We start from the raw sequence: 72,089 nt of genomic DNA, 5'->3' as shown, positions 1-72,089 counted from the left end.
AGATATAGGCATGTCATTCCCTTCTAAAATCCAAAAAGTGAAAAGCCGACACGGTCAGTCCTTTCCTGCCCATGCCACCTCCGTGTCGCCGAATTTGTGCCAGAGCCGTGGTAGACACTGACGGCCAGCCCCCCTCTCCCAATGCTGGTGCCTGTCCGCTGGTGGGTCGAGCGAGCCCCCCTGTGGTGGAGGAAGCTCTAAGCTTTTTAATTTAAATTGTCTCTCTAATTTGAATGAATACACTTTAAATCCTTTTACAAGGATCTATTTAAGGGCAAGTCTCATGCCAGCAGCTGGGTAATTCCAGCTCCAGTAGCGTCCACTAAAGCTGTTGCAGTTAAAAAGCCTTTATAAGGATCGAGCTCGGCTGTTCACCGCAAGGCATCCTACCGCCAGTCCCAGCCACTATGCCTTGGGGTGCCTCCTGATGCTCTTCACTGAGTATTCCGTGGTCCCGAAGCATTTCCTTTGAAAAAATTAAGTGTCCCATCTACAGGTGGTGTAGCTTGCTTAACAGCCGGGATAATCCGCTGACTAGCAGACACTGCTACTAGGCACAAAGTATTTCCTGGGCTAGATGCAGTTAAAAATTTGTAATTAGATACTCTCGTTGGATGCTGAGAAAGCATTCCATAGAGTCTCATGGCGCACCATATATTATTCTCTTAAAAATCTTGGGGTAGGGGTCGAGGGGACCCTTTTATAGCCAAAATCACGGCCCTGTATCGCAATACGTCACCTAGGCTGAAGATAAATGGAACTGTAGCACCCTGAGGGCTCAGTTGCTACAGAGGTATTGCACCTCACCCAGAGGTGTGATATCTCACTCTCAGGTAAGGATGGAGTGTGGATCAGGACCCGACACCTGCATGCATTACACCCCACTGCCGTGGGGCAGGGCGACTGATATGCCCCTGAGATGGGCACGACAGTCCCTGTCCCTTGCTGGAGTGGGGGGAGGGAACACTGAGGAAGGGGAACCCTGTAGTGCAGGAGCAGGGAGGAAGCAGTTCCTGGGTGCATTGAGAAGGGAGTATAAAAGGTGGGCACCATCTTAGTTCAGTGCAGAGAAGTCTCAGCAGAAGTGACAGGGAGCAGGGGCTCTGCATGAGCTCTGCTCCGGAAGCGGGCCTAGTAATAGAGGCCCAGACCTGGAAGAGGGAGAAGGAAGGAAGAGGAGCGGAGAAGGCTCCAGGAACGAGGAATGAAGGGATCCCAGGGGTGCGGATGGGCGAGTCGCCACTGCACGCCCGAATCCACCTGCGTGGAGGGGTCAGGCCAAAGGGGGAGACCGGTCCCCGAAACTAGTGGAGGTGGGAAACGACCCTCAGCTAGAAACCGGAGGCTGTGACATTTTATGTGGCGCAGCCCCTCGCTACACCCACTATAAAGGCACCACATAGGGTCAGGGAAACTGGCGACAAGTTTACCAAGAGGAGGCCCGAGGCAGCCAGACAGAAGGATTGGTAAGAAAGGCCAGACAAAGGACACACAAAGAGGGTCCTGGGAAGCGCTCCAAAGTTATCTGGGAGTTGTCTGAGCCCCTCACCTGGTGAGCACAGTACGACGTGGGCAGCCGTAACCTGCAGAAGTGGTCTGGATAATAAGAACTGTGAGTAAAGGCCCTGGACTGCATCACTGACTCCGTGTCATTACTGCTGCTGCCCTGCACCATCACCCCCATCCTCCGCATACACTGCCCTGAGGCTATACTCCTCCCGTGGGGAGTTATGCTACGCTCTGCTGCACCCAAAACACCAGCCTCAGCGGTCTGCCCTGCAGCGGCGGTTCACTCTGACCGCAATCCACGGGTGGCGTAGTCGGACATTTAAACTTCAAAACCACATAAATAGTTCCGCCACTGGTTTGACCGCAATGAGCCACGGAACCGGGTCGCCGCCACGGAGACTACAATCACCAGCATCCACCAAAAAGGGTCCGGCTCCGGGTGTCCCAAGGCCCAGGGGGCGTGACAGAACATTTTCATCACCTTTCATAATCACCAATGGGACAAGGCAGGGATGTCCTCTGTCCCCTCTCTTATACATCCTAGTGATGGAGCACCTGCTCCCATCAATTCGCCATAACCCCAATATTAGGTGGATTGAGGTGGGAGGCACCGAGTACAAGTGCTCTCTATTTGCTGATGATGTCCTAGTATATATCACTTAATCACATATATCCATCCCTGCTATTATGGCTGAAATAGATCATTTTGTTACATGGTCAAATTTTAAAATCAATGCAGCGAAGTCTGAGGCCCTTGATGTCTCCCTCCCCAAATCCATACAAGATTCCATCCAGTCCAACTTTCCCTTTGCCTGGCCCTCACAGGGTATCAAATACTTAGGAATTCCTATTCATAGAGACCTCTCCCGTCTATGTTATCATAGTTTTGGGCCCTTTATTGAACAACTCCATACAGACCACGGTTAGCAAGTTAGAACTGTAAGATTCACTACGTGAACCAATGGTGGTTTGTGGAAAAGCACATGTACACTGTGATCCAAATTATTATGCAAAAAGTGTTTAGGAGTTATAAGGGAAGAATTTGTTTGTTTGTCAGTTAAACTCATTGATGGTGATGTGTGTCAGGGCTCTTTATATCACTGTAAGCAATTGCAGACACCTGTGCTAATTAGTTTTTCAGGTGTGTCCAATGAAAGGCAAGACTACTTAAGAAGGCTGTCTCACATTATTAAGCAGCCTACATTTTCTGCCAAAATGGGAAAGAAAAAGGATGTGTCAGCTGCTGAGAAGCAACAAATTATGGAGTGTTTAGGTCAAGGCATGACTACAATCAACATTGTGCGATGATCAGGATGAAGTGTCTTGGAAATCAAGAAGTGTGTAGCTGATTCACAGTACACACGTGTGCGTGCTGATAAGGGCAAATTGAGGACTCTTTCCTACTGGCAATTACGTCAGGTTAAAAGAGCAGCGGCAAAAAAGCCTTGTCATAGCAGCAGACAAGTTTTTGAAGCTGCTGGTGCCTCCAACGTCCCCCGAACAACAAGATGCAGGGTCCTTCAGAGGTTTGCAACTGTGCATACGCCATCCTGTCGACCTCTTCTATCCACTGCACACAAGCAGAAACGGCTCCAGTGGTCCAAACAATACATGAAGACTGATTTCAAAACTGTTTTGTTCACGGATGAGTGCCGTGCAACGCTCGATGGTCCAGATGGATGGAGTGGAGGATGGCTGGTTGATGGACACCCCACGCAAACACGGCTACAGCGCCAATAAGGAGGAGGCGGAATAATGTTTTGGGCTGGAATCATGGGGAGAGAGATTGTCGGCCCCTTTAGGATCCCTGAAGGGGTAAAGATGAACTCCATAATGTATGTGGAGTTTCCAAAACAGCACTTCCTGCCATGGTTCTAGAAGAAGAACCGTGTATTCCACAGCAAGATCATTTTCATGCATGATAATGCACCGTCTCATGCTGCACATAACACATCTGCATCTCTGGCTGATATGGGCATAAAAGGGGACAAACTTATGGTGTGACCCCCATGATCCCCTGACCTCTACCCCATTCAGAACCTCTGGAGCATCATCAAAAGGAGTGTCTATGATGGCGGGAGGCAGTTCACATCTAAGCAACAGCTTTTTGAGGGTATTCTGTCCTCATACAAAACAATTAAAGCGGAAACCATCCAAAACCTGACAAATTCAATGGACGAGAGAGTTCAGAAGCTCCATTCGAACAAGGGGTGCTATGTGCAAATGGAACATCACCTAGAATACAGTTTTGAGTTGAAAACCTGCTAATGCTTATAATTTCAAAAATGACCATTTTTTTGGTCTTTATTAAAATGAAAAGTTTGATCGAAGAGTGTGGGAGATCTAAGAGTGTGGCAACCCAGTAGTCAGGATTACTTCGAATTCTGACAATCTGAGGGTCATGTTGCAGGTAGTGCAGCAAGAAGGCACTTATGTGTCTTGCACATCTCGAAGCCCCAAAATTATTTTCCGGGCTAGATGCAGCTAAAAATTATTATTAATCTTAAATCTGGTGGAGCTTAGTATAGATGGCCTAATAAAATCAGTGCTTCACGCTGCTACAAAGCCCAAATTATTTTCCAGCCAAGATACAGATAAACATGATTAGTAATTTGAAAGCTTAAAATGGTTGGTGAGGTGATTTTAACCAATCATCAAGCTTTTACTCTCCCCAGGAGGACACAGGGGTAGAAAAGTCGTTTCGGATACATGATTTGTTCATCTTTATGAATGTGAGTCTGTCTACATTATCAGTGGAGAGCTGCGTGCGCTTATCTGCCAGCACACCACCAGCAGCGCTGAACACACGTTCAGACAGAACGCTGGCTGCGGGGCACGACAGGATCTCCAAGGCGTAAGGGGCGAGCTCCGGCCACTTATCCAGATTGGAAGCCCAAAAAGAGCAAGGGTCCAGTGACACAGTCATGGCTTCAGTGTTTACTCGGAGATACACCTGTACCATCGTCTCTAGGCGTTGACTATGTGTCAGACTTCTTGTCTCCTGTGGCCTTGCAAAGGATGGGCTAAAAAAGTGGTGAAATGATTCCGCAAAATTGATGTTACCAGCAGATACTGTGTTTCTGTTATGGTTTGAGTGCTGAACACTCGACGGTCCCACAGTTGGCAAGTTGGTACTGTGAGATTCACTACGTTCACCACTGGTGTTTTGTGGAAAAGCACATGTAAGATTCTGCAACAGTCTCTGCTGATACTCCTGCATGCGTGCATCCCTTTCTATGGCAGGAATAATTTATGCAAATTTACTTTTGTACCGGGGATCTAACAGTGTGTCAACCCAGTAGTCAGGATTATTTATAATTCTCACAATTCGAGGGTCATGCTGCAGGTAGTGCAGCAAGAAGGCACTCATGTGTCTTGCGCATCCAGGTGCACCAAGTCCCTGTTGTGTTGGTGGCGAGGTAACAATCATGCTTCCTTCCTCTGTCCTCTCCCCCCAACCTCGCACAACAGAAATGTGATCAAGGTCTCCCTCATCTGATGAGTCTTCCATCAGTTCGTCCTCCACTTCTTCCTCCACTTCTTCCTGGGCTCCTACACCTTCCTCACTAGTTTGGCTGCTACCATGCGCCCTGGTAAAACCATCTCCCCCACCCTCACATGCCTGCCGCCTTGGTGCTGCCGACCGTCTGGACCTTGCAGATGTTAGCCCTTCCGCATACAACTCCTCCTCCTCAACTTCCTCCACCTCCTCTTGTGCACCACCTGACTCCGAATTCTGTTTAACATGTGCTCCAGCATGTAAATCACTGGAATAGTCATGCTGATAATGGCATCGTCAGCACTAAACATCTTCGTCGCCATTTCAAAACTGTGCAGAAGGGTGCATAGGTCCCTGATCTGAGACCACTCCTCCAGCGTGATTTGCCCCACCTCTGGATCTCGTTGGCCCAGGCTAAACATCAGAACATATTGCACCAGGGCTTGTCGGTGCTGCCACAGTCTCTGCAACATGTGCAGAGTTGAATTCCACTGGGTAGGCACATCGCATTTTAGCCGGTGAAGTGGCAGGCCCAACGACTTCTGTAGAGATGTAAGTCGCTGAGCTGCAGGATGCGAATGGCGGAACTGAGCACACAGCAACCGTGCCCTCTGCAGAAGGCCATCTAGTCCGGGATAGTGGGCTAAAAATTGCTGGACAACCAGGTTCAACACGTGAGCCATACAAGGCACATGTGTGACATTGCCCCGGCGAAGGGCCGCACCCAGGTTTTCAGCATTGTCGCACACGGCCTTCCCTGGTTTCAGGTCCAGTGGAGACAACCATTCATGAAATTGGTTCTCCAGAGCTGACCACAACTCCTCAGCTGTGTGGCTCACATTTCCCAGACATTTCAAAGTAAAAACCGCCTGATGACGTTGAGCCCTACTGCCAGCATAGTAAGGAGGTGTACAGGATCCCTTCTGCGCAGTTAGAAAGCTTGTGGCATGACCAGACAGGCTTTGGGTGCAGGTGGAGGACCGAGAGGAGGTTGAGGAGGCAGAAGCAGTGGAGGAACTTTGAGATAAAGAGGATTGACGCACTACTCGTGGGGACGGCAAGACTTGGACAGCAGCCCCTTGTCCTGCTGTCACCATAGTTACCCAGTGCCCAGTCAGCGACATGTAACGCCCCTGTCCATGCCTACTCGTCCAAGTGTCTGTGGTGAAATGCACCCTGTCACACACAGAGTTTCTCAAAGAAGCGGTGATGTTGTGTGCGACATGCTGGTGGAGCACAGGCACACCTTTCTTTGAGAAGTAGTGCCGACTGGGCATCTGGTACTGGGGCACTGCGACGGACATAAGGTCTCGAAAATCCTCTGTGTCCACCAGGCGGAAAGGCAGCATTTCTGTTTCCAAGAGCTTGCAGATGGTGAAATTCAACCTCTTGGCTTTCTCATGGCTAGGAGGAAACGGTCTTTTACTTGTCCACATCTGAGGGACCGAGGGCTGGCTTTTGTGCTTAGACGGGGTTGATAAGGGTGTCCCCGGCAAACTGCCGGTCTGTGAGGAAGATGCAGGCGGACATGTTAGGTTGCCTTGATCCAAAGGTGGTGCTATCGATGCCGGACAGCGCTCAACACAAGCTGGTGTTACCACCTCCAAAGAAAATGATGACCTGCCAATCACGCTGGCTGTTGCGGGTAAAGAGGTGGCAGGTCTGCATCCCAAAACAGGTATGACTGCTGTCCCCCCAGTCACAGAGGATGAAGAGGCTGCGGATGCACAAGAAGTGGCAGACGGTGGTTGGCCCGGCCGGCTAGGCCGCATTGTAGCACAGTGAGCTTCCCACTGCAACTTATGCTTCATGTCCATGTGCCGGTTCATGCATGAAGTACTCAAACTATGTATTTTTTGGCCTCTACTTAGCTTTTGCTGACAAATGTTACAGATAACACGAGTTGGGTCATCTTTATCGATCTTAAAAAATGCCCAGGCTATGCAAGGCTTAGCAGCCATGCGACCTGAAGAGCCACCACGACTTGTGGTGAGAGGCAGACTTGTGTTTGAGGATGCAGTTGTTGACGTGCTTCCAGTACTACGTCTCTGTCCAGGAAGGCACAACCTAACCTCGTCGTCACTAGCATCCTCCTCCACCTCTTCTGCTGACCTCATCTCTTGGCTGACTGTGGGTTGACAGTAAGTGGGATCTCCAACCTCATCATCATCACCCTGTGTGTTATCACACCTGTCGTCCTCAGAGCCAACCTGTTCCTGCCCTGACAAAAAACTAAAGTTGTCGCTCCAATCAGGTATTTGAGTCTCATCATCGTCTTCCTCATTGTCTTCACCAGCAGGAGTTACAGTTTGGGAACGAGGGTCTACATTATGGTCAGAACCTTCTGCGTCTGGTCCTGGATCCGACTCATAAAGATTCTGGGAATCAGTGCAGATCATTTCCTCGTCTAGATTCACAGAAGCGCTGGAGCCGACCTCTGATTCCCAGGCTATAGTATGAGTAAACAGCTCTGCAGACTCAACCATCTGTTCTACCTCATACTCAGACGGGCAGCTGGAGATTTGGGAGCTGTGAGGAAGCAAGTGCGATTGGGGTGACACCTCTGAGGACTGGAGTATTTGTGATGTTGAAGTTGATGTGGAGGAGAGCCCACTTAAATGAGCACTTGATATCCGCTGAAGCACCTGCTGTTTTTGTGCCTCATCGGGAATTTGGAGCGATTGGCTTGGCCGTAAGAAAGGGATCTTATCACATTGTCCGCTAAAAGATGTAGACATTTTAGTTTGGCTGGAAGATGGTCTTTCTTCTGCAGATGTTACTGTTGCTTTAACACCTACCCCACGGACACAACCTTTTTTCCCCTTCCCAACATGCCTATTCCCCTTTCCACCAGCAGCAGGCCTTTTTCCACTCATTTTGGTGGTTAACTAATTCACAACTCTGGAGTTGTTTGCACAAAAAAACAATGGATGGGAATCGAGCAGAGCTGAGTGGCCCAACTGTGGTATTAGGCCAAAACTATTGGCTGGGTTGGATGCGGAAGAAAATTATATTCAATTTGCAACCTGGTGGAGGTCAGTATAGATGGGCTAATAGACCAAGTCCCACACACTGCTAGAAGCCCAAATATTTTTTCAGAGCTAGATGCAGAAAAAAATTATATTCATTTTGCAACCTGGTGGAGGTCAGTATAGATGGGCTAATAGACCAAGTCCCACACACTGCTAGAAGCCCAAATATTTTTTCAGAGCTAGATGCAGAAAATTTTTTTATTCAATTTGCAACCTGATGGAGGTCAGTATAGATGGACTAATAGACCAAGTCCCACACACTGCTAGAAGCCCAAATGCTTTTTCAGAGCTAGATGCAGAAAAAAATTATTTTTAATTTGCAACCTGATGGAGGTCAGTATAGATGGACTAATAGACCAAGTCCCACACACTGCTAGAAGCCCAAATATTTTTTCAGAGCTAGATGCAGATAAAAATTATTTTTAATTTGCAACCTGATGGAGGTCAGTATAGATGGACTAATAGACCAAGCCCCACATACTGCTAGAAGTCCAAATATTTTTTCAGAGCTAGATGCAGAAAAAAATTATATTCAATTTGCAACCTGATGGAGGTCAGTATAGATGGACTAATAGAACAAGTCCCACACACTGCTAGAAGCCCAAATATTTTTTCAGAGCTAGATGACGAAAAAAATTATATTCAATTTGCAACCTGATGGAGGTCAGTATAGATGGACTAATAGAATGATGCTATACCCAAAAGGTTTTACTTCACTAGGTGCAGTAAAAAAATTGGTATTCTATACACAGGTGGTGTAGCTTGCAACACAGATAGGCTACTCCACTGACTAACACACTGCAATAGGCCAAAAAGGATTAGCTGTGCTAGTTTTAGCCAAATGCTGTGAAAAAAACTTGCACAGCACTGGCACAGACCTGCCTGGCAATAACTGATAGGAACTGATGTAACTTCGTCCTGAAAAGGACTGCAATTACAATTAGTCTTTACTCCCAACCTATCTATTTAAGAGCACAGACCTGCCTGATAAAAGTCGTAGGAAATGCTGTAAACTAGTTCTTAAAAGGACTGCAATCACATCTATTCCCTACTCCCAAGCTATCTGTAGATTTGTGAGAAAATTGGCTTGAAATTAACAAGGTATAGCACACACAGCAACAGCGGTGCCGTCTAACACGCAGCTGCAGCAGTGAGAAAATGGTGGCGACGGGTAAAATGGCTTGGTCTGATAGGGCAAGGACATGTGACATACACTGCCAATGACACATGCCCTTGCTTGTGTGAAAAAAAGCACTTCGCTCCGTGGGTACGCTGCTGATAGGCTGACAGATTGCACCTCCCCACTGTAAAAGCGGGAAAGAGAAAAAAAAATGGTGATCTTCATTATTCCTGCAGAGATCCATCCCCTGCCCCTCCCCCCGTCCCGCTGTACATTCAAACTGCATGTTAACATTAATTTTCATCATTACTGAGAAAAAATCCAGTTATGATTTTGGTGCACGAACAGTTATCGAACATAACCTAGAACAGCCGAATTTTTTTCAAATCGTTCGTGTTCGCCGAACGGCTCGAACAACGCCCAAAACAGATCGAATTTGAGATTGGCGAAAAGTTCGAGTCGAACAAAGTTCATCTCTAATTATTGTCTCATTTAGCGGATATTTTCCCAAAAAAGTGACATTTTCAAAAATTCAGAAAATTGGCTGAAAACGTCTACATATCAAGGAATCATCGAGCGAATCGTTCTGGAACTGAAATCGGAAGGCTCAGTGACAGTTCCTCTCTCTGAAAGTTTGACAAACGCCGGAAAAATGACTATGTCCCCCAAATTTTTTTTTTTTTACTTTTTTTCAATTTTACCACCGTGGGATATATATTCTATCCACACATATTTGGATTTCTCCAGGGGTACCCTCACACATATTATTCCCTCATTTAGCGGATATTTTCACAAAAAAGTGAAATTTTCAAAAATTCAGAAAATTGGCTTAAAACGACTAAATATCAAGAACTCATCAGGCATGCTTACTGACATTTCCACCTCTCTGAAAGTCTGACAAATGCCGGAAAAATGACTAAGTCCCCCAAAAAATTTTTTGAAGCCTTTTTTCAATTTTATCCCCGTGGGATATATATTCTATCCACACACATTTGGAACTCTCCTGGGGTGCCCTCACACATATTATTCCCTCATTTAGCGGATATTTTTACAAAAAAGTGAAATTTTCAAAAATTCAGAAAATTGGCTGAAAACGACAAAATATCAAGGACTCATCGGGCGAATCGTTCTGTAACTGAAATCGGAAGGCTTACTGACATTTCCCCTCTCTGAAAGACTGAGAAACGCCGGAAAAATGACTAAGTCCCCCAAAAATTTTTATAAACTGTTTTTCAATTTTACCCCCGTGGGATATATATTCTACCCACACACATTTGGATTTCCCCTGGGGTACCCTCACACATATTATTCCCTCATTTAGCGGATATTTTCAGAAAAAAGTGAAATTTTCAAAAATTCAGAAAATTGGATGAAAACGACTAAATATCATGAACTCATCGGGCGAATCGCTCTGGAACTGAAATCGGAACGCTCACTGACATTTCCCCTCTCTGAAAGTCTGATAAATGCCGGAAAAATGACAGTCCAAAAAATATTTTTTTTTAAACTTTTTTTCAATGTTACCCCCGTGGGATATATATTGTACCCACACATTTGGAACTCTCCTGGGCTTCCCTCACACATATTGTTCCCTCAGTTAGCAGATATTTTCACTAACAAAAAGTAAAATTTTCAAAAATTCGGAAAATTTGCTGAAAACAACAAAATATCAAGGACTCATCGGGCGAATCACTCTGGAACTGAAATCCGACATGCTCACTGACATTTCCCTTCTCTGGAAATCTGTCACACGCTGCAAAAATGACAGTAAAAAAAAAAATTTCCACTTATTTTCAATTTTACCTCTGTGGGATATGTATTGTACCCACACATTTGGAACTCTCCTGGGGTACCCTCACACATATTATTCCCTCATTTAGCGGATATTTTTACAAAAAAGTGAAATTTTCAAAAATTCAGAAAATTGGCTGAAAACGACAAAATATCAAGGACTCATCGGGCGAATCGTTCTGTAACTGAAATCGGAAGGCTCACTGACATTTCCCCTCTCTGAAAGACTGAGAAACGCCGGAAAAATGACTAAGTCCCCCAAAAATTTTTATAAACTTTTTTTCAATTTTACCCCCGTGGGATATATATTCTACCCACACACATTTGGATTTTCCCTGGGGTACCCTCACACATATTATTCCCTCATTTAGCGGATATTTTCAGAAAAAAGTGAAATTTTCAAAAATTCAGAAAATTGGATGAAAACGACTAAATATCATGAACTCATCGGGCGAACCGCTCTGGAACTGAAATCGGAACGCTCACTGACATTTCCCCTCTCTGAAAGTCTGATAAATGCCGGAAAAATGACAGTCCAAAAAATATTTTTTTTTAAACTTTTTTTCAATGTTACCCCCGTGGGATATATATTGTACCCACACATTTGGAACTCTCCTGGGCTTCCCTCACACATATTGTTCCCTCAGTTAGCAGATATTTTCACTAACAAAAAGTAAAATTTTCAAAAATTCGGAAAATTTGCTGAAAACAACTAAATATCAAGGACTCATCGGGCGAATCACTCTGGAATTGAAATCCGACATGCTCACTGACATTTCCCTTCTCTGGAAATCTGTCACACGCTGCAAAAAGGAGAGTAAAAAAAAAAAAAAAAATTTCCACTTATTTTCAATTTTACCTCTGTGGGATATGTATTGTACCCACACATTTGGAACTCTCCTGGGGTACCCTCACACATATTATTCCCTCATTTAGCGGATATTTTCAGAAAAAAGTGACATTTTCAAAAATTCAGAAAGTTGGCTGAACACGACTTAATATCAAGGACTCACCGGACGAATCACTCTTCAACTGAAATCGGACATGCTCACTGAAATTTCCCCCTCTCTGAAAGTCTGACAAACGCCAGAAAAATGACTAAGTACCCCAAAAAAAATTTTTCAAACTTTTTTAAAATTTTACCCCCGTGGGATATATATACTTCCCACACATTTGAAACTCTCCTGGGGTACCCTCACACATATTGTTCCCTCATTTAGCAGATATTTTCACAAAAAAGTGAAATTTTCAAAAAGTCAGAAATCTGGCTGAAAACGACTTAATATCAGGGACTCATCGGGCGAATCACTCTAAAACTGAAATCGGACACGCTCACTGACATTTCCCCTTCTCTGGAAATCTGACACATGCCGTAAAAAAGTCCAAAATAAATCTTTTTTCACCTATTTTTCATTTTTACCCCCATGGTATACATATTCTACCCAGACATTTGGAACTCTCCTGGAGTACCCGCACACATACTGTTTCGTCATTTAGCAGATATTTTCACAAAAAAAGTGAAAATTTCAAAAAGTCAGAAAGTTGGATGAAAACAACTAAATATCAAGGACTCATTGGCTAATCGCTCTGGAACTGAAATCGGACACGCTCACTGAAATTTCCCCCACTCTGAAAGTCTGATAAACGCCAGAAAATTGACTAAGTCCCAAAAAACATTTTTTACAACTTTTTTCAATTTTACCCCGTGAGATATATATTCTACCCACACATTTGTAACTCTCCTGGGGAACCCTCACACATAATATTCCCTCATTTAGCGGATATATTCACAAAAACAGTGAAATTTTCAAAAAGTCAGAAAATAGGCTGAAAACTACTAAATATCAAGGGCTCATAGGCGAATCGCTCTAGAACTGAAATTGGACATGCTCACTGACATTTCCCCACTCTGGAAATCTGACACGCTGCAAAAATGACAGTCCAAAAAAAAAATTTTTTTTCTACTTTTTTCAATTTTACCCCTGTGGGATATATATTCTATCCACACACATTTGGAATTCTCCTGGAGTACCCTCACCCATATTATTCCCTACATAGTTACATAGTACATAGTTACATACATAGTTTATAAGGCCGAAAAATGACAAGCGTTCATCCAGTTCAGCCTATTTCTTGTGCACTGCAGCTATTCCGCAGCGTTGATCCAGGGAAGGCAAAAAAAACCATGCGGTATAGGCCAATTTACATCATTGAGGAAAAATTCACTTCCCGACACCAATCTGGCAGTCAGATTAAATCCCTGGATTAATTAACTATCACTAAGCATAAGATGTAATTTTATTGTTCTCAAGAAAGACGTCCAGGCCTCTCTTGAACTCATTAAGTGAGTTGGACATCACCACTTCCTCTCCCAGAAAGTTCCAGAGTCTCACAGCTCTGACCGTAAAGAATCCCCTTCTATGCTGGTGCAGGAACCTCCTTTCCTCCAGTCGCATAGTGTGCCCCCTCGTCTTTGTCACCATCCTTGGTATAAACAGGTCATGGGAGAGATCTCTGTACTGCCCCCTGATGTATTTATACATGTTTATGAGGTCTCCCCTAAGCCTTCTCTTTTCCAACGTAAATAGGCCTAATTTTGACAACCTCTCTGTGTATTCTAGTCCCTCCATTTCCTTTATTACCTTAGTCGCCCTCCTTTGTACCCTCTCTAGCTCCAATATGTCTTTCCTGAGCACCGGAGCCCAGAACTGTGCACAATATTCTAAGTGCGGCCTTACCAGCGCTTTATACAGAGGAAGAACAATGTTCTCATCATATGCCCCTATTCCTCTTTTGATGCATGCCATGACTCTATTTGCCTTCGCAGCTGCTGCCTGACACTGGGCACTCCAATTTAATTTGCTATTAACCAAGATGCCCAGGTCCTTCTCCATGTCAGATTTCCCCAACGGTTTCCCATTTAATATGTATGGGTGACTGCTGTTTTTCTTTCCCATGTGCATGACCTTACATTTATCGGCATTGAACCCCATTTGCCATTTTTTGGCCCAACTCCCCAATTTATCTAAATCCTCCTGTAGCTGTGCCCTATCCTCATCTGTATTAACTACTTTACAAAGTTTAGTATCATCTGCAAATATTGCTATTTTACTATGCAACCCTTCCACTAGATCATTAATAAATATATTAAATAATATAGGGCCCAAGACAGACCCTTGAGGCACCCCGCTAGTAACCCTGACACACCCTGAGCTTACTCCATTGATAACCACCCTCTGCTTTCTATCACTCAGCCAGCTATTTACCCACTTGCACACATTATCCCCCAGACCAAGCATTCTCATTTTATAAACCAACCTTTTGTGTGGCACGGTATCAAATGCTTTGGAGAAGTCAAGGTATACAACATCCACTGACTCTCCCCGGTCCAGCTGTGAGCTCACCTCCTCGTAGAATGCGATCAGGTTTGTTTGGCAGGAGCAATCGCTCATGAATCCATGTTGATATGGAGTTAGACAGTTATTATCATTAAGATATTCTACAATGCATCTCTAAGAAATCCTTCAAACAATTTACCCACACCAGACGTTAAGCTTACTGGTCTATAGTTCCCAGGGTCACTTTTAGACCCCTTTTTGAATATTGGTACCACATTTGCTTGGCGCCAGTCTAGTGGGACAGTCCCTGTCCATAAAGAGTGCTTGAATATAAGATACAGCGGTCTGTCTATCACATTACTTAATTCTTTTAGTACCCGGGGGTGTATCCCTCATTTAGTGGATATTTTCAGAAAAAAGTGACATTTTGAAAAAGTCAGAAAATTGGCTGAAAATGACAAAATATCAAGGACTCATCGGGCGAATCACTCTGGAACTGAAATTGGACATGCTCAATGACATTTCCCCTCTCTGAAAATCTGAAGCACGCTGCAAAAATGACGGTTCAAAAAAAAATTTTTTTTTCAACTTATTTTCAATTTTACCCCCCGTGGGATATATATTGTACCCATACATTTGGAACTCTCCTGGGGTACCCTCACACATAATATTCCCTTATTTAGCAGATATTTTCACAAAAAAAGTGAAATTTTCAAAAAGTCAGAAAGTTGGCTGAAAACAACTAAATATCAAGGAGTCATCGTGCGAATCACTCTGGAACTGAAATTGGACATGCTCACTGACATTTCCCCTTCTCTGGAAATCTGAAACATGCTGGAAAAATGACTAAGTCCCCAAAAAAATTTTTTTTCAACTTTTTTTCAATTTTAAACCCGTGGGACATATATTCTACCCACACATTTGGAACTCTCCTGGGGTACCCACACACATATTAGTCCCTATTTTAGCAGATATTTTCACAAAAAAAGTGAAATTTTCAAAAAGTCAGAAAGTTGGCTGAAAACAACTAAATATCAAGGAGTCATCGTGCGAATCGCTCTGGAACAGAAATCGGACACGTTCACTGAAATTTCCCCCTCTCTGAAATTTTGACAATCACCAGAAAAATGACTACGCCCCCAAAATTTTTTTTCCAACTTTTTTCCAATTTTACCCCCGTGGGATATATATTCTACCCACACATTTGAAGCTCTCCTGGGGTACCCTCACACATATTGTTCCCTCATTTAGCAGATATTTTCACAAAAAACAGTGAAATTCTCAAAAAGTCAGAAAATAGGCTGAAAACGACTAAATATCAACGACTCATTGGTGAATCGCTCTGGAACTGAAATCGGTCACGCTCACTGACATTTCCCCTTCTCTCGAAATCTGACACATGCTGCAAAAATGACAGTCCAAAAAAATGTTTTTTATACTTTTTTTCAATTTTACCCCTGTGATATATATATTCTAATTACACTTTTAAAATCTCCTGCGGTTCCCTCACACATATTGTTCCTTCATTTAGTCTAAAAAATATTTTTTTTTCAACTTTTTTTTAATTTTACCCCTAATGGATATATATTCTACCCACACGCATTTGTAATTCTCCTGGAATACCCTCACACATATTATTCCCTCATTTAGTGGATATTTTCACAAAAAAGTGAAATTTTCAAAAATTCAGAAAATTGGCTGAAAACAACTAAATATCAAGGACTCATCGGGTGAATCACTCTGGACCTGAAATCAGACACGCTCACTGACATTTTCCCTTCTCTGGAAATTTGAAACATGTTGGAAAAATGACTAAGTCCCCCAAAATTTTTTTTTTCAACTTTTTTTTAATTTCACACCCGTGGGATATATATTCTACCACACATTTGGAACTTTCCTGGGGTACCCTCACACATATTGTTCCCTCATTTAGCAGATATTTCACAAAAAAGTGAAATTTTCCAAAAGTCAGAAAGTTGGTTGAAAATGACTAACTATCAAAGACTCATCGGGCTAATCACTCTGGAACTGAAATGGGGCACACTGACATTTTCCCCTTCTCTGGAAATCTGACAGATGCCATAAAAAAGTCCAAAATAAATCTTTTTTCACCTTTTTTTCATTTTTACCCCCATGGGATACATATTCTACCCAGACATTTGGAACTCTCCTGGAGTACCCGCACACATATTGTTTCGTCATTTAGCAGATATTTTCACAAAAAAAGAGAAATTTTCAAAAAGTCAGAAAGTTGGCTGAAAACGACTAAATATCAAGGACTCATTGGCTAATTGCTCTGGAACTGAAATCGGACACTCTCACTGAAATTTCCCCCACTCTGAAAGTCTGACAAACGCCAGAAAAATGACTAAGTCCCAAAAAACATTTTTTACAATTTTTTTCAATTTTACCCCTTGAGATATATATTCTACCCACACATTTGTAACTCTCCTGGGGAACCCTCACACATATTATTCCCTCATTTAGCGGATATATTCACAAAAACAGTGAAATTTTCAAAAAGTCAGAAAGTTGGCTGAAAACAACTAAATATTCTCCTGGAATACCCTCACACATATTATTCCCTCATTTAGTGGATATTTTCACAAAAACAGTGAAATTTTCAAAAAGTCAGAAAGTTGGCTGAAAACAACTAAATATCAAGGACTCATCGGGTGAATCACTCTGGACCTGAAATCAGACACGCTCACTGACATTTTCCCTTCTCTGGAAATCTGAAACATGTTGAAAAAATGACTAAGTCCCCCCAAATTCTTTTTTTCAACTTTTTTCAATTTCACACCCGTGGGATATATATTCTACCACACATTTGGAACTTTCTTGGGGTACCCTCACACATATTGTTCCCTCATTTAGCGGATATTTTCACAAAAAAGTGAAATTTTCAAAAAGTCAGAAAATTGGCTGAAATCGACTAAATATCAAGGACTCATCGGCGAATCGCTCTGGAAATTAAATCGGACACGCTCACTGACATTTCCCCTTCTCTGGAAATTTGACACGTGCCGGAAAAATGACTAAGTAAAAAAAATATTTTTTTCAACATTTTTAAATTTTACCCCATGGGATATATATCCTACCCACACATTTGGAACTCTCCTGGGGTACCCTCAAACCTATTATTCCTTCATTTAGCGAATATTTACACAAAAATAGTGAAATTTTCAAAAAGCAAGAAAATTGACAGTAGACGACTAAATATCAAGGACTCATTGGCGAATCGCTCTGAAACTGAAATAGGACACGCTCACTGACATTTCCCCCTCTCTGAATATCTGACAAACACAAGAAAAATGACTAAGTTCCCCAAGAATTTTTTTCAACTTTTTTCACTTTTCACCCCCGTGGTATATATACTTTACCCACACATTTGGAACTCTACTGGGGTACCCTCACACATATTATTCCCTCATTTAGCGGATATTTTCACAAAAAAAGTGAAATTTTCAAAAAAACAGAAAGTTAGCTGAAAACGACTAAATATCAAGGACTCATCAGGCGATTCACTCTGGATCTGAAATCGGACACGATTACAGACATTTCTCCTTCTCTGGAAATTTGACACTTACCAGAAAAATTACTAAGTCAAAAAAAGATTTTTTTTTCAACTTTTTTTCAATTTTACCTCTTTGGGATATAGATTCTACCCACACATTTGGAACTCTCCTGTGGTACCCTCACAAAAATTCCCTCATTTAGCGGATATTTACACAAAAACAGTGACATTTTCAAAAAGTCAGAAAGTTGGCAGAAAACGACTAAATATCAAGGACTTATCAGCAAATCGCTCTGGAAATGACATTGGACACGCTCAGTAACACCTCCCCTTCTCTGGAAATCTGACACACGCCATAAAAATGACAGTAAAAAAAAATATTTTTTTTCAACTTTTTTCAATTTTACCTCCATGGGATATATATCCTACCCACATATTTAGAACTCCCCTCGAGTACCCTCACACATATTATTCCCTCATTTAGCGAATATTTTCACAAAAACAGTCAAATTTTCAAAAAGTCAGAAAATTGGCTGAAAACGACTAAATATCAAAGACTCATTGGCGCGTCGCTCTGGAACTTAAATCGGAGACATTCACTGACATTTCCCTTTCTCTGGAAATCTGACACATGCTGGAAAAATGACTAAGTCCAAAATAATGGTCACCATGACGACCAATATGACATCATGGTCGCCATGACGACCATTATGACATAATCGTCGCCATGACGACCATTATGACATAATCGTCGCCATGACGACCATTATGACATAATCGTCGCCATGACGACCATTATGACATAATCGTCGCCATGACGACCATTATGACATAATCGTCGCCATGACGACCATTATGACATCGCCGTCGCCATGACGACCATTATGACATCGCCGTCGCCATGACGACCATTATGACATCGCCGTCGTCATGACGACCATTATGACATCGCCGTCGTCATGACGACCATTATGACATCGCCGTCGTCGTCGTCGTCATCGTCGTCATGACGACCATTATGACATCGCCGTCGCCATGACGATCATTATGACATCGCCGTCGTCATGACTGCCATTATGACATCGCCGTCGTCATGATGACCATTATGACATCGCCGTCGTCATGACGACCATTATGACATCGCCGTCGTCATGACGACCATTATGACATCGCCGTCGTCATGACGACCATTATGGAGTCATCGTTGCAATGTCGACCATTATGACATAGTCGTCGCCATGGCGACCTTTATGAAATCAACGTCGCCATGACGACCATTATGAAATCAACGTCGCCATGACGACCATTATGAAATCAACGTCGCCATGACGACCATTATGACATCATGGTCGCCTTGACGACCAATATGATACCATCGTCGCCATGACGACCATTATGACATAATCGTCGCCATGACGACCATTATGACATAATCGTTGCCATGACGACAATTATGACTAGTGTTGAGCGATACCTGCCGATATCGGGAAATATCGGATCGGATTGGATCGGACCGGACCGATACCGAAAAAGTATCGGATATCGCCTATTCCGATACCGGAAACCAATGCAAGTCAATGGGACAGAAATATCGGAATGAAAATAAACTCTTTCTTTCCTTGTAGGTTAATTCTACATGAAGGAAAACAACTAAGAATAATGTAGAATGTATTGGGGGAGGTGGGGGAGACAATAAAGTCATAGAGGTTTAGCCCAATCAAATGGAATAGCAGGAATTAATATTTTTTTAAGACGTTCTGAGTTACGGAAATATTGACTATGTTAAGTATTTTTATATTTTGTCAGATATTTATGTTTCACTACTTCCGTGCTCTTCACCTTCTTTTTTACTTCTCCCACACTTTCTCCTTCATCATCCTCAGCATCTTATTCATCCACTTCTTCTTCACCTTCGTCATCTTCTTCTTCTTCACCTTCTTCGTATTATTCTTTTTTTTACATTCTTCATATTCTACTTCTTCATCTTCTTCATCTTCTTCTTCTTCATCATATTCTTATTTGTGGCAGGCATTCCTGTAGTTGTTATCTATAAAAGGTTGGACATTACACCTTTCGTTCTGCCCGTCACAAAAGATTTACAACAGTATTTGTCCGCGTTCAGTTTGGCCTGCAGAAGCAGTTCTTTTCCAGGGGCACCACGAGGAGGAACGGACTCACCCCCATACAATGCTTAGTCATCTTCTGCTCATAATTTAGATGTTATCTTTTGCTCTGATTTTTAGTCTTATGCTTAATGTTCTTCCGCTTTTTGTTCTGCAGCTTCTTGTATTTCTGCTTCTTGGTTTTCTGTCTCTTGTTCTTCTATATCTTGGTGCTTGTCTTCTCTTCTTTGTCCTCTTGGTTAACTTCTTCAGGGTCATCTTCTTGGTCTTCTTCGGGGTGGTCTTCAGGGTCCTCGTCTTCGGGGTCCTCGTCTTCTGGGTCCTAGTCTTCTTCGGGTTGGTCTTCAGAGTCCTCGTCTTCAGGGTCCTCGTCTTCTTCGGGGTGGTCTTCAGGGTCCTCGTCTTCGGGGTGGTCTTCAGGGAACTCGTCTTCTTCGGGGTGGTCTTCAGGGTCCTTGTCTTCTTCGGGGTGGTCTTCAGGGTCCTCATCTTCTTCGGGGTGGTCTTCAGGGTCCTCATCTTCAGGGTCGTCGTCTTCAGGGTCGTCGTCTTCGGGGTCCTCGTCTTCTTAGGGTTGGTCTTCAGGGTCCTCGTCTTCAGGATCCTCGTCAGGGAGATCTAGAGTGATTACCAAGAACCATTTCAAAAAGCTTGAACTTGGAAATGTAGCAGAAGGTAAAAGAAAGCTGAGGAACTACCGAGGACCAGCTAACGGTACTGGAACCCGGATGGGTAGCAGAAGGTACAAGAGCAAATGGAACTACCGAGGACCAGCTGACGGTACTGGAACCCGGATGGGTAGCAGAAGGTACAAGAGCCAATGGAACTGCCGAAGACCAGCTGACGGTACTGGAACTCGGTTACTAAGCAGGAGGTACCTGTGCCAGAAAGCACTACCAAGAACCAGCAGACGTTGGTGGAACTTGGATACCGAGAAGGAGGCACCTAATCCAAAGGCACTGCCGAGAACCAGCTGACGGTACTGGAACCCGGATGGGTAGCAGAAGGTACCCATGTTAAAAAAAGTTCAAGGCCGCGAGCCGGCCGCAGTTACCAAAACCCACAGTCCTACAGGGGGTGCTTGTCCTATTGGCACTATGGAACAAGCCTTCATTGCCAGATCCCGCAGCCCACATAGGAGTCACCTAAACTACAGGCACCATAGAGTCGGCTTACCCGACCACAACACGACAGGACAACACATTGGAGGCAAAGTGACGTTGACAAAACCCGGAAACAGCTGGCGTGCTGGAACCAGACTGGGCAGGAGGGAGTACCCATGCCAAAGTCACTGCCGAGAACCAGCTGACGGTACTGGAACCCGGATGGGTAGTAGAAGGTACAAGAGCAAATGGAACTACCGAGGACTAGCTGATGGTACTGGAACCCGGTTGGGTAGCAGAAGGTACAAGAGCCAATGGAACTGCCGAAGACCAGCTGACGGTACTGGAACTCGGTTACTAAGCAGGAGGTACCTGTGCCAGAAAGCACTACCAAGGACCAGCAGACATTGGTGGAACTTGGATACCGAGAAGGAGGTACCTAATCCAAAGGCACTGCCGAGAACCAGCTGACGGTACTGGAACCCGGATGGGTAGCAGAAGGTACCCATGTAAAAAAAAGTTCAAGGCCGCGAGTCGGCCGCAGTTACCAAAACCCACAGTCCTACAGGGGGTGCTTGTCCTATTGGCACTATGGAACCAGCCTTCATTGCCAGATCCCGCAGCCCACATAGTAGTCACCTAAACTGCAGGCACCATAGAGTCGGCTAACTCGACTGCAACACGACAGGACAACGCATTGGAGGCAAAGTGACGTTGACACTACCCGGAAACAGCTGACGTGCTGGAACCAGGCTGGGCAGGAGGGAGTACCCATGCCAAAGTCACTGCCGAGAACCAGCTGATGGTACTGGAACCCGGATGGGTAGTAGAAGGTACAAGAGCAAATGGAACTACCGAGGACCAGCTGACGGTACTGGAACCCGGATCGGTAGCAGAAGGTACAAGAGCCAATGGAACTGCCGAAGACCAGCTGACGGTACTGGAACTCGGTTACTAAGCAGGAGGTACCTGTGCCAGAAAGCACTACCAAGGACCAGCAGACGTTGGTGGAACTTGGATACCGAGAAGGAGGCACCTAATCCAAAGGCACTGCCGAGAACCAGCTGATGGTACTGGAACCCGGATGGGTATCAGAAGGTACCCATGTAAAAAAAAGTTCAAGGCCGCGAGCCGGCCGCAGTTACCAAAACCCACAGTCCTACAGGGGGTGCTTGTCCTATTGGCACTATGGAACCAGCCTTCATTGCCAGATCCTGCAGCCCACATAGGAGTCACCTAAACTGCAGGCACCATAGAGTCGGCTAACCCGACCGCAACACGACAGGACAACGCATTGGAGGCAAAGTGACGTTGACACTACCCGGAAACAGCTGGCGTGCTGGAACCAGGCTGGGCAGGAGGGAGTACCCATGCCAAAGTCACTGCCGAGAACCAGCTGACGGTACTGGAACCCGGATGGGTAGTAGAAGGTACAACAGCAAATGGAACTACCAAGGACCAGCTGATGGTACTGGAACCCGGATCTGTAGCAGAAGGTACAAGAGCCAATGGAACTGCCGAAGACCAGCTGACGGTACTGGAACTCGGTTACTAAGCAGGAGGTACCTGTGCCAGAAAGCACTACCAAGGACCAGCAGACGTTGGTGGAACTTGGATACCGAGAAGGAGGCACCTAATCCAAAGGCACTGCCGAGAACCAGCTGACGGTACTGGAACCCGGATGGGTAGCAGAAGGTACCCATGTAAAAAAAAGTTCAAGGCCGCGAGCCGGCCGCAGTTACCAAATCCCACAGTCCTACAGGGGGTGCTTGTCCTATTGGCACTATGGAACCAGCCTTCATTGCCAGATCCCGCAGCCCACATAGGAGTCACCTAAACTGCAGGCACCATAGAGTCGGCTAACCCGACCGCAACACGACAGGACAACGCATTGGAGGCAAAGTGACGTTGACACTACCCGGAAAGAGTTGGCGTGCTGGAACCAGGCTGGGCAGGAGGGAGTACCCATGCCAAAGTCACTGCCGAGAACCAGCTGACGGTACTCGAACCCGGATGGGTAGTAGAAGGTACAAGAGCAAATGGAACTACCGAGGACATGCTGGCGGTACTTGAACCCGGATGGGTAGCAGTAGGTACAAGAGCCAATGGAACTGCCGAAGACCAGCTTACGATACTGGAACTCGGTTACTAAGCAGGAGGTACCTGTGCCAGAAAGCACTACCAAGGACCAGCAGACGTTGGTGGAACTTGGATACCGAGAAGGAGGCACCTAATCCAAAGGCACTGCCGAGAACCAGCTGACGGTACTGGAACCCGGATGGGTAGCAGAAGGTACCCATGTAAAAAAAAGTTCAAGGTCGCGAGCAGGCCGCAGTTACCAAAACCCACAGTCCTACAGGGGGTGCTTGTCCTATTGGCACTATGGAACCAGCCTTCATTGCCAGATCCCGCAGCCCACATAGAAGTCACCTAAACTGCAGGCACCATAGAGTCGGCTAACCCGACCGCAACACGACAGGACAACGCATTGGAGGCAAAGTGACTTTGACACTACCCGGAAACAGCTGGCGTGCTGGAACCAGGCTGGGCAGGAGGGAGTATCCGTGCCAAAGACACTGCCGAGAACCAGCTGACGGTACTGGAATCCGGATGGGTAGTAGAAGGTACAAGAGCAAATGGAACTACCGAGGACCAGCTGGCAGTGTTGGAACCCAGGGTAAATACTAAAAACAGAGGAGCCAGATGTGTCTTTGGAGGAGGTTTTAAATCAGTAGTTCAGTGGATGTGGACAAAGCTGGAGAATTTGCCGGACACACAGCTGGGGATCAGCTGACTTTACTGAACCCCAATAACACTGGAGCAAGCGTTGACTGTGCAGACGGCACTTCTGAGCAGCAACTAGCGGTATTGGAGCCCATGGTAAATACTAAAAACAGAGGAGCCAGAGGTGTAATTGGAGCAAGTTTTAAATCAGTAGTACAGTGGATGTGGACAAAGCAGGAGAATTTGCCGGACACACAGCAGGGGAACAGCTGACGTTACTGAACCCCAATAACACGGCAGCAAGTGTTGACTGTGCAGACGGCACTTCCGTGCGCCAACTGGCGGTGTTGGAGCTCAGGGATCATACTGAAAACAGAGGAGCCAGAGGTGTAATTGGAGCAACTTTAAAGTCTGTAGTAGTGAGAATGTGGACAGAGCAGGAGAAATTGCCTTCCGCACAGCAGGGGAACAGCTGACGTTACTGAACCCCAATAACATGGCAGCAAGTGTTGACTGTGCAGACGGCACTTCCGAGCGCCAACTGGCGGTGTTGGAGCTCAGGGATAATACTGAAAACAGAGGAGCCAGAGGTGTATTTGGAGGAGGATTTAAATCAGTAGTACAGTGGATGTGGACAGAGCAGGAGAAATTGCCGTCCGCACAGCAGGGGAACAGCTGACGTTACTGAACCCCAATAACACGGCAGCAAGTGTTGACTGTGCAGACGGCACTTCCGAGCGCCAACTGGCGGTGTTGGAGCTCAGGGATAATACTGAAAACAGAGGAGCCAGAGGTGTAATTGGAGCAACTTTAAAATCTGTAGTAGTGAGAATGTGGACAGAGCAGGAGAAATTGCCGTTCGCACATCAGGGGAACAGCTGACGTTACTGAACCCCAATAACACGGCAGCAAGTGTTGACTGTGCAGACGGCACTTCCGAGCGCCAACTGGCGGTGTTGGAGCTCAGGGATTACAGTTCAGGCGGTAGAAACATGAACAGAACAGGAGACCTGGATACTGTTGCCAACCAATTATTTATTCTGGAAGAGGACTGGCAAATTCATGAGAGATCCAGGCTTGTTCATTTTGAGAAAAGTAAGCCGGTCAACGTTATCAGAGGATAGTCGCATGCGACGGTATGTTAGTACACCACCTGCGGCATTAAAGACGCGTTCCGATAATACACTAGCAGCAGGGCAAGCTAGCACCTCCAATGCATACTGACTAAGCTCTGGCCATGTATCCAGCTTACAAACCCAAAACTTGAAGGGAGAAGAGCTGTCTGGGAGTACACTAAGAGGGCAAGACATGTAGTCTGTCACTATCTGACGGAAACGTTGCCTCCTGCTGACTGGAGCCGTCTGTGATGGTGTAGACATTTGTGTCGGCGGGGACACAAAACTTTGCCACATTTCGGCCATACTGGTCTTGCCTTGTGCTGAGGCGCTGCTTCTGCTCCCTCTTTGTGCAGAGCTTCCTCCACTGCCTCAACGCACTGAGCTGCTTTGTAAAGCACTAGCAGCACTGCTCTTGGTTGGAATGGAGAACATGATGGAATGCACCAGTGCGTCTTGGTACTCCCGCATTTTACGCTCCCGGTTCAACGGTGTTATGAGGCTTTGTAAGTTGTCCCGGTAGCGAGGATCTAGGAGGGTGGACACCCAATAATCAGCCGTGTTGAGAATGTGGGCGATGCGGCGGTCGTTTCTCAGGCACTGCAGCATGAAATCAACCATGTGCTGCAGACTGCCAACTGGCCAAGAAACGCTGTCCCCTGCTTGAGGCGTGATCTCTGCCTGCTCTGCATCACCCCACCCTCGCTCTAGATACTGACTACTAGAGCATTGTGTACCTCTCTCCTCTGGACAGATGTCTTCCTCATCCTCCTCACAAAGTGTCCCCTGCCTAGGCCTTTGTGAGGAACCACGTTGCGCAGACTGTAGAGAAGCAGACGGCATTTGTGACTCCTCATCCTCCGTTCTTCCCAAACCTCGTCCCTTAGTGCTTGCAGTGTTTTTTCAAGCAGGCAGATAAGGGGGATAGTCATGCTGACTAGTGCATCATCTGCACTCGCCATCCGCGTGGAATAATCGAAGGCACGCAAAACGTGGCAAATGTCCTTCATAGAGGCCCACTCAGTGGTGGTGAAGTGTGAACGGTGCGCACTGCGACTTGTTTGCGCCTGCTGCAGCTGGTACTCCATTACTGCTGCCTGCTGCTCACACAACCTCTCCAACATATGTAACGTTGAATTCCACCTGGTGGGTAGGTCACATATGATGCGATGTTCCGGAAGACGTAATCGGCGCTGCAGAGCTGCAATGCGTGATCTTGCATTGCTGGAACGCCGCAAGTGAGCGCACTCTATGCGGACCTTGTGAAGCAGTGCATCAAGATTCGGATAGTCCCTCAAAAAACTCTGCACGACCAAGTTGAGCACATGTGCCAGACATGGGATGTGAGTGAGGTTGCCTAGGCCCAAAGCTGCCACCAGATTTCGGCCATTGTCACACACTACCATGCCTGGCTGGAGATTCGCTGGCACAAACCACACATCGCTCTGCTGCTTGATGGCATTCCAGAGCTCCTGCGCTGTGTGGCTTCGATTCCCCAAAGAAATTAATTTTAATACGGCCTGTTGACGTTTGGCCACAGCTGTGCTCATATTGGTCACCATAACAGGTAACCGTTCACGGGTCGATGTGGAGGTAGACCGTGACGGCTCCTGCAGCGCTGATTCAGGGGAACTGGAGTATGAGGAGGAGTCAATGTGTACAGACTGGATTCCTGCAATCCTTGGAGTTGGCAGAACACGTACAGCGCCACTCTCAAGATCTGTACCCGGCTCCACAACATTTACCCAATGGGCAGTGAGGGAAAGGTATCGTCCCTGTCCATGCTTACTGGTCCACGCATCGGTGGTCAGGTGGACCTTGCTACTGACGGCGTTTTGTAGCGCATGTTTAATTTTTCCCTCCACATGATGTTGCAGGGCAGGGACGGCTTGCCTGCTGAAATAAAATCGGCTGGGCACGTTGTATTGTGGGACTGCCAATGCCATAAAGTTACGGAATGTGTCAGTCTCCACCAGCCTGAATGATAGCATTTCAAGGGCCAGTAGTTTAGCAATGCCAGCATTCAGAGCCTGTGCTCGGGGGTGGTTTGCCGAGTATGGGCGCCTTTTCTCCCATGCCTGTGCTAACGATGGCTGTAGACTGGCCTGAGAGTGTGAGGATGACTGGGAAAGTGGTGCTGTGGGTGGAATTACACTGTGTCTCTGTACAACAGTGCCAGAGATTCTTCCATGGAGATCCTGTGAGGAAGCTGAACCAGCTGTGTGTGAGCTGGAGGAAGAGGCTACAACACGAGCTGAAGAGGTGGTAGGTGGCGCTGTAGGTTGGCCTAGGTCTTCAGTGTGTTTTTGTAACTCCACCACGTGCTTGGTCCGCACATGTTTCCACATATTTGTGGTATTGAGGTTGCTGACACTTTTCCCTCTTTTCACCTTCTGATTACACAGCTTGCATTTGACAAAGCAAATGTCATCTGCAACTGTGTCAAAAAAGGACGCTCTTGGGAGCGCCCGCTTTGGATTTTGGAAGAGCCATGCTTTTAATGGGTGCCGAAGTGGAGGCTACAGGCAACCAAGTCTGCCTCCTCCCTCTCCCTCCTTTTTGGGCTGTTCGGTGAATCTCTTCCTCAGAGCTGCTCCCACCACCTTCCTGTCCCTCACGCCATGATGGGTCAAGGACCTCATCATCTACACCACCCTCTTCAAACAACTGCTTCTCCTGGGTAGTCTCGACAGCACAGTACGCACCAGAAAGTGGCATCTGAGTCTCATCATCAGATGCGTACTGAGGTGTGCCGCTGACCATAGGCACTGGCACACCCGCCTCTTTAGATTCAGAGAGACAAAACGGTTGCGCATCACTGCATACTACCTCTTCTTCAAATTCTCGAATTCTGCTTGGCTGGCCCCCTCTTTCTAAGCCAAGAGATTCAGAGAACAGAAGTAGAGATGGTTCCTGTCCAGGGCTCTCTGACTGCCTGGGAAATTTGGCAGGTGGTGAAGAGACAGATGGGTGCTCTTCAGTGCTCAGGACCTGAGAGGATCTGGAACTAATTGAAGTCGATGCGTTAGCTGCCATCCATCCGACAACGGCTTCAATTTGGTCCTCACGCAGAAGTGGGGTACAGCTAGCTCCTACAAAGCTGCGCATAAAGGACTGTTCCCTGGTAAAACTGGGGGATGCTGAGTCACTGGTGCCCGCAGCAGGCACAGAATCCCCACGTCCTCTTCCTGCAGGCACAGAATCCTCACGTCCTCTCCCTGCAGAAACTCCACGCCCACGCCCACGACCACATGCCTTACTCCCTGCCTTCTTCATCTTGGTAGACTGATAAAGATAGGCAGAAAAGTACTAAGGGCTTAGTGTGCTTATTCCTGAACAGCTGCTAACAGGTATAAGAAACACTAATTTTATAAAGTGTGGACTAGACTTTAATATGAGCTAATGTGGCCTACACAACTGTAAAGTGGAGTGTTTGGTGAACTTTATTTAGGTTTTTTTTGTCACAAAAAGACACTGGATGTGCCCAAAGATGTAATAACGATAGTATCACAAACTTTTTGTAGCTATTACAATGTAGGAAGGTAACCTACAATGCAATAGATGAGGCTGCAAAAAATAGGCTAATACTAATCTGGCTGGGGCTGCAGGGCCCAATGCTGCAGAAAGGCTCCTCTAACTACTCCTATATAGTGTGTTTGGAACCAATTTAGCTGAATACGGATGGAACCACCACACTAATAGGAGATATCAGGAAAAATTATGAATTGGCAAAAAAGGACAATGTATGAGGCAGTAACACACAATGAGTGTACTACAACCAGACGTGGTTGAAGCACACCCTACAGGGTGAGCTGCACTCACACACCATACCTTGCAGACAGCGGTGAACAGGACAGATGCAGAGCACTGTGCACTAGCGCTGCAAGACCAAAAAAATTTCTCTATCTACTCCTATATAGTGTGTTTGGAACCAATTTAGCTGAATACGGATGGAACCACCACACTAATAGGAGATATCAGGAAAAATTATGAATTGGCAAAAAAGGACAATGTATGAGGCAGTGACACAAACTGAGTGCACTACAACCAGACGTTATCATCATCGCCTTGACGACCAATATGTCATCATCGTCGCCGTGACGACCATTATGACATTATTGTCACCTTGAATACGAATATAACATCTTCGTCACCATGACGACCATTATGACATCATCGTCACCATGACGACCATTATGACATCATCATCGCCATGATGACCGTTATGACATTATAGTCGCCATGACGACCCTTATGACATCATCGTCACCATGACGACCATTATGACATCATTGTCGCCATGACAACCTTTTTGACACCACCGTTGCCATGATGACCATTATGACATCATCGTCGCCATGATGACCATTATGACATCATCATCGCCATGATGACGGATATGACTTTATCGTCGCCATGACGACCCTTTTGACATCATCATCGCCATGGCAACCATTATGACATCAACATCGCCATGACAACCAATATGATATCATCGCCGCCATGATGACCATTATGACATCATCGTCGACATGACAACCATTATGACATCATCGTCGCCATGGCGACCATTATGACATCACCGTCACCATGACGACCATTATGACATCATCGTAGCCATTACGACCATTATTAAATCACAGTCGCCATGACAACCAGTATGACATCTTTGTCGCCATGACGACCATTATGACATCATGACATCAACGTTGCCATGATGACCATTATGACATTACCGTTGCCATGACGACCATTATGACATCATCGTCGCCATGACGACCATTATAACATCATCGTCGCCATGACAACCATTATGACATCACCGTCGCAATGACGAACATTATGACATCATCATCGCCATGATGACCGTTATGACATTATCGTCGCCATGACAACCCTTATGACATCATCGTCCCCATGGCGACCATTATGACATCATCATCACCACAACAACCAATATGATATCATCGTCGCCATGATGACAATTATGTCATCATCGTCGCCATGACGACCATTATGACATCAACGTCGCCATGGCGACCATTATGACATCACCGTCGCCATGACAACCATTATGGCATCACCGTCGCCATGACGACCATTTTGACATCATCATCACCATGATAACCGTTATGACATTATCGTTGCCATGACGACCCTTATGACATCATCGTCACCATGGTGACGATTATGACATCATCATCGCCATGACAACCAATATGATATCATCGTTGCCATGATGACCATTATGTCATCATCGTCGCCATGACAACCATTATGGCATCATCGTCGCCATGGCGACCATTATGACATCATCGTCGCCATGATGACCATTATGACATCATGACATCTCCGTTGCCATGACGACCATTATGACATCACCGTTGCCATGACGACCATTATGACATCACCATTGCCATGACGACCATTATGACATCATCGTCGCCATGACGACCATTATGACATCATTGTCGCCATGGCGTCCATTATGACATCATCATCGCCATGATGACCTTTATGACAATATCGTCACCATGACGACCCTTATGACATAATCTTCGCCATGGCAACCATTATGACATCATCATCGCCATGACAACCAATATGATATCATCGTCGCCATGATGACCATTATGACATCATCATCGCCATGACAACCATTATGACATCATCGTCGCCATGGTGACCATTATGACATCACCGTCGCCATGACGACCATTATGACATCATCATAGCCATTATGACCATTATTAAATCACAGTCGCCATGACAACCATTATGACATCTTCGTCGCCATGACGACCATTATGACATCATGACATCATAGTTGCCATGACGACCATTATGACATCACCATTGCCATGATGGCCATTATGACATCACCATCGCCATTATGATCATTATGACATCAACGTTGCCATGACGACCATTATGACATCATCGTTGCCATGACGACCATTATGACATAATCGTCGCCATGACAACCATTATGACATCACCATCGCCATGACGACCATTATGACAAGACCGTTGCCATGACGAACATTATGACATCATCGCCATGATGACCGTTATGACATTATCGTCGCCATGATGACCCTTTTGACATCATCATCGCCATGGCAACCATTATGACATCATCATCGCCATGACAACCAATATGACATCATCGTCACAATGACGACCATTATGACATCACCATCGCCATGACGAACATTATGACATCATCGTTGCCATGACGACCATTATGACATAATCGTCGCCATGACAACCATTATGACATCACCATCGCCATGACGACCATTATGACATCATCGTCGCCATGATGACCATTATGACATCATCATCGCCATGATGACCGATATGACATTATCGTCGCCATGACGACCCTTTTGACATCATCATCGCCATGGCAACCATTATGACATCATCATCGCCATGACAACCTATATGATATCATCGCCATGATGAATATCATGACATCATCGTCGACATGACAACCATTATGACATCATCGTCGCCATGGGACCATTATGACATCACCGTCGCCATGACGACCAGTATGACATCATCGTAGCCATTACGACCATTATTAAATCACAGTCGCCATGACAAACATTATGACATCTTCGTCGCCATGACGACCATTATGACATCATGACATCAACGTTGCCATGATGACCATTATGACATTACCGTTGCCATGACGACCATTATGACATCATCATCGCCTTGACGACCATTATGACATCATCGTCGCCATGACAACCATTATGACCTCACAATCGCCATGACGACCATTATGACATCATCATCACCATGGCGACCATTATGACATCACCGTCGCCATGACGAACATTATGACATCATCATCGCCATGATGACCGTTATGACATCATCGTCGCTATGGCGACCATTATGACATCATCATCGACATGACAACCAATATGATATCATCATCGACATGATGACCATTATGTCATCATCGTCGCCATGACAACCATTATGACATCATCGTCGCCATGGCTACCATTATGACATCAACGTCGCCATGGCGACCATTATGACATCACCGTCGCCATGGCGACCATTATGACATCACCGTCGCCATGGCGACCATTATGACATCACCGTCGCCATGACAACCATTATGACATCACCGTCGCCATGACGACCATTATGACATCATCATCGCCATGAAGACCGTTATAACATTATCGTCACCATGACGACCCTTATGACATAATCTTCGCCATGGCAACCATTATGACATCATCATCGCCATGACAACCAATATGATATCATCGTCGCCATGATGACCATTATGACATCATCATCGCCATGACAACCATTATGACATCATCGTCGCCATGGTGACCATATTGACATCTTCGTCGCCATGACGACCATTATGACATCATTACATCATCATTGCCATGACGACCATTATGACATCACTGTTGCCATGACGACCATTATGACATCACCATCGCCATGATGACCATTATCACATCAACGTTGCCATGACGACCATTATGACATCATCGTTGCCATGACGACCATTATGACATAATCGTCGCCATGAACACCATTATGACATCACCATCGCCATGACGACCATTATGACACCACCGTTGCCATGACGAACATTATGACATCATCGCCATGATGACCGTTATGACATTATCGTCGCCATGACGACCCTTATGACATCATCGTCGCCATGGCGACCATTATGACATCATCATCACAATGACGACCATTATGACATCACCATCGCTATGACGACCGTTATGACATCATCGTTGCCATGACGACCATTATGACATGATCGTCGCCATGACAACCATTATGACATCACCATCGCCATGACGACAATTATGACATCATCGTCACCATGACGACCATTATGACATCATCATCGCCATGATGAGAGTTATGACATTACCGTCGCCATGACGACCCTTATGCCTTCATCGTCGCCATGGCGTCCATTATGACACCACCGCTGCAATGATGACCATTATGACATCATCATCGCCATGACGACCATTATGACATCATCATCGCCATGATGACCATTATGTTATCATCGTCGCCATGACAACCATTATGACATCGTTGTCGCCATGGCAACCATTATGACACCACCGTTGCTTTGATGACCATTATGACATCATCGTCGCCATGACGACCATTATGACATCATCATCGCCATGATGACCGATATGACATTATCGTCGCCATGACGACCCTTTTGACATCATCATCGCCATGGCAACCATTATGACATCATCGTCGCCATGACAACCATTATGACATCATCGTCGCCATGGTGACGGTTATGACAATATCGTTGCCATGACTACCCTTATGACATCATCGTCACCATGTCGACGATTATGACATCATCATCGCCATGACAACCAATATGATATCATCGTTGCCATGATGACCATTAAGTCTTCATCGTCGCCATGAAAACCATTATGGCATCATCGTCGCCATGATGACCATTATGACATCATGACATCACCGTTGCCATGACGACCATTATGACATCACCGTTGCCATGACGACCATTATGACATCACCGTTGCCATGACTACCATTATGACATCACCGTCGCCATGACGACCATTATGACATCATGACATCACCGTTGCCATGACGACCATTATGACATCACCGTTGCCATGGCAACCATTATGACATCACAATCGCCATGACGACCATTATGACATCATCGTCGCCATGGCGACCATTATGACATCATCATCGCCATGATGACCGTTATGACAATATCGTCGCCATGACGACCCTTTTGACATCATCATCGCCATGGCAACCATTATGACATCATCGTCGCCATGACAACCATTATGACATCATCGTCGCCATGGTGACCATTATGACATCACCGTCTCCATGACGTCCATTATGACATCATCATAGCCATTATGACCATTATTAAATCACAGTCGCCATGACAACCATTATGACGTCTTCGTCGCCATGACGACCATTATGACATCATGACATCATCGTTGCCATGATGACCATTATGTCATCATCGTCGCCATGACAACCATTATGGCATCATCATCGCCATGGCGACCATTATGACATCTTCGTCGCCATGATGACCATTATGACATCATGACATCACCGTTGCCATGACGACCATTATGACATCACCATTGCTATGACGACCATTATGACATCATCGTCGCCTTGACGACCATTATGACATCATCGTCGCCATGACAACCATTATGACCTCACAATCGCCATGACGACCATTATGACATCATCATCACCATGGCGACCATTATGACATCACCGTCGCCATGACGAACATTATGACATCATCATCGCCATGATGACCGTTATGACATCATCGTCGCCATGGCGACCATTGTGACATCATCATCGACATGACAACCAATATGATATCATCGTCGCCATGATGAACATTATGTCATCATCGTCGCCATGACAACCATGATGACATCATCATCGCCATGGCTACCATTATGACATCAACGTCGCCATGGCGACCATTATGACATCACCGTCGCCATGGCGACCATTATGACATCATCGTAGCCATTACGACCATTATTAAATCACAGTCGCCATGACAACCATTATGACATCTTCGTCGCCACGATGACCATTATGACATCATGACATCAACGTTGCCATGACGACCATTATGACATCACCGTCGCCATGACGACCCTTATGACATCACCGTCGCCATGACGACCATTATGACATCATTGTCGCCATGACAACCATTATGACATCACCGTCGCCATGACGACCATTATGACATTATCGTCGCCATGACGACCCTTATGACATCATCGTCCACATGGCGACCATTATGACATCATCATCACCACGACAACCAATATGATATCATCGTCGCCATGATGACCATTATGTCATCATCGTCGCAATGACAACCATTATGACATCATCGTCGCCATGGCGACCATTATGACATCACCGTCGCCATGGCGACCATTATGACATCACCGTCGCCATGACAACCATTATGACTTCACCATCGCCATGACGACCATTATGACATCATCATCGCCATGAAGACCGTTATGACATTATCGTTGCCATGACGACTCTTATGACATCATCGTCACCATGGCGACGATTATCACATCATCATCGCCATGACAACCAATATGATATCATCGTTGCCATGATGACCATAATGTCATCATCGTCGCCATGACAACCATTATGGCATCATCGTTGCCATGGCAACCATTATGACATCATCGTCGCCATGATGACCATTATGACATCATGACATCACCGTTGCCATGACGACCATTATGACATCACCGTTGCCATGACGACCATTATGACATCACCGTTGCCATGACGACCATTATGACATCATTGTCGCCATGACAGCCATTATGACATCACAATCGCCATGACGACCATTATGACATCATCGTCGCCATGGCGACCATTATGACATCATCACCATGATGACCGTTATGACAATATCGTCACCATGACGATCCTTATGACATCATCGTCGCCATGGCAACCATTATGACATCATCATCGCCATGACAACCAATATGATATCATCGTCGCCATGATGACCATTATGACATCATCGTCGCCATGACAAACATTATGACATCATCGTCGCCATGGTGACCATATTGACATCTTCGTCGCCATGACGACCATTATGATATCATTACATCATCATTGCCATGACGACCATTATGACATCACTGTTGCCATGACGACCATTATGACATCACCATCGCCATGATGACCATTATCACATCAACGTTGCCATGACGACCATTATGACATCATCGTTGCCATGACGACCATTATGACATAATCGTCGCCATGAACACCATTACGACATCACCATCGCCATGACGACCATTATGACACCACCGTTGCCATGACGAACATTATGACATCATCGCCATGATGACCGTTATGACATTATCGTCGCCATGACGACCCTTATGACATCATCGTCGCCATGGCGACCATTATGACATCATCATCACAATGACGACCATTATGACATCACCATCGCTATGACGACCGTTATGACATCATCGTTGCCATGACGACCATTATGACATAATCGTCGCCATGACAACCATTATGACATCACCATCGCCATGACGAAAATTATGACATCATCGTCACCATGACGACCATTATGACATCATCATCGCCATGATGAGAGTTATGACATTACCGTTGCCATGACGACCCTTATGCCTTCATCGTCGCCATGGCGTCCATTATGACACCACCGCTGCAATGATGACCATTATGACATCATCATCGCCATGACGACCATTATGACATCATCATCGCCATGATGACCATTATGTTATCATCGTCGCCATGACAACCATTATGACATCGTTGTCGCCATGGCAACCATTATGACACCACCGTTGCTTTGATGACCATTATGACATCATCGTCGCCATGACGACCATTATGACATCATCATCGCCATGATGACCGATATGACATTATCGTCGCCATGACGACCCTTTTGACATCATCATCGCCATGGCAACCATTATGACATCATCGTCGCCATGACAACCATTATGACATCATCGTCGCCATGGTGACGGTTATGACAATATCGTTGCCATGACTACCCTTATGACATCATCATCACCATGTCGACGATTATGACATCATCATCGCCATGACAACCACTATGATATCATCGTTGCCATGATGACCATTAAGTCTTCATCGTCGCCATGACAACCATTATGGCATCATCGTCGCCATGATGACCATTATGACATCATGACATCACCGTTGCCATGACGACCATTATGACATCACCGTTGCCATGACGACCATTATGACATCACCGTTGCCATGACGACCATTATAACATCACCGTCGCCATGACGACCATTATGACATCATGACATCACCGTTGCCATGACGACCATTATGACATCACCGTTGCCATGACAACCATTATGACATCACAATCGCCATGACGACCATTATGACATCATCGTCGCCATGGCGACCATTATGACATCATCATCGCCATGATGACCGTTATGACAATATCGACGCCATGACGACCCTTTTGACATCATCATCGCCATGGCAACCATTATGACATCATCGTCGCCATGACAACCATTATGACATCATCGTCGCCATGGTGACCATTATGACATCACCGTCTCCATGACGTCCATTATGACATCATCATAGCCATTATGACCATTATTAAATCACAGTCGCCATGACAACCATTATGACGTCTTCGTCGCCATTACGACCATTATGACATCATGACATCATCGTTGCCATGACGACCATTATGACATCACCGTTGCCATGACGACCATTATGACATCACCATCGCCATGATGACCATTATGACATCAACGCTGCCATGACGACCATTATGACATCATCGTTCCCATGACGACCATTATGACATAATCGTCGCCATGACAACCATTATGACATCACCATCGCCATGACGACCATTATGACAACACCATTGTCCTGACGAACATTATGACATCATCGCCATGATGACCGTTATGACATTATCGTCGCCATGATGACCCTTATGACATCATCGTCGCCATGATGACCCTTATGACATCATCGTCGCCATGGCGACCATTATGACATCATCGTCACAATGACGACCATTATGACATCACCATCGCCATGACGACCATTATGACATCATCGTTGCCATGACGACCATTATGACATAATCGTCGCCATGACAACCATTATGACATCATTATCGCCATGACGACCATTATGACATCATCGTCGCCATGACGACCATTATGACATCATCATCGCCATGATGACCGTTATGACATTACCGTCGCCATGACGACCCTTATGACATCATCGTCGCCATGGCGACCATTATAACACCACCGTTGCCATGATGACCATTATGACATCATCGTCGCCATGACAACCATTATGACATCATCATCGCCATGATGACCATTATGTTATCATCGTCGCCATGACAACCATTATGACATCATTGTCGCCATGGCAACCATTTTGACACCACCGCTGCCATGATGACCATTATGACATCATCGTCGCCATGACTACCATTATGACATCATCATCGCCATGACGACCATTATGACATCATCATCGCCATGATGACCGATATGACATTATCGTCGCCATGACGACCCTTTTGACATCATCATCGCCATGGCAACCATTATGACATCATCATCGCCATGACAACCAATGTGATATCATCGCCGCCATGATGACCATTATGACATCATCGTCGACATGACAACCATTATGACATCATCGTCGCCATGGCAACCATTATGACATCACCGTCGCCATGACGACCATTATGACATCATCGTAGCCATTACGACCATTATTAAATCACAGTCGGTATGACAATCATTATGACATCTTCGTCGCCATGACGACCATTATGACATCATGACATCAACGTTGCCATGATGACCATTATGACATCATCGTTGCCATGACAACCATTATGAATTCACAATCGCCATGACGACCATTATGACATCATCGTCACCATGGCGACCATTATGACATCACCGTCGCCATGACGAACATTATGACATCATCATCGCCATGATGACCGTTATGACATTATCGTCGCCATGACGACCCTTATGACATCATCGTCCCCATGGCGACCATTATGACATCACCGTCGCCATGACAACCATTATGACATCACCGTCGCCATGACGTCCATTATGACATCATCATAGCCATTATGACCATTATTAAATCACAGTCGCCATGACAACCATTATGACGTCTTCGTCGCCATGACGACCATTATGACATCATGACATCATCGTTGCCATGATGACCATTATGTCATCATCGTCGCCATGACAACCATTATGGCATCATCATCGCCATGGCGACCATTATGACATCTTCGTCGCCATGATGACCATTATGACATCATGACATCACCGTTGCCATGACGACCATTATGACATCACCATTGCCATGACGACCATTATGACATCATCGTCGCCTTGACGACCATTATGACATCATCGTTGCCATGACAACCATTATGACCTCACAATCGCCATGACGACCATTATGACATCATCATCACCATGGCGACCATTATGACATCACCGTCGCCATGACGAACATTATGACATCATCATCGCCATGATGACCGTTATGACATCATCGTCGCCATGGCGACCATTATGACATCATCATCGACATGACAACCAATATGATATCATCGTCGCCATGATGAACATTATGTCATCATCGTCGCCATGACAACCATGATGACATCATCATCGCCATGGCTACCATTATGACATCAACGTCGCCATGGCGACCATTATGACATCACCGTCGCCATGGCGACCATTATGACATCATCGTAGCCATTACGACCATTATTAAATCACAGTCGCCATGACAACCATTATGACATCTTCGTCGCCACGATGACCATTATGACATCATGACATCAACGTTGCCATGACGACCATTATGACATCACCGTCGCCATGACGACCCTTATGACATCACCGTCGCCATGACGACCATTATGACATCATTGTCGCCATGACAACCATTATGACATCACCGTCGCCATGACGACCATTATGACATTATCGTCGCCATGACGACCCTTATGACATCATCGTCCACATGGCGACCATTATGACATCATCATCACCACGACAACCAATATGATATCATCGTCGCCATGATGACCATTATGTCATCATCGTCGCAATGACAACCATTATGACATCATCGTCGCCATGGCGACCATTATGACATCACCGTCGCCATGGCGACCATTATGACATCACCGTCGCCATGACAACCATTATGACTTCACCATCGCTATGACGACCATTATGACATCATCATCGCCATGAAGACCGTTATGACATTATCGTTGCCATGACGACTCTTATGACATCATCGTCACCATGGCGACGATTATCACATCATCATCGCCATGACAACCAATATGATATCATCGTTGCCATGATGACCATAATGTCATCATCGTCGCCATGACAACCATTATGGCATCATCGTTGCCATGGCAACCATTATGACATCATCGTCACCATGATGACCATTATGACATCATGACATCACCGTTGCCATGACGACCATTATGACATCACCGTTGCCATGACGACCATTATGACATCACCGTTGCCATGACGACCATTATGACATCATTGTCGCCATGACAGCCATTATGACATCACAATCGCCATGACGACCATTATGACATCATCGTCGCCATGGCGACCATTATGACATCATCACCATGATGACCGTTATGACAATATCGTCACCATGACGATCCTTATGACATCATCGTCGCCATGGCAACCATTATGACATCATCATCGCCATGACAACCAATATGATATCATCGTCGCCATGATGACCATTATGACATCATCGTCGCCATGACAAACATTATGACATCATCGTCGCCATGGTGACCATATTGACATCTTCGTCGTCATGACGACCATTATGACATCATTACATCATCATTGCCATGACGACCATTATGACATCACTGTTGCCATGACGACCATTATGACATCACCATCGCCATGATGACCATTATCACATCAACGTTGCCATGACGACCATTATGACATCATCGTTGCCATGACGACCATTATGACATAATCGTCGCCATGAACACCATTATGACATCACCATCGCCATGACGACCATTATGACACCACCGTTGCCATGACGAACATTATGACATCATCGCCATGATGACCGTTATGACATTATCGTCGCCATGACGACCCTTATGACATCATCGTCGCCATGGCGACCATTATGACATCATCATCACAATGACGACCATTATGACATCACCATCGCTATGACGACCGTTATGACATCATCGTTGCCATGACGACCATTATGACATAATCGTCGCCATGACAACCATTATGACATCACCATCGCCATGACGACAATTATGACATCATCGTCACCATGACGACCATTATGACATCATCATCGCCATGATGAGAGTTATGACATTACCGTCGCCATGACGACCCTTATGCCTTCATCGTCGCCATGGCGTCCATTATGACACCACCGCTGCAATGATGACCATTATGACATCATCATCGCCATGACGACCATTATGACATCATCATCGCCATGATGACCATTATGTTATCATCGTCGCCATGACAACCATTATGACATCGTTGTCGCCATGGCAACCATTATGACACCACCGTTGCTTTGATGACCATTATGACATCATCGTCGCCATGACGACCATTATGACATCATCATCGCCATGATGACCGATATGACATTATCGTCGCCATGACGACCCTTTTGACATCATCATCGCCATGGCAACCATTATGACATCATCGTCGCCATGACAACCATTATGACATCATCGTCGCCATGGTGACGGTTATGACAATATCGTTGCCATGACTACCCTTATGACATCATCGTCACCATGTCGACGATTATGACATCATCATCGCCATGACAACCAATATGATATCATCGTTGCCATGATGACCATTAAGTCTTCATCGTCGCCATGAAAACCATTATGGCATCATCGTCGCCATGATGACCATTATGACATCATGACATCACCGTTGCCATGACGACCATTATGACATCACCGTTGCCATGACGACCATTATGACATCACCGTTGCCATGACGACCATTATGACATCACCGTCGCCATGACGACCATTATGACATCATGACATCACCGTTGCCATGACGACCATTATGACATCACCGTTGCCATGACAACCATTATGACATCACAATCGCCATGACGACCATTATGACATCATCGTCGCCATGGCGACCATTATGACATCATCATCGCCATGATGACCGTTATGACAATATCGTCGCCATGACGACCCTTTTGACATCATCATCGCCATGGCAACCATTATGACATCATCGTCGCTATGACAACCATTATGACATCATCGTCGCCATGGTGACCATTATGACATCACCGTCACCATGACGTCCATTATGACATCATCATAGCCATTATGACCATTATTAAATCACAGTCGCCATGACAACCATTATGACGTCTTCGTCGCCATGACGACCATTATGACATCATGACATCATCGTTGCCATGATGACCATTATGACCTCACAATCGCCATGACGACCATTATGACATCATCATCACCATGGCGACCATTATGACATCACCGTCGCCATGACGAACATTATGACCTCACAATCGCCATGACGACCATTATGACATCATCATCACCATGGCGACCATTATGACATCACCGTCGCTATGACGAACATTATGACATCATCATCGCCATGATGACCGTTATGACATCATCGTCGCCATGGCGACCATTATGACATCATCATCGACATGACAACCAATATGATATCATCGTCGCCATGATGAACATTATGTCATCATCGTCGCCATGACAACCATGATGACATCATCATCGCCATGGCTACCATTATGACATCAACGTCGCCATGGCGACCATTATGACATCACCGTCGCCATGGCGACCATTATGACATCATCGTAGCCATTACGACCATTATTAAATCACAGTCGCCATGACAACCATTATGACATCTTCGTCGCCACGATGACCATTATGACATCATGACATCAACGTTGCCATGACGACCACTATGACATCACCGTCGCCATGACGACCCTTATGACATCACCGTCGCCATGACGACCATTATGACATCATTGTCGCCATGACAACCATTATGACATCACCGTCGCCATGACGACCATTATGACATTATCGTCGCCATGACGACCCTTATGACATCATCGTCCACATGGCGACCATTATGACATCATCATCACCACGACAACCAATATGATATCATCGTCGCCATGATGACCATTATGTCATCATCGTCGCAATGACAACCATTATGACATCATCGTCGCCATGGCGACCATTATGACATCACCGTCGCCATGGCGACCATTATGACATCACCGTCGCCATGACAACCATTATGACTTCACCATCGCCATGACGACCATTATGACATCATCATCGCCATGAAGACCGTTATGACATTATCGTTGCCATGACGACTCTTATGACATCATCGTCACCATGGCGACGATTATCACATCATCATCGCCATGACAACCAATATGATATCATCGTTGCCATGATGACCATAATGTCATCATCGTCGCCATGACAACCATTATGGCATCATCGTTGCCATGGCAACCATTATGACATCACCATCGCCATGACGACAATTATGACATCATCGTCACCATGACGACCATTATGACATCATCATCGCCATGATGAGAGTTATGACATTACCGTCGCCATGACGACCCTTATGCCTTCATCGTCGCCATGGCGTCCATTATGACACCACCGCTGCAATGATGACCATTATGACATCATCATCGCCATGACGACCATTATGACATCATCATCGCCATGATGACCATTATGTTATCATCGTCGCCATGACAACCATTATGACATCGTTGTCGCCATGGCAACCATTATGACACCACAGTTGCTTTGATGACCATTATGACATCATCGTCGCCATGACGACCATTATGACATCATCATCGCCATGATGACCGATATGACATTATCGTCGCCATGACGACCCTTTTGACATCATCATCGCCATGGCAACCATTATGACATCATCGTCGCCATGACAACCATTATGACATCATCGTCGCCATGGTGACGGTTATGACAATATCGTTGCCATGACTACCCTTATGACATCATCGTCACCATGTCGACGATTATGACATCATCATCGCCATGACAACCAATATGATATCATCGTTGCCATGATGACCATTAAGTCTTCATCGTCGCCATGAAAACCATTATGGCATCATCGTCGCCATGATGACCATTATGACATCATGACATCACCGTTGCCATGACGACCATTATGACATCACCGTTGCCATGACGACCATTATGACATCACCGTTGCCATGACGACCATTATGACATCACCGTCGCCATGACGACCATTATGACATCATGACATCACCGTTGCCATGACGACCATTATGACATCACCGTTGCCATGACAACCATTATGACATCACAATCGCCATGGCGACCATTATGACATCATCATCGCCATGATGACCGTTATGACAATATCGTCGCCATGACGACCCTTTTGACATCATCATCGCCATGGCAACCATTATGACATCATCGTCGCCATGACAACCATTATGACATCATCGTCGCCATGGTGACCATTATGACATCACCGTCTCCATGACGTCCATTATGACATCATCATAGCCATTATGACCATTATTAAATCACAGTCGCCATGACAACCATTATGACGTCTTCGTCGCCATGACGACCATTATGACATCATGACATCATCGTTGCCATGATGACCATTATGACCTCACAATCGCCATGACGACCATTATGACATCATCATCACCATGGCGACCATTATGACATCACCGTCGCCATGACGAACATTATGACCTCACAATCGCCATGACGACCATTATGACATCATCATCACCATGGCGACCATTATGACATCACCGTCGCCATGACGAACATTATGACATCATCATCGCCATGATGACCGTTATGACATCATCGTCGCCATGGCGACCATTATGACATCATCATCGACATGACAACCAATATGATATCATCGTCGCCATGATGAACATTATGTCATCATCGTCGCCATGACAACCATGATGACATCATCATCGCCATGGCTACCATTATGACATCAACGTCGCCATGGCGACCATTATGACATCACCGTCGCCATGGCGACCATTATGACATCATCGTAGCCATTACGACCATTATTAAATCACAGTCGCCATGACAACCATTATGACATCTTCGTCGCCACGATGACCATTATGACATCATGACATCAACGTTGCCATGACGACCATTATGACATCACCGTCGCCATGACGACCCTTATGACATCACCGTCGCCATGACGACCATTATGACATCATTGTCGCCATGACAACCATTATGACATCACCGTCGCCATGACGACCATTATGACATTATCGTCGCCATGACGACCCTTATGACATCATCGTCCACATGGCGACCATTATGACATCATCATCACCACGACAACCAATATGATATCATCGTCGCCATGATGACCATTATGTCATCATCGTCGCAATGACAACCATTATGACATCATCGTCGCCATGGCGACCATTATGACATCACCGTCGCCATGGCGACCATTATGACATCACCGTCGCCATGACAACCATTATGACTTCACCATCGCCATGACGACCATTATGACATCATCATCGCCATGAAGACCGTTATGACATTATCGTTGCCATGACGACTCTTATGACATCATCGTCACCATGGCGACGATTATCACATCATCATCGCCATGACAACCAATATGATATCATCGTTGCCATGATGACCATAATGTCATCATCGTCGCCATGACAACCATTATGGCATCATCGTTGCCATGGCAACCATTATGACATCATCGTCGCCATGATGACCATTATGACATCATGACATCACCGTTGCCATGAAGACCATTATGACATCACCGTTGCCATGACGACCATTATGACATCACCGTTGCCATGACGACCATTATGACATCATTGTCGCCATGACAGCCATTATGACATCACAATCGCCATGACGACCATTATGACATCATCGTCGCCATGGCGACCATTATGACATCATCACCATGATGACCGTTATGACAATATCGTCACCATGACGATCCTTATGACATCATCGTCGCCATGGCAACCATTATGACATCATCATCGCCATGACAACCAATATGATATCATCGTCGCCATGATGACCATTATGACATCATCGTCGCCATGACAAACATTATGACATCATCATCGCCATGGTGACCATATTGACATCTTCGTCGCCATGACGACCATTATGACATCATTACATCATCATTGCCATGACGACCATTATGACATCACTGTTGCCATGACGACCATTATGACATCACCATCGCCATGATGACCATTATCACATCAACGTTGCCATGACGACCATTATGACATCATCGTTGCCATGACGACCATTATGACATAATCGTCGCCATGAACACCATTATGACATCACCATCGCCATGACGACCATTATGACACCACCGTTGCCATGACGAACATTATGACATCATCGCCATGATGACCGTTATGACATTATCGTCGCCATGACGACCCTTATGACATCATCGTCGCCATGGCGACCATTATGACATCATCATCACAATGACGACCATTATGACATCACCATCGCTATGACGACCGTTATGACATCATCGTTGCCATGACGACCATTATGACATAATCGTCGCCATGACAACCATTATGACATCACCATCGCCATGACAACAATTATGACATCATCGTCACCATGACGACCATTATGACATCATCATCGCCATGATGAGAGTTATGACATTACCGTCGCCATGACGACCCTTATGCCTTCATCGTCGCCATGGCGTCCATTATGACACCACCGCTGCAATGATGACCATTATGACATCATCATCGCCATGACGACCATTATGACATCATCATCGCCATGATGACCATTATGTTATCATCGTCGCCATGACAACCATTATGACATCGTTGTCGCCATGGCAACCATTATGACACCACCGTTGCTTTGATGACCATTATGACATCATCGTCGCCATGACGACCATTATGACATCATCATCGCCATGATGACCGATATGACATTATCGTCGCCATGACGACCCTTTTGACATCATCATCGCCATGGCAACCATTATGACATCATCGTCGCCATGACAACCATTATGACATCATCGTCGCCATGGTGACGGTTATGACAATATCGTTGCCATGACTACCCTTATGACATCATCGTCACCATGTCGACGATTATGACATCATCATCGCCATGACAACCAATATGATATCATCGTTGCCATGATGACCATTAAGTCTTCATCGTCGCCATGAAAACCATTATGGCATCATCGTCGCCATGATGACCATTATGACATCATGACATCACCGTTGCCATGACGACCATTATGACATCACCGTTGCCATGACGACCATTATGACATCACCGTTGCCATGACGACCATTATGACATCACCGTCGCCATGACGACCATTATGACATCATGACATCACCGTTGCCATGACGACCATTATGACATCACCGTTGCCATGACGACCATTATGACATCACCGTTGCCATGGTGACCATTATGACATCACAATCGCCATGACGACCATTATGACATCATCGTCGCCATGGCGACCATTATGACATCATCATCGCCATGATGACCGTTATGACAATATCGTCGCCATGACGACCCTTTTGACATCATCATCGCCATGGCAACCATTATGACATCATCGTCGCCATGACAACCATTATGACATCATCGTCGCCATGGTGACCATTATGACATCACCGTCTCCATGACGTCCATTATGACATCATCATAGCCATTATGACCATTATTAAATCACAGTCGCCATGACAACCATTATGACGTCTTCGCCGCCATGACGACCATTATGACATCATGACATCATCGTTGCCATGATGACCATTATGACCTCACAATCGCCATGACGACCATAATGACATCATCATCACCATGGCGACCATTATGACATCACCGTCGCCATGACGAACATTATGACCTCACAATCGCCATGACGACCATTATGACATCATCATCACCATGGCGACCATTATGACATCACCGTCGCCATGACGAACATTATGACATCATCATCGCCATGATGACCGTTATGACATCATCGTCGCCATGGCGACCATTATGACATCATCATCGACATGACAACCAATATGATATCATCGTCGCCATGATGAACATTATGTCATCATCGTCGCCATGACAACCATGATGACATCATCATCGCCATGGCTACCATTATGACATCAACGTCGCCATGGCGACCATTATGACATCACCGTCGCCATGGCGACCATTATGACATCATCGTAGCCATTACGACCATTATTAAATCACAGTCACCATGACAACCATTATGACATCTTCGTCGCCACGATGACCATTATGACATCATGACATCAACGTTGCCATGACGACCATTATGACATCACCGTCGCCATGACGACCCTTATGACATCACCGTCGCCATGACGACCATTATGACATCATTGTCGCCATGACAACCATTATGACATCACCGTCGCCATGACGACCATTATGACATTATCGTCGCCATGACGACCCTTATGACATCATCGTCCACATGGCGACCATTATGACATCATCATCACCACGACAACCAATATGATATCATCGTCGCCATGATGACCATTATGTCATCATCGTCGCAATGACAACCATTATGACATCATCGTCGCCATGGCGACCATTATGACATCACCGTCGCCATGGCGACCATTATGACATCACCGTCGCCATGACAACCATTATGACTTCACCATCGCCATGACGACCATTATGACATCATCATCGCCATGAAGACCGTTATGACATTATCGTTGCCATGACGACTCTTATGACATCATCGTCACCATGGCGACGATTATCACATCATCATCGCCATGACAACCAATATGATATCATCGTTGCCATGATGACCATACTGTCATCATCGTCGCCATGACAACCATTATGGCATCATCGTTGCCATGGCAACCATTATGACATCATCGTCACCATGATGACCATTATGACATCATGACATCACCGTTGCCATGACGACCATTATGACATCACCGTTGCCATGACGACCATTATGACATCACCGTTGCCATGACGACCATTATGACATCATTGTCGCCATGACAGCCATTATGACATCACAATCGCCATGACGACCATTATGACATCATCGTCGCCATGGCGACCATTATGACATCATCACCATGATGACCGTTATGACAATATCGTCACCATGACGATCCTTATGACATCATCGTCGCCATGGCAACCATTATGACATCATCATCGCCATGACAACCAATATGATATCATCGTCGCCATGATGACCATTATGACATCATCGTCGCCATGACAAACATTATGACATCATCGTCGCCATGGTGACCATATTGACATCTTCGTCGCCATGACGACCATTATGACATCATTACATCATCATTGCCATGACGACCATTATGACATCACTGTTGCCATGACGACCATTATGACATCACCATCGCCATGATGACCATTATCACATCAACGTTGCCATGACGACCATTATGACATCATCGTTGCCATGACGACCATTATGACATAATCGTCGCCATGAACACCATTATGACATCACCATCGCCATGACGACCATTATGACACCACCGTTGCCATGACGAACATTATGACATCATCGCCATGATGACCGTTATGACATTATCGTCGCCATGACGACCCTTATGACATCATCGTCGCCATGGCGACCATTATGACATCATCATCACAATGACGACCATTATGACATCACCATCGCTATGACGACCGTTATGACATCATCGTTGCCATGACGACCATTATGACATAATCGTCGCCATGACAACCATTATGACATCACCATCGCCATGACGACAATTATGACATCATCGTCACCATGACGACCATTATGACATCATCATCGCCATGATGAGAGTTATGACATTACCGTCGCCATGACGACCCTTATGCCTTCATCGTCGCCATGGCGTCCATTATGACACCACCGCTGCAATGATGACCATTATGACATCATCATCGCCATGACGACCATTATGACATCATCATCGCCATGATGACCATTATGTTATCATCGTCGCCATGACAACCATTATGACATCGTTGTCGCCATGGCAACCATTATGACACCACCGTTGCTTTGATGACCATTATGACATCATCGTCGCCATGACGACCATTATGACATCATCATCGCCATGATGACCGATATGACATTATCGTCGCCATGACGACCCTTTTGACATCATCATCGCCATGGCAACCATTATGACATCATCGTCGCCATGACAACCATTATGACATCATCGTCGCCATGGTGACGGTTATGACAATATCGTTGCCATGACTACCCTTATGACATCATCGTCACCATGTCGACGATTATGACATCATCATCGCCATGACAACCAATATGATATCATCGTTGCCATGATGACCATTAAGTCTTCATCGTCGCCATGACAACCATTATGGCATCATCGTCGCCATGATGACCATTATGACATCATGACATCACCGTTGCCATGACGACCATTATGACATCACCGTTGCCATGACGACCATTATGACATCACCGTTGCCATGACGACCATTATGACATCACCGTCGCCATGACGACCATTATGACATCATGACATCACCGTTGCCATGACGACCATTATGACATCACCGTTGCCATGACAACCATTATGACATCACAATCGCCATGACGACCATTATGACATCATCGTCGCCATGGCGACCATTATGACATCATCATCGCCATGATGACCGTTATGACAATATCGTCGCCATGACGACCCTTTTGACATCATCATCGCCATGGCAACCATTATGACATCATCGTCGCCATGACAACCATTATGACATCATCGTCGCCATGGTGACCATTATGACATCACCGTCTCCATGACGTCCATTATGACATCATCATAGCCATTATGACCATTATTAAATCACAGTCGCCATGACAACCATTATGACGTCTTCGTCGCCATGACGACCATTATGACATCATGACATCATCGTTGCCATGACGACCATTATGACATCACCGTTGCCATGACGACCATTATGACATCACCATCGCCATGATGACCATTATGACATCAACGCTGCCATGACGACCATTATGACATCATCGTTCCCATGACGACCATTATGACATAATCGTCGCCATGACAACCATTATGACATCACCATCGCCATGACGACCATTATGACACCACCGTTGCCCTGACGAACATTATGACATCATCGCCATGATGACCGTTATGACATTATCGTCGCCATGATGACCCTTATGACATCATCGTCGCCATGATGACCCTTATGACATCATCGTCGCCATGGCGACCATTATGACATCATCGTCACAATGACGACCATTATGACATCACCATCGCCATGACGACCATTATGACATCATCGTTGCCATGACGACCATTATGACATAATCGTCGCCATGACAACCATTATGACATCATTATCGCCATGACGACCATTATGACATCATCGTCGCCATGACGACCATTATGACATCATCATCGCCATGATGACCGTTATGACATTACCGTCGCCATGACGACCCTTATGACATCATCGTCGCCATGGCAACCATTTTGACACCACCGCTGCCATGATGACCATTATGACATCATCGTCGCCATGACAACCATTATGACATCATCATCGCCATGATGACCATTATGTTATCATCGTCGCCATGACAACCATTATGACATCATTGTCGCCATGGCAACCATTTTGACACCACCGCTGCCATGATGACCATTATGACATCATCGTCGCCATGACTACCATTATGACATCATCATCGCCATGACGACCATTATGACATCATCATCGCCATGATGACCGATATGACATTATCGTCGCCATGACGACCCTTTTGACATCATCATCGCCATGGCAACCATTATGACATTATCATCGCCATGACAACCAATGTGATATCATCGCCGCCATGATGACCATTATGACATCATCGTCGACATGACAACCATTATGACATCATTGTCGCCATGGCGACCATTATGACATCACCGTCGCCATGACGACCATTATGACATCATCGTAGCCATTACGACCATTATTAAATCACAGTCGGTATGACAATCATTATGACATCTTCGTCGCCATGACGACCATTATGACATCATGACATCAACGTTGCCATGATGACCATTATGACATCATCGTTGCCATGACAACCATTATGAATTCACAATCGCCATGACGACCATTATGACATCATCGTCACCATGGCGACCATTATGACATCACCGTCGCCATGACGAACATTATGACATCATCATCGCCATGATGACCGTTATGACATTATCGTCGCCATGACGACCCTTATGACATCATCGTCCCCATGGCGACCATTATGACATCACCGTCGCCATGACAACCATTATGACATCACCGTCGCCATGACGACCATTATGACAACATCATCGCCATGATGACCGTTATGACAATATCGTTGCCACGACGACCCATATGACATCATAGTCACCATGGAGACGATTATGACATCATCATCGCCATGACATCCAATATGATATCATCGTTGCCATGATGACCATTAAGTCTTCATCGTCGCCATGACAACCATTATGGCATCATCGTCGCCATGATGACCATTATGACATCATGACATCACCGTTGCCATGACGACCATTATGACATCACCGTTGCCATGACGACCATTATGACATCATCGTCGTCATGACGACCATTATGACATCACCGTTGCCATGACGGCCATTATGACATCACCGTCGCCATGACGACCATTATGACATCATCATAGCCATTATGACCATTATTAAATCACAGTCGCCATGACAACCATTATGACATCTTCGTCGCCATGATGACCATTATGACATCATGACATCATACTTGCCATGACGACCATTATGACATCACCATTGCCATGACGGCCATTATGACATCACCATCGCCATGATGACCATTATGACATCATCGTTGCCATGACGACCATTATGACATAATCGTCGCCATGACAACCATTATGACATCACCATCGCCATGACGACCATTATGACAAGACCGTTGCCATGACGAACATTATGACATCATCGCCATGATGACCATTATGACATTATCGTCGCCATGATGACCCTTTTGACATCATCATCGCCATGGCAACCATTATGACATCATCATCGCCATGACAACCAATATGACATCATCGTCACAATGACGACCATTATGACATCACCATCGCCATGACGAACATTATGACATCATCGTTGCCATGACGACCATTATGACATAATCGTCGCCATGACAACCATTATGACATCACCATCGCCATGACGACCATTATGACATCATCGTCGCCATGATGACCATTATGACATCATCATCGCCATGATGACCGATATGACATTATCGTCGCCATGACGACCCTTTTGACATCATCATCGCCATGGCAACCATTATGACATCATCATCGCCATGACAACCAATATGATATCATCGCCATGATGAATATTATGACATCATCGTCGACATGACAACCATTATGACATCATCGTCGCCATGGGACCATTATGACATCACCGTCGCCATGACGACCAGTATGACATCATCGTAGCCATTACGACCATTATTAAATCACAGTCGCCATGACAAACATTATTACATCTTCGTCGCCATGACGACCATTATGACATCATGACATCAACGTTGCCATGATGACCATTATGACATTACCGTTGCCATGACGACCATTATGACATCATCATCGCCTTGACGACCATTATGACATCATCGTCGCCATGACAACCATTATGACCTCACAATCGCCATGACGACCATTATGACATCATCATCACCATGGCGACCATTATGACATCACCGTCGCCATGACGAACATTATGACATCATCATCGCAATGATGACCGTTATGACATCATCGTCGCCATGGCGACCATTATGACATCATCATCGACATGACAACCAATATGATATCATCGTCGACATGATGACCATTATGTCATCATCGTCGCCATGACAACCATTATGACATCATCGTCGCCATGGCTACCATTATGACATCAACGTCGCCATGGCGACCATTATGACATCACCGTCGCCATGGCGACCATTATGACATCACCGTCGCCATGACAACCATTATGACATCAACGTCGCCATGGCGACCATTATGACATCACCGTCGCCATGGCGACCATTATGACATCACCGTCGCCATGACAACCATTATGACATCACCGTCGCCATGACAACCATTATGACATCACCGTCGCCATGACGACCATTATGACATCATCATCGCCATGAAGACCGTTATGACATTATCGTTGCCATGACGACCCTTATGACATCATCGTCACCATGGCGACGATTATGACATCATCATCGCCATGACGAACATTATGACATCATCATCGCTATGACGACCATTATGACATCACCGTCGCCATGGCAACCATTATGACATCATCATCGCCATGACAACCAATGTGATATCATCGCCGCCATGATGACCATTATGAAATCATCGTCGACATGACAACCATTATGACATCATCGTCGCCATGGCGACCATTATGACATCATCGTCTCCATGACTACCATTATGACATCATCGTAGCCATTACGACCATTATTAAATCACAGTCGCCGTGACAACCATTATGACATCATGACATCAACGTTGCCATGATGACCATTATGACATTACCGTTGCCATGATGACCATTATGACATCATCGTCGCCATGACGACCATTATGACATCATCGTCGCCATGACAACCATTATGACGTCACAATCGCCATGACGACCATTTTGACATCATCGTCACCATGGCAACCATTATGACATCATCGTCGCCATGACGACCATTATGACATCATCATCGAAACGACAACCAATATGATATCATTGTCGCCATGATGACCATTATGTCATCATCGTCGCCATGACGACCATTATGACATCATTATCGCCATGACAACCATTATGACATCACCGTCGCCATGACGACCATTATGACATCATCATCGCCATGATGACCGTTATGACATTATCGTCGCCATGACGACCCTTATGACATCATCGTCCCCATGGCGACCATTATGACATCACCGTCGACATGAGAACCATTATGACATCACCGTCGCCATGACGACCATTATGACATCATCATCGCCATGATGACGGTTATGACAATATCGTTGCCATGACTACCCTTATGACATCATCGTCACCATGTCGACGATTATGACATCATCATCGCCATGACAACCAATATGATATCATCGTTGCCATGATGACCATTAAGTCTTCATCGTCGCCATGACAACCATTATGGCATCATCGTCGCCATGATGACCATTATGACATCATGACATCACCGTTGCCATGACGACCATTATGACATCACCGTTGCCATGACGACCATTATGACATCACCGTTGCCATGACGACCATTATGACATCACCGTCGCCATGACGACCATTATGACATCATGACATCACCGTTGCCATGACGACCATTATGACATCACCGTTGCCATGACAACCATTATGACATCACAATCGCCATGACGACCATTATGACATCATCGTCGCTATGGCGACCATTATGACATCATCATCGCCATGATGACCGTTATGACAATATCGTCGCCATGACGACCCTTTTGACATCATCATCGCCATGGCAACCATTATGACATCATCGTCGCCATGACAACCATTATGACATCACCATCGCCATGATGACCATTATGACATCAACGCTGCCATGACGACCATTATGACATCATCGTTCCCATGACGACCATTATGACATAATCGTCGCCATGACAACCATTATGACATCACCATCGCCATGACGACCATTATGACACCACCGTTGCCCTGACGAACATTATGACATCATCGCCATGATGACCGTTATGACATTATCGTCGCCATGATGACCCTTATGACATCATCGTCGCCATGATGACCCTTATGACATCATCGTCGCCATGGTGACCATTATGACATCATCGTCACAATGACGACCATTATGACATCACCATCGCCATGACGACCATTATGACATCATCGTTGCCATGACGACCATTATGACATCATCGTTGCCATGACCACCATTATGACATCATCGTCGCCATGACGACCATTATGACATCATCATCGCCATGATGACCGTTATGACATTACCGTCGCCATGACGATCCTTATGACATCATCGTCGCCATGGCGACCATTATAACACCACCGTTGCCATGATGACCATTATGACATCATCGTCGCCATGACAACCATTATGACATCATCATCGCCATGATGACCATTATGTTATCATCGTCGCCATGACAACCATTATGACATCATTGTCGCCATGGCAACCATTTTGACACCACCGTTGCCATGATGACCATTATAACATCATCGTCGCCATGACTACCATTATGACATCATCATCGCCATGACGACCATTATGACATCATCATCGCCATGATGACCGATATGACATTATTGTCGCCATGACGACCCTTTTGACATCATCATCGCCATGGCAACCATTATGACATCATCTTCGCCATGACAACCAATGTTATATCATCGCCGCCATGATGACCATTATGACATCATCGTCGACATGACAACCATTATGACATCATCGTCGCCATGGCGACCATTATGACATCACCGTCGCCATGACGACCATTATGACATCATCGTAGCCATTACGACCATTATTAAATCACAGTCGGTATGACAACCATTATGACATCTTCGTCGCCATGACGACCATTATGACATCATGACATCAACGTTGCCATGATGACCATTATGACATCATCGTCGCCATGACAACCATTATAAAGTCACAATCGCCATGACGACCATTATGACATCATCGTCACCATGGCGACCATTATGACATCACCGTCGCCATGACGAACATTATGACATCATCATCGCCATGATGACCGTTATGACATTATCGTCGCCATGACGACCCTTATGACATCATCGTCCCCATGGCGACCATTATGACATCACCGTCGCCATGACAACCATTATGACATCACCGTCGCCATGACGACCATTATGACATCATCATCGCCATGATGACCGTTATGACAATATCGTTGCCATGACGACCCATATGACATCATAGTCACCATGGCGACGATTATGACATCATCATCGCCATGACATCCAATATGATATCATCGTTGCCATGATGACCATTATGTCATCATCGTCGCCATGACAACCATTATGGCATCATCGTCGCCATGGCGACCATTATGACATCATCGTCGCCATGATGACCATTATGACATCATGACATCACCGTTGCCATGACGACCATTATGACATCACCGTTGCCATGACGACCATTATGACATCACCATTGCCATGACGACCATTATGACATCATCGTCGCCATGACGACCATTATGACATCATTGTCGCCATGGCGTCCATTATGACATCATCATCGCCATGATGACCTTTATGACAATATCGTCACCATGACGACCCTTATGACATAATCTTCGCCATGGCAACCATTATGACATCATCATCGCCATGACAACCAATATGATATCATCGTCGCCATGATGACCATTATGACATCATCATCGTCATGACAACCATTATGACATCATCGTCGCCATGGTGACCATTATGACATCACCGTCGCCATGACGACCATTATGACATCATCATAGCCATTATGACCATTATTAAATCACAGTCGCCATGACAACCATTATGACATCTTCGTCGCCATGATGACCATTATGACATCATGACATCATAGTTGCCATGACGACCATTATGACATCACCATTGCCATGACGGCCATTATGACATCACCATCGCCATTATGATCATTATGACATCAACGTTGCCATGACGACCATTATGACATCATCGTTGCCATGACGACCATTATGACATAATCGTCGCCATGACAACCATTATGACATCACCATCGCCATGACGACCATTATGACAAGACCGTTGCCATGACGAACATTATGACATCATCGCCATGATGACCGTTATGACATTATCGTCGCCATGATGACCCTTTTGACATCATCATCGCCATGGCAACCATTATGACATCATCATCGCCATGACAACCAATATGACATCATCGTCACAATGACGACCATTATGACATCACCATCGCCATGATGACCGATATGACATTATCGTCGCCATGACGACCCTTTTGACATCATCATCGCCATGGCAACCATTATGACATCATCATCGCCATGACAACCAATATGATATCATCGCCATGATGAATATTATGACATCATCGTCGACATGACAACCATTATGACATCACCATCGACATGACGACCATTATGACATCATCGTCGCCATGGCGACCATTATGACATCATCATCGCCATGATGACCGTTATGACAATATCGTCGCCATGACGACCCTTTTGACATCATCATCGCCATGGCAACCATTATGACATCATCGTCGCCATGACAACCATTATGACATCATCGTCGCCATGGTGACCATTATGACATCACCGTCTCCATGACGTCCATTATGACATCATCATAGCCATTATGACCATTATTAAATCACAGTCGCCATGACAACCATTATGACGTCTTCGTCGCCATGACGACCATTATGACATCATGACATCATCGTTGCCATGACGACCATTATGACATCACCGTTGCCATGACGACCATTATGACATCACCATCGCCATGATGACCATTATGACATCAACGCTGCCATGACGACCATTATGACATCATCGTTCCCATGACGACCATTATGACATAATCGTCGCCATGACAACCATTATGACATCACCATCGCCATGACGACCATTATGACACCACCGTTGCCCTGACGAACATTATGACATCATCGCCATGATGACCGTTATGACATTATCGTCGCCATGATGACCCTTATGACATCATCGTCGCCATGATGACCCTTATGACATCATCGTCGCCATGGCGACCATTATGACATCATCGTCACAATGACGACCATTATGACATCACCATCGCCATGACGACCATTATGACATCATCGTTGCCATGACGACCATTATGACATCATCGTTGCCATGACGACCATTATGACATCATCGTCGCCATGACGACCATTATGACATCATCATCGCCATGATGACCGTTATGACATTACCGTCGCCATGACGATCCTTATGACATCATCGTCGCCATGGCGACCATTATAACACCACCGTTGCCATGATGACCATTATGACATCATCGTCGCCATGACAACCATTATGACATCATCATCGCCATGATGACCATTATGTTATCATCGTCGCCATGACAACCATTATGACATCATTGTCGCCATGGCAACCATTTTGACACCACCGTTGCCATGATGACCATTATGACATCATCGTCGCCATGACTACCATTATGACATCATCATTGCCATGACGACCATTATGACATCATCATCGCCATGATGACCGATATGACATTATTGTCGCCATGACGACCCTTTTGACATCATCATCGCCATGGCAACCATTATGACATCATCTTCGCCATGACAACCAATGTTATATCATCGCCGCCATGATGACCATTATGACATCATCGTCGACATGACAACCATTATGACATCATCGTCGCCATGGCGACCATTATGACATCACCGTCGCCATGACGACCATTATGACATCATCGTAGCCATTACGACCATTATTAAATCACAGTCGGTATGACAATCATTATGACATCTTCGTCGCCATGACGACCATTATGACATCATGACATCAACGTTGCCATGATGACCATTATGACATCATCGTCGCCATGACAACCATTATAAAGTCACAATCGCCATGACGACCATTATGACATCATCGTCACCATGGCGACCATTATGACATCACCGTCGCCATGACGAACATTATGACATCATCATCGCCATGATGACCGTTATGACATTATCGTCGCCATGACGACCCTTATGACATCATCGTCCCCATGGCGACCATTATGACATCACCGTCGCCATGACAACCATTATGACATCACCGTCGCCATGACGACCATTATGACATCATCATCGCCATGATGACCGTTATGACAATATCGTTGCCATGACGACCCATATGACATCATAGACACCATGGCGACGATTATGACATCATCATCGCCATGACATCCAATATGATATCATCGTTGCCATGATGACCATTATGTCATCATCGTCGCCATGACAACCATTATGGCATCATCGTCGCCATGGCGACCATTATGACATCATCGTCGCCATGATGACCATTATGACATCATGACATCACCGTTGCCATGACGACCATTATGACATCACCGTTGCCATGACGACCATTATGACATCACCATTGCCATGACGACCATTATGACATCATCGTCGCCATGACGACCATTATGACATCATTGTCGCCATGGCGTCCATTATGACATCATCATCGCCATGATGACCTTTATGACAATATCGTCACCATGACGACCCTTATGACATAATCTTCGCCATGGCAACCATTATGACATCATCATCGCCATGACAACCAATATGATATCATCGTCGCCATGATGACCATTATGACATCATCATCGCCATGACAACCATTATGACATCATCGTCGCCATGGTGACCATTATGACATCACCGTCGCCATGACGACCATTATGACATCATCATAGCCATTATGACCATTATTAAATCACAGTCGCCATGACAACCATTATGACATCTTCGTCGCCATGATGACCATTATGACATCATGACATCATAGTTGCCATGACGACCATTATGACATCACCATTGCCATGACGGCCATTATGACATCACCATCGCCATTATGATCATTATGACATCAACGTTGCCATGACGACCATTATGACATCATCGTTGCCATGACGACCATTATGACATAATCGTCGCCATGACAACCATTATGACATCACCATCGCCATGACGACCATTATGACAAGACCGTTGCCATGACGAACATTATGACATCATCGCCATGATGACCGTTATGACATTATCGTCGCCATGATGACCCTTTTGACATCATCATCGCCATGGCAACCATTATGACATCATCATCGCCATGACAACCAATATGACATCATCGTCACAATGACGACCATTAGGACATCACCATCGCCATGACGAACATTATGACATCATCGTTGCCATGAAGACCATTATGACATAATCGTCGCCATGACAACCATTATGACATCACCATCGCCATGACGACCATTATGACATCATCGTCGCCATGATGACCATTATGACATCATCATCGCCATGATGACCGATATGACATTATCGTCGCCATGACGACCCTTTTGACATCATCATCGCCATGGCAACCATTATGACATCATCATCGCCATGACAACCAATATGATATCATCGCCATGATGAATATTATGACATCATCGTCGACATGACAACCATTATGACATCACCATCGACATGACGACCATTATGACAAGACCGTTGCCATGACGAACATTATGACATCATCGCCATGATGACCGTTATGACATTATCGTCGCCTTGATGACCCTTTTGACATCATCATCGCCATGGCAACCATTATGACATCATCATCGCCATGACAACCAATATGACATCATCGTCACAATGACGACCATTATGATATCACCATCGCCATGACGAACATTATGACATCATCGTTGCCATGACGACCATTATGACATAATCGTCGCCATGACAACCATTATGACATTACCATCGCCATGACGACCATTATGACATCATCGTCGCCATGATGACCATTATGACATCATCATCGCCATGATGACCGATATGACATTATCGTCGCCATGACGACCCTTTTGACATCATCATCGCCATGGCAACCATTATGACATCATCATCGCCATGACAACCAATATGATATCATCGCCATGATGAATATTATGACATCATCGTCGACATGACAACCATTATGACATCATCGTCGCCATGGGACCATTATGACATCACCGTCGCCATGACGACCAGTATGACATCATCGTAGCCATTACGACCATTATTAAATCACAGTCGCCATGACAAACATTATGACATCTTCGTCGCCATGACGACCATTATGACATCATGACATCAACGTTGCCATGATGACCATTATGACACTACCGTTGCCATGACGACCATTATGACATCATTATCGCCTTGACGACCATTATGACATCATCGTCGCCATGACAACCATTATGACCTCACAATCGCCATGACGACCATTATGACATCATCATCACCATGGCGACCATTATGACATCACCGTCGCCATGACGAACATTATGACATCATCATCGCCATGATGACCGTTATGACATCATCGTCGCCATGGCGACCATTATGACATCATCATCGACATGACAACCAATATGATATCATCATCGACATGATGACCATTATGTCATCATCGTCGCCATGACAACCATTATGACATCATCGTCGCCATGGCTACCATTATGACATCAACGTCGCCATGGCGACCATTATGACATCACCGTCGCCATGGCGACCATTATGACATCATCGTAGCCATTACGACCATTATTAAATCACAGTCACCATGACAACCATTATGACATCTTCGTCGCCACGATGACCATTATGACATCATGACATCAACGTTGCCATGACGACCCTTATGACATCACCGTCGCCATGACGACCCTTATAACATCACCGTCGCCATGACGACCATTATGACTTCATTGTCGCCATGACAACCATTATGACATCACCGTCGCCATGACGACCATTATGACATTATCGTCGCCATGACGACCCTTATGACATCATCGTCCACATGGCGACCATTATGACATCATCATCGCCACGACAATCAATATGATATCATCGTCGCCATGATGACCATTATGTCATCATCGTCGCAATGACAACCATTATGACATCATCGTCGCCATGGCGACCATTATGACATCAACGTCGCCATGGCGACCATTATGACATCACCGTCGCCATGACAACCATTATGACATCACCATCGCCATGACGACCATTATGACATCATCATCGCCATGAAGACCGTTATGACATTATCGTTGCCATGACGACCCTTATGACATCATCGTCACCATGGCGACGATTATGACATCATCATCGCCATGACAACCAATATGATATCATCGTTGCCATGATGACCATAATGTCATCATCGTCGCCATGACAACCATTATGGCATCATCGTTGCCATGGCGACCATTATAACATCATCGTCGCCATGATGACCATTATGACATCATGACATCACCATTGCCATGACGACCATTATGACATCACCGTTGCCATGACGACCATTATGACATCACCGTTGCCATGACGACCATTATGACATCATTGTCGCCATAACGACCATTATGACATCATTGTCGCCATGACAACCATTATGACATCACAATCGCCATGACGACCATTATGACATCATCGTCGCCATGGCGACCATTATGACATCATCACCATGATGACCGTTATGACAATATCGTCACCATGACGATCCTTATGACATCATCGTCGCCATGACAACCATTATGACATCATCATCGCCATGACAACCAATATGATATCATCGTCGCCATGATGACCATTATGACATCATCGTCGCCATGACAAACATTATGACATCATCGTCGCCATGGTGACCATATTGACATCTTCGTCGCCATGACGACCATTATGACATCATTACATCATCATTGCCATGACGACCATTATGACATCACTGTTGCCATGACGACCATTATGACATCACCATCGCCATCATGACCATTATCACATCAACGTTGCCATGACGACCATTATGACATCATCGTTGCCATGACGACCATTATGACATAATCGTCGCCATGACAACCATTATGACATCACCATCGCCATGACGACCATTATGACACCACCGTTGCCATGACGAACATTATGACATCATCGCCATGATGACCGTTATGACATTATCGTCGCCATGACGACCCTTATGACATCATCGTCGCCATGGCGACCATTATGACATCATCGTCACAATGACGACCATTATGACATCACCATCGCTATGACGACCGTTATGACATCATCGTTGCCATGACGACCATTATGACATAATCGTCGCCATGACAACCATTATGACATCACCATCGCCATGACGACAATTATGACATCATCGTCACCATGACGACCATTATGACATCATCATCGCCATGATGACCGTTATGACATTACCGTCGCCATGACGACCCTTATGCCTTCATCGTCGCCATGGCGTCCATTATGACACCACCGCTGCAATGATGACCATTATGACATCATCGTCGCCATGACGACCATTATGACATCATCATCGCCATGATGACCATTATGTTATCATCGTCGCCATGACAACCATTATGACATCATTGTCGCCATGGCAACCATTATGACACCACCGTTGCTTTGATGACCATTATGACATCATCGTCGCCATGACGACCATTATGACATCATCATCGCCATAACGACCATTATGACATCATCATCGCCATGATGACCGATATGACATTATCGTCCCCATGACGACCCTTTTGACATCATCATCGCCATGGCAACCATTATGACATCACCGTCGCCATGACGACCCTTATAACATCACCGTCGCCATGACGACCATTATGACTTCATTGTCGCCATGACGACCCTTATAACATCACCGTCGCCATGACGACCATTATGACATTATCGTCGCCATGACGACCCTTATGACATCATCGTCCACATGGCGACCATTATGACATCATCATCGCCACGACAATCAATATGATATCATCGTCGCCATGATGACCATTATGTCATCATCGTCGCAATGACAACCATTATGACATCATCGTCGCCATGGCGACCATTATGACATCAACGTCGCCATGGCGACCATTATGACATCACCGTCGCCATGACAACCACTATGACATCACCATCGCCATGACGACCATTATGACATCATCATCGCCATGAAGACCGTTATGACATTATCGTTGCCATGACGACCCTTATGACATCATCGTCACCATGGCGACGATTATGACATCATCATCGCCATGACAACCAATATGATATCATCGTTGCCATGATGACCATAATGTCATCATCGTCGCCATGACAACCATTATGGCATCATCGTTGCCATGGCGACCATTATAACATCATCGTCGCCATGATTACCATTATGACATCATGACATCACCATTGCCATTACGACCATTATGACATCACCGTTGCCATGACGACCATTATGACATCACCGTTGCCATGACGACCATTATGACATCATTGTCGCCATAACGACCATTATGACATCATTGTCGCCATGACAACCATTATGACATCACAATCGCCATGACGACCATTATGACATCATCGTCGCCATGGCGACCATTATGACATCATCACCATGATGACCGTTATGACAATATCGTCACCATGACGATCCTTATGACATCATCGTCGCCATGACAACCATTATGACATCATCATCGCCATGACAACCAATATGATATCATCGTCGCCATGATGACCATTATGACATCATCGTCGCCATGACAAACATTATGACATCATCGTCGCCATGGTGACCATATTGAAATCTTCGTCGCCATGACGACCATTATGACATCATTACATCATCATTGCCATGACGACCATTATGACATCACTGTTGCCATGACGACCATTATGACATCACCATCGCCATCATGACCATTATCACATAAACGTTGCCATGACGACCATTATGACATCATCGTCGCCATGGCGACCATTATGACATCATCGTCACAATGACGACCATTATGACATCACCATCGCTATGACGACCGTTATGACATCATCGTTGCCATGACGACCATTATGACATAATCGTCGCCATGACAACCATTATGACATCAGCATCGCCATGACGACAATTATGACATCATCGTCACCATGACGACCATTATGACATCATCATCGCCATGATGACCGTTATGACATTACCGTCGCCATGACGACCCTTATGCCTTCATCGTCGCCATGGCGTCCATTATGACACCACCGCTGCAATGATGACCATTATGACATCATCGTCGCCATGACGACCATTATGACATCATCATCGCCATGATGACCATTATGTTATCATCGTCGCCATGACAACCATTATGACATCATTGTCGCCATGGCAACCATTATGACACCACCGTTGCTTTGATGACCATTATGACATCATCGTCGCCATGACGACCATTATGACATCATCATCGCCATGACGACCATTATGACATCATCATCGCCATGATGACCGATATGACATTATCGTCGCCATGACGACCCTTTTGACATCATCATCGCCATGGCAACCATTATGACATCATCGTCGCCATGACAACCATTATGACATCACCGTCGCCATGATGACCATTATGACATCATGACATCACCGTTGCCATGACGACCATTATGACATCACCGTTGCCATGACGACCATTATGACATCACCGTTGCCATGACGACCATTATGACATCATTGTCGCCATGATGACCATTATGACATCATTGTCGCCATGACAACCATTATGACATCACAATCGCCATGACGACCATTATGACATCATCGTCGCCATGGCGACCATTATGACATCATCACCATGATGACCGTTATGACAATATCGTCACCATGACGACCCTTATGACATCATCGTCGCCATGGCAACCATTATGACATCATCATCGCCATGACAACCAATATGATATCATCGTCGCCATGATGACCATTATGACATCATCGTCGCCATGACAAACATTATGACATCATCGTCGCCATGGTGACCATATTGACATCTTCGTCGCCATGACGACCATTATGACATCATTACATCATCATTGCCATGACGACCATTATGACATCACTGTTGCCATGACGACCATTATGACATCACCATCGCCATGATGACCATTATCACATCAACGTTGCCATGACGACCATTATGACATCATCGTTGCCATGACGACCATTATGACATAATCGTCGCCATGACAACCATTATGACATCACCATCGCCATGACGACCATTATGACACCACCGTTGCCATGACGAACATTATGACATCATCGCCATGATGACCGTTATGACATTATCGTCGCCATGACGACCCTTATGACATCATCGTCACAATGACGACCATTATGACATCACCATCGCTATGACGACCGTTATGACATCATCGTTGACATGACGACCATTATGACATAATCGTCGCCATGACAACCATTATGACATCACCATCGCCATGACGACAATTATGACATCATCGTCACCATGACGACCATTATGACATCATCATCGCCATGATGACCGTTATGACATTACCGTCGCCATGACGACCCTTATGCCTTCATCGTCGCCATGGCGTCCATTATGACACCACCGCTGCAATGATGACCATTATGACATCATCATCGCCATGACGACCATTATGACATCATCATCGCCATGATGACCATTATGTTATCATCGTCGCCATGACAACCATTATGACATCATTGTCGCCATGGCAACCATTATGATACCACCGCTGCTTTGATGACCATTATGACATCATCGTCGCCATGACGACCATTATGACATCATCATCGCCATGACGACCATTATGACATCATTATCGCCATGATGACCGATATGACATTATCGTCGCCATGACGACCCTTTTGACATCATCATCGCCATGGCAACCATTATGACATCATCGTCGCCATGACAACCATTATGACATCATCGTCGCCATGGTGACCATTATGACATCACCGTCTCCATGACGACCATTATGACATCATCATAGCCATTATGACCATTATTAAATCACAGTCGCCATGACAACCATTATGACGTCTTCGTCGCCATGACGACCATTATGACATCATGACATCATCGTTGCCATGACGACCATTATGACATCACCGTTGCCATGACGACCATTATGACATCACCATCGCCATGATGACCATTATGACATCAACGTTGCCATGACGACCATTATGACATCATCGTTCCCATGACGACCATTATGACATAATCGTCGCCATGACAACCATTATGACATCACCATCGCCATGACGACCATTATTACACCACCGTTGCCCTGACGAACATTATGACATCATCGCCATGATGACCGTTATGACATTATCGTCGCCATGATGACCCTCATGACATCATCGTCGCCATGGCGACCATTATGACATCATCGTCACAATGACGACCATTATGACATCACCATCGCCATGACGACCATTATGACATCATCGTCGCCATGACGACCCTTATGACATCATCGTCCACATGGCGACCATTATGACATCATCATCGCCACGACAATCAATATGATATCATCGTCGCCATGATGACCATTATGTCATCATCGTCGCAATGACAACCATTATGACATCATCGTCGCCATGGCGACCATTATGACATCAACGTCGCCATGGCGACCATTATGACATCACCGTCGCCATGACAACCACTATGACATCACCATCGCCATGACGACCATTATGACATCATCATCGCCATGAAGACCGTTATGACATTATCGTTGCCATGACGACCCTTATGACATCATCGTCACCATGGCGACGATTATGACATCATCATCGCCATGACAACCAATATGATATCATCGTTGCCATGATGACCATAATGTCATCATCGTCGCCATGACAACCATTATGGCATCATCGTTGCCATGGCGACCATTATAACATCATCGTCGCCATGATGACCATTATGACATCATGACATCACCATTGCCATGACGACCATTATGACATCACCGTTGCCATGACGACCATTATGACATCACCGTTGCCATGACGACCATTATGACATCATTGTCGCCATAACGACCATTATGACATCATTGTCGCCATGACAACCATTATGACATCACAATCGCCATGACGACCATTATGACATCATCGTCGCCATGGCGACCATTATGACATCATCACCATGATGACCGTTATGACAATATCGTCACCATGACGATCCTTATGACATCATCGTCGCCATGACAACCATTATGACATCATCATCGCCATGACAACCAATATGATATCATCGTCGCCATGATGACCATTATGACATCATCGTCGCCATGACAAACATTATGACATCATCGTCGCCATGGTGACCATATTGAAATCTTCGTCGCCATGACGACCATTATGACATCATTACATCATCATTGCCATGACGACCATTATGACATCACTGTTGCCATGACGACCATTATGACATCACCATCGCCATCATGACCATTATCACATAAACGTTGCCATGACGACCATTATGACATCATCGTCGCCATGGCGACCATTATGACATCATCGTCACAATGACGACCATTATGACATCACCATCGCTATGACGACCGTTATGACATCATCGTTGCCATGACGACCATTATGACATAATCGTCGCCATGACAACCATTATGACATCAGCATCGCCATGACGACAATTATGACATCATCGTCACCATGACGACCATTATGACATCATCATCGCCATGATGACCGTTATGACATTACCGTCGCCATGACGACCCTTATGCCTTCATCGTCGCCATGGCGTCCATTATGACACCACCGCTGCAATGATGACCATTATGACATCATCGTCGCCATGACGACCATTATGACATCATCATCGCCATGATGACCATTATGTTATCATCGTCGCCATGACAACCATTGTGACATCATTGTCGCCATGGCAACCATTATGACACCACCGTTGCTTTGATGACCATTATGACATCATCGTCGCCATGACGACCATTATGACATCATCATCGCCATGACGACCATTATGACATCATCATCGCCATGATGACCGATATGACATTATCGTCGCCATGACGACCCTTTTGACATCATCATCGCCATGGCAACCATTATGACATCATCGTCGCCATGACAACCATTATGACATCACCGTCGCCATGATGACCATTATGACATCATGACATCACCGTTGCCATGACGACCATTATGACATCACCGTTGCCATGACGACCATTATGACATCACCGTTGCCATGACGACCATTATGACATCATTGTCGCCATGATGACCATTATGACATCATTGTCGCCATGACAACCATTATGACATCACAATCGCCATGACGACCATTATGACATCATCGTCGCCATGGCGACCATTATGACATCATCACCATGATGACCGTTATGACAATATCGTCACCATGACGACCCTTATGACATCATCGTCGCCATGGCAACCATTATGACATCATCATCGCCATGACAACCAATATGATATCATCGTCGCCATGATGACCATTATGACATCATCGTCGCCATGACAAACATTATGACATCATCGTCGCCATGGTGACCATATTGACATCTTCGTCGCCATGACGACTATTATGACATCATTACATCATCATTGCCATGACGACCATTATGACATCACTGTTGCCATGACGACCATTATGACATCACCATCGCCATGATGACCATTATCACATCAACGTTGCCATGACGACCATTATGACATCATCGTTGCCATGACGACCATTATGACATAATCGTCGCCATGACAACCATTATGACATCACCATCGCCATGACGACCATTATGACACTACCGTTGCCATGACGAACATTATGACATCATCGCCATGATGACCGTTATGACATTATCGTCGCCATGACGACCCTTATGACATCATCGTCGCCATGGCGACCATGATGACATCATCGTCACAATGACGACCATTATGACATCACCATCGCTATGACGACCGTTATGACATCATCGTTGACATGACGACCATTATGACATAATCGTCGCCATGACAACCATTATGACATCACCATCGCCATGACGACAATTATGACATCATCGTCACCATGACGACCATTATGACATCATCATCGCCATGATGACCGTTATGACATTACCGTCGCCATGACGACCCTTATGCCTTCATCGTCGCCATGGCGTCCATTATGACACCACCGCTGCAATGATGACCATTATGACATCATCGTCGCCATGACGACCATTATGACATCATCATCGCCATGATCACCATTATGTTATCATCGTCGCCATGACAACCATTATGACATCATTGTCGCCATGGCAACCATTATGAGACCACCGCTGCTTTGATGACCATTATGACATCATCGTCGCCATGACGACCATTATGACATCATCATCGCCATGACGACCATTATGACATCATCATCGCCATGATGACCGATATGACATTATCGTCGCCATGACGACCCTTTTGACATCATCATCGCCATGGCAACCATTATGACATCATCGTCGCCATGACAACCATTATGACATCATCGTCGCCATGGTGACCATTATGACATCACCGTCTCCATGACGACCATTATGACATCATCATAGCCATTATGACCATTATTAAATCACAGTCGCCATGACAACCATTATGACGTCTTCGTCGCCATGACGACCATTATGACATCATGACATCATCGTTGCCATGACGACCATTATGACATCACCGTTGCCATGACGACCATTATGACATCACCATCGCCATGATGACCATTATGACATCAACGTTGCCATGACGACCATTATGACATCATCGTTCCCATGACGACCATTATGACATAATCGTCGCCATGACAACCATTATGACATCACCATCGCCATGACGACCATTATTACACCACCGTTGCCCTGACGAACATTATGACATCATCGCCATGATGACCGTTATGACATTATCGTCGCCATGATGACCCTCATGACATCATCGTCGCCATGGCGACCATTATGACATCATCGTCACAATGACGACCATTATGACATCACCATCGCCATGACGACCATTATGACATCATCGTTGCCATGACGACCATTATGACATCATCGTTGCCATGACGACCATTATGACATAATCGTCGCCATGACAACCATTATGACATCATTATCGCCATGACGACCATTATGACATCATCGTCGCCATGACGACCATTATGACATCATCATCGCCATGATGACCGTTATGACATT

Source organism: Phyllobates terribilis, unplaced genomic scaffold (genome assembly GCF_046119375.1).
Source record: "Phyllobates terribilis strain yellow unplaced genomic scaffold, ASM4611937v1 Scaffold_2__4_contigs__length_985480577, whole genome shotgun sequence".
Classification (NCBI taxonomy): domain Eukaryota; kingdom Metazoa; phylum Chordata; class Amphibia; order Anura; family Dendrobatidae; genus Phyllobates; species Phyllobates terribilis.
Note: the sequence above shows the minus strand (reverse complement) of the source record.